Below are 72,089 nucleotides of genomic sequence, written 5' to 3'. Positions count from 1 at the left end.
CTGTCTTTTAACTATATTTAACCAAGTCTATTCTTCTGGCAAAATTCCCGAGTCTTGGAAGGAATCTACTATTATACCCCTTCCGAAGCCCGGGAAGGATGCTACTGATGCCAATAACTATCGTCCTATCTCACTGACGAGCTGCATTTGTAAAACTCTTGAACGTATGATAAATACTAGATTAGTTTGGTTCCTGGAATCAAACAATATTTTAAGTCCTTTGCAAAGCGGCTTTAGAAACCGCAGGGGAACGGTAGACCATTTAGTTAGACTAGAAACATTTATACGAGAAGCCTTTGCCAAGAAAGAACATCTTGTGGCCGTATTCTTTGACCTTGAAAAGGCATACGACACAACTTGGCAATATGGAATCATGAACGATCTTCATGATATCGGCATACGTGGTAATTTGCCAAAGTTTATTTCAAATTTTATATCTGACAGGCATTTCAAAGTTCGAACGGGTTCAACTTATTCAGAAACACAAAAACAGGAGATGGGTGTCCCTCAGGGTGGTATCCTGTCTGTCACACTTTTTGGCTTAAAAATTAACAGCATAACCAAATGTCTTGGTCAATCTACAGAAGGGTCTCTATTTGTGGATGATTTCTTGATCTGCTACAGATCAAGGAATATGCACACTATAGAACGACAACTACAACAATGTTTAGGCAAATTACAAAATTGGGCTGACGAAAATGGCTTTAGATTTTCAAGATCAAGTCATCTCTAGACGATCGACGAAAGAAATAATCCTTACAGTATGCTGCTCAGCTGAAATCCAATCCCAAAAACCCCGCATTCGATCTTGTATTTAATCCACAACACCAGGACATATTCAGACAAAATCAAAAGCTCATACCAACATTTGGCATCAGAATTTCAACGTTTTTGCGGGAACTAAATATAAATTTCGACACCATTGACGAGTACACCATATCGGATATACCACCATGGCTCATTCAAACACCTGATATCAATTTATCTTTGCATGAGAGGGCAAAGTCCAGTGCATTACCCGAAGAACATAAATCCTCCTTTCGGGAGTGCATCAGAGCTTTCCCTGATCATGTTAAGATCTACACTGACGGCTCAAAAGATGGTGATAAAGTTGCGGCAGCATGCTGTACATCTAATCACTGTTCCTCTATCCGACTTCCAGATGTTGCCTCCATTTTCTCTGCGGAAGCTTGTGCTATCGGTCTGGCTCTTGACCACATCGAAGAACACCGCATTGAAAAGGCAATCATCTGTTCAGACTCTCTTGGGGTTCTTCAGGCTTTGAAATCAAGAAGCCCTAGAAATACTCTAATCCAAATTTTTTTAATCCGAACATTTCGATTATCTTCTAAAACTCAAATTACTTATCTCTGGATTCCCAGTCATGTGGGTATAAAGGGTGATAAAGCAGCTAAGACTGGTCTTCGCCTAGCACAAACAGATTTGAAACTACCATACACCGACATCAAACCTTCAATTCAGTCAGCCATCAAACACCATTGGCAACAAAGGTGGTCTACCGAAACAAACAATAAACTGTTTAAAATTCAACCTACACTTAATCCTAAACTGTCCAGTCGGAGAGACCGCAGAGAGGAAGTTGTTCTCTCTCGGCTCCGAACTGGACACACATATTTTACACATTCCTATCTATTGAGAGGGGAGGATCCTCCCACATGCAATGCATGTGATTCTCCTCTCACAGTGGAGCATATTTTAGTGCACTGTATTGATTTTAAGCACATACGAGATAAGTACTACGATGTCTCCGACATGTACACTTTGTTCAATGTCGTGAGACATAATCGTATTTTTAATTATCTCAAAGAAATCGGTATTTTAGATAAAATATGAACGTTTTCTCATCATATCATCGTATCAACTCAACATTTCATCGTTTCATCAACATTGTGCATGAGTTTTCTCGTGTGTTTTAGCCAAAACTATTTTATCCCATGCAAACTTTTTTTATCAAATAAACGTTTACAATCTGTGTTTAATCCTTACTTGCTTTTTCTTACCCTGATGTTTTTATCCTGATATTAATGCGTGACTTGTAGTTTGGCCCTAAATGACCTTAGTTGTCGATGGGCCGTAAAACTCGAACAAAGAAACTAATATTCATATCAACGCAACACTCATCGTTTCCTCAACATTGTGATTTAGCCAAAACTATTTTATCCTATGTAACTCTTTTCTTATGAAATCAACATTTACAATATTGTTTTAGTTTTTGCTTGCCTTTTTCTTATCCTGATCTAATAGATACATACATTGTTAATATCCTGGTACTAATGCCTGCCCTGTAGTATGGCCCTAAATGACCTTGGTTGTCGATGGGCCGTAAACTTCAAACAAACAAACAAACAAAATCACCCAAGCCTGCTTGGCCCTGCAGGTAGGGCGTTAGAATTGTACCTGCTGCCCCTATTGCATGATCGTAAAAGGCGACTAAATTTAGGATCTTATCTTTTCTCTTCTTCCTAACTGACTTTATCTTTCCTAATGCCTCCCTTGGCACCGCCTCACTTTGGCCTTGAGTTGAGCGTTCGCCCCTGTGAGGAAGGCTCTGGGTTCTGTCCCCTGGCCGAGACACACCAAAGTCTATAAAAGTGGTAGTTTCTGCTCCTGCTTAGCGTTCAGCATACAGGGAGTGGGACGACTGGTTCGCCCGTTGTCAGTATAATGTGACCGGGTGGGGTGTGTTGCTTGGTGTCTTCGGCGGCATGCTTCAGTGATATAGCACTATAAAAAGGGCAACAGTTCCACTATACAAGAAGACACAACACGAACATACCGCAGTCTCCCAGTACACTCACCTCGCACAACATACACGCAACACACCGCATACATGGGAGGCCGTCCTTACATGACCATAGCTGTTAATAGGACGTTAATAAATCAAACAAACAAACAAACAAACAAAAGTGTTGCTTGGTGTCTTCGGCGGCATGCTTCAGTGATATAGCACTATAAAAAGGGCAACAGTTCCACTATACAAGAAGACACAACACGAACATACCGCAGTCTCCCAAAACACTCACCTCGCACAACATACACGCAGCGCACCGCATGCATGGGAGGCCGTCCTTACATGACCATAGCTGTTAATAGGACGTTAATAAATCAAACAAACAAACAAACAAAATCACCCAAGCCTGCTACAAGCCAAATAGTAGAACTTTAGGCCCTACAGTTATTGAGAAGAAGTCATTTAAATGAAAAGTTTACGCACGGTGGACAACGACGGACGGTGCATGATGACTATAGGTCATCTTGACCTTTCGGGTCAGATGACCTAAAAAAAAGAATCCGAATAAAGAACAAATCTAGAGCATTTAGAGCAATACAAATTACTATTATATATGCAACATGTTGTATATTACGTTAAACCTATTTACTGCACCATGAATTCTTATAAATTGCATGTGATTTACCATTTACATAACTTCTTTACTTTATATATATATATATTACCATGCATAGTAACATCACATCATTTTGACCACATGTTATCATGTAACATTTAACCTCATGTTAACATGCAACATATATATTATGATCTCAAATATGGATCACCACCATGGACATTAACCACATGTTGACATATATATGTTAGGTACACTATCACCACCGCATGTTGACATGTAACATATAAAGGTACCAGATCACCACCGCATGTTGACATGTAACATATTTATGATCACACCATTGTTGATTAAGTGTGTATTACAATGTAACATATATTTACCCATTCATTGAAAAACTGTACCTTCTAGCCTTGCAGGTAGGGCGTTAGAATTGTACCTGCTGCACCTATTGCATGATCGTAAAAGGCGACTGAATTTAGGATTTTATCTTTTCTCTTCTTCCTAACTGACTTTATCTTTCCTAATGCCTCCCCTGGTACCGCCTCACTTTTGGCCTTGAGTTGAGCGTTCGCCCCTGTGAGGAAGGCTCTATAGACACACCAAAGTCTATAAAAGTGGTAGTTTCTGCTCCTTCTTAACGCTCAGCATACAGGGAGTGGGACTGGTTCGCCTGTTGTCAGTATAATGCGACCGGGTGGGGTGTGTTGCTTGGTGTCTTCGGCGGCATGCTTCAGTGATATAGCACTATAAAAAGGGCAAAAGTTCCACTATACAAAAAGACACGACATGAACATACCACAGTCTCCCAAAACACGCACCTCGCACAACATACACGCAGCACGCCACATACATGGGAGACCGTCCTTACATGACCATAGCTGTTAAGGATGTATTCTTCTGAGGTTTCAGTCCCGTTGAAGTCTCGTTTCAACATAGATCAAAGAAGTTTTGAGATTTTCAAATACAATTTATCAGTATCTGTAGCAAGTTGCCAGATGCAAATTTTGTCAAAAAATTACATTTCTATTTTTAGGGGAATTTTTTATACGGGGATTTTAAGAAATGGCCCATTTGGTGGCCATTTTGAAATTGTGTCTTTTTTCGCTTCAAGTAGAGCCACAGTTTTACCATTTTTTACTGAAATTGCTTTTACTTAAATCATCACTGCGCCAGCATTTTTAGCTGTATTGAGCTAATTTTTGCTGCAAATTGTTACTAGGTTCGTAGTAATTAAAATATTGAGCATTAATATGTGTATTGATACACTTTTGTGACTTTATTTTTACATTTAATGGTAATTTGGGCACTTTTATTTTTTACTCTAAAATACTGAAAAATAACAAAAATTCAAATGGAGCAAAAAAGTAAGCACACGGACCCCCAATTTTTCTTCCTGATTTAGAAAGAACAGCCGTTTTCCTATTGATATGCAAAATAATAACAAAAGTTTAATACCAGAACTTTTTCTATAAAGGGTTAAATTTGGCAAAAATGGCTGAAAATGGTGCATTTTGTAGCTCAAAATTAAGGGGTAGGGGTAGCATATGTTGTTATTCTGAGAAAAAATATTAGTCTAATTGATAAAATCTGGTATATTTTTAAAAAAAGACTAACAGAAAATGAATTCTACAAACATTCATACATATCAAACACCTCATTAGGAAATTATGGCTTTAATCTCTATCTTATATGGTCAAAACGGCAAAATTCCCATAAAATCCAATATTTTGTCAACTAGGTATCTTTGAGTGACAAAAGCTCAAAAACGAGCACACGGACATATGTTTTTTATTCCATTTTCTTCTATGGTATGAACTCCTTTTTCAAAAAATCTATATGAGAAAAAAAGTTTAATACAAGAAAATTTTGACTTCTCAGAGGTGTACATCCTTAATAGGACGTTAATTAATCAAACAAACAAACAAGAAAAACTATGTAAAATTACTACACCATAAACTGCTAGTAACCACTTGTTATCATGTAACAGATTTACCAGAGTCTCTAGGTTTAAACCTACTTGCATCATAAATATTTTGACACCTAATTACTTACTGACATTACCATAACTATTGATAGGGCATTAATTAATCAAACAAACAAACAAACAAAAAATGTAAATGCAAATGCCTATCTTATATATAGGAATAATCATTAAACCTTGCACATGTATAACAGATAATCTGATATTGTTTCATTTGACAGAAACCGTAAAACTCTGCAGTGTGTGTACACACATGCATACAGACCTTGTAAGCACATATGCCTACATGTTAACATGTCTATATATAGATGGACTATATCCAAACTGTAAAAATAAACTGAAAACCAAAACTCCCCAATTAAACCAAAATGAGTATCTAATGACATTGATATCACTACAAACCTGATAGCCCAGAATAAACAAATAAGTAAACTATCCTCCGCTAAATGGAGCAAAGTCTCAAAAACGGTGTGCTCCCGCTATGCCTACATCGTATAACAATAGGGGAAAAGATCAAAGGGAGAGCAATTATAGTCTGTATCATATAAGTTTTACCTGTACTGCTTATTTTTTCACCTGTAGTTTACTAGTGTTTTTTCACCTGTAGTTTACTTGTACTAATATATAGAAAATTAAGATATTCATTATATTTACATTATCTTATTTTATTTTTTGCAGACATTTAATCAATACATAATTTTACAAGACATTTTGCAACAGCACGATATAAAATTTGTTCAAAGATACAAACACAAATTCTAGATATGAAAAGATATTACATGATAACCTAGTATGAATGACACATTATAATTTCTAAAAATGAACTATAATTATATATATATTTACATATGCCTCTATATAGTCAACGGGAGTGGAGTTGCGTTCAAATTAGCGTAAACGCAACGACGTATGAATACAAACCCAAAGTAGGATCGGACTATTTCTAGTTCACGCTTCGGTAAGATTTTGCGTCATATGATAATCTAAATAAACTATAATTACTTAATTTACATTTTACCTTTTCACAGATGACAGATTTGCTTTGAATTAATAATAAACTAAAAAACGATTTCGGTCTTCTATTTGTCTCAAGACTGATCCTTAGGCGGCACAGACAATAACATGCTCGTCATTAGCCTACTCGGTTGGCCTACTGTATGAAATGTAAACAAAGTTTCATCGTTATCTGATTCAAAATAATAATAAAGAGTTGTTAGAGAATACACGTTCTGAAGCAACAGAACTTGCTTGTGCACAGAGATAAATTTTCACAAGCCTTGATAAAAAAAGGGAATCTGCTTGCATTCTCCTTCCAGTATTTCAAAGGGCTAGCATGAGATGACAGCTTTCTATCAGAATTGTACAGGGATATTTCTTTATTAACAAGTTCTTCTTTAGACAGAGGAGGTTCAACCTTGGATATCTCATCATCATCATCTTCATCAATAAGGAAACTCTGGGCAGACCTTTTCCGTTTGGCACTAGTAGCAGTAGAAGTTGGGGAGTCTGGGGACTCCTCCTTTACTTTCGTGTGGTGCTGGTAGGTTACTAACACTAGGGAGAGCTGGCAGCTCTGGTAATTCTGCCTGATAGGTCCCTGGTTCTGTTTTGACATGTATATACTGGTTTGAAGGTAAGTTCATAACTTTGTCTCTCAGTCTATCCCAGGCAACCTGAGAGACTTTATCCTTCACTCTTGGATCAAGAACAGAAGCTTCCTCAAAATACTCCATAAGAGCTTCACTTTGGTATCTTTTTTCCCAGATCTTTAAGAATAGCATTCTTGATTTTTGTCTGAAATGGACTGTCACTTTCTAAGGGTGAATAAAGATCTTTCAGTTTCTGAAGCAAGGGGAAAATAAGCACAACTGTTGGATACTGGTCAGCGGAGAGTGCAAGTGTGGCTTGATAAAAGAGGTTCCATGAGTTTCAGAAATTCCTCACAGCGTTGGACTTCATCTTGTCCAAGAATATTACTAGCCTGCACAGCTTTGACCTCATTCTGTTTTTTTAATTCTCTCATCAGTTAATGTGGCAAGAATAGCAACTTGTTGTTGTAGAAATCTCTCCACCATCAGATAGCTAGAGTTCCACCTGGTTCTGACATCTATAATGAGCTTATTTTCAGGAATGTTTCAACATCTTCTGCTTTTGCTTTAAGATAGCAGCAACAGTGGTGCTGCGATGCATAAATGAAACAATAGATCTCATTTTAGCCAACATGTGATGGACTTCTTTCAGGTCAAGAGCTCTGCCAGAAGCCAAGTTAAAACGTATGGGGCAAAACAACCGATGTGAATAGGTATTCCTGCAGTTTGGGCAGCTATTTTCATATTTGCAGCATTGTCTGTTGTCAACACATTGACTTTGCAGGACAATTCATGTTGTGCTTTTCGAAGCACATTTTCCAACATGCTCTCCTGTATGAGACTCTGGTAGTTGCCTTGTCTGAAGAACTCGAGAACAAAGTTCCATGTCAGAATTGATGAAATGTGCTGTGATTGTTACATAAGACTGTGTTGCGCGACTTGTTCCAAGAGTCTCCGTAGTCTCAGGCAGTAGTTTCATGAAATCAAGTAGTTCACCCTTAATTCGAGAACTAACAGAGTCAAACATCCTTGGAATGACATTTTTCAGTTAAAAGTTCCTCTACAGGGAAATCTATATCGGGGGCTCACACTCATTAATCATGTCTCGAAATGTTTGACTGTCTACAGTTGCTGAAAGGGCGCGTATCATCAACAATGGTATTTAGCAATGCCAACTGTAATTCTGTGAGTCTTGGATTCATGGATTGTGGGCAACCTCATCTTCTGGGCCAAAAGGAACGGATTGGTTGAAGGTGCTGAAAGTGCCGAAGATGCATGTGTAGCAGTTTGCAGTTAAGCTAGTTGAAGGGTTCAAAGTTGTACTTTTAGAACAGGATTCAGTCACTGTAACTGTAAAAGAAATCAAACCATTTGAATTTTGAAATGACATCTTCAAAATACTACTGCACATTAATTACGGCATGAATCAAAGTCAAACCATATATATGTGAAGTGGTATATAAACTATCATGGTAAGGCATAAATCACCATATCAAAAATATTTTCATTGTTACTTTTATTTTGGTCAAATACAGAAAAACATTGAGATTAAGAAAAAAAAAATTTAAAATCTATAAGAGTAGTTACAATGTAATTTGGTTCTAGGCCTATAGTTTTTATTTTTAATCAGGTGATTTATGATTTTGACTCATAATTAGCCTACCTTTCGCTTTTGACATGGGGTCAATACCATGGTGTCTTTTCATGTGATTTGACAGGTTAGTTGTGCCGCCGGTATAGGCCAGTTCACTGTCACATGTTTTGCAAATGGCCTTTTTCTCGTCATTTTTGGCGATTCCAAAGTACTTCCATACCTTGGATGTAAATTTTGCCGGCGGATTTTTTATCGCTCGGTCATCGTAGCAGACGACCGGATCTAGCAGACGATGATTACACACGCATTTACATCTACATTACTCGATCCGTAGCCTAATATAATATATTCATATTTTTACATATTTCCGACCCGTAATGAAAACGAAATCGATAATAATCTTTCAACTCTCTAAAATTCAATAATTATGTTTTATCATTATTATTTTATGAAAAATTCACAACATTATCAAGCGTGGATACGAAAATGGCATGTTGCTAGCTTTACTTCACGCAGCTCTTTTGTACTTCCGGTCTACTTCTTTCATATTTTTGAGCTATGCCAGCATTAAAGAAGGTATTAGTTTTTTGCTTTTGAAAGATCGCGATCCACAAATATCACAGTAACGAATATTTGTATCCGATCTTTCTCAATAATTCGTGAATACTCGAGTACTCGGATACTCGTTACAGCCCTAATCCTCTTATCCAACGTAGTGATAATATTGAACGGAGTGGTTATAAAGATCTGTATTTCAATCAGATTGCACACAGCATACATGGGAGGCCGTCCTTACAAATTAATCAAACATACAAAAGAATGTCTGGACAAGAGTGAATACATTGGGATGTGCGATGAACGATCTCCTTGAGTTACCCGGCCAAGTTTCTGGGTTGTCCTTGGTCCCTCTGTGTCGTAGTGTTTGAAGTGATGCTGGTGTCCTATCCATTGGTTGACGGCGTAGTCGGTGAAAAGGGTGACAGATCAGTTTTCTAATGTCGTCGTTGTCGCGATACCGAGTTTTCTAGTTGTCGCGATCCGAGTTTGAAGTTCTGTGCTCTGTGCCTTTCTTCAGATACACTGTGTGAAGTGGAAGAAGCAGCCCTTGATGTTGGTAGTGGGAAAGACAGTGCGGATGGAGTTGTGGACAGCTGTTTCAAAGTCGACGAATACAGTGGTAGGTGCAATGCTGCATCTCCAGTAAGTCCTGAAACAAAAAAAAAAAAAAAATAAAAAATACAAAATTAGAACATAATGGAATGTTACTGATTACTGTATCGAATTTGAAATTTAGAATAAAATTACATGTATGCATATACGTATTATTGATTTATAATTTATACCATTTTCTTTATTTTGAAAGTTGTGATATGTCTGTGAATAAGTGATATAACCTGTCTCCTCGGGAAGTAAATCTATATATATGGCCATTATAGGTATAAATTATTACCACATAGTCTATTTCTAATAAACTTAAAAGACTAACTGAGCATTTGCCATGATGAAACAATCTGTACAAGAACAAGTTGAAGAGTGATGAATCAGAACTTGATGGGTGGTAATGGCGGGTTGGGCTAGCCTAAATGAGTGTGTTCCGTTGTCCCACGTGATAGGAGTGTTTTTGTCGTGGGGGAGGGGCGACTGAAGGGGGCCAAGAAGGTTTACTGAGATGTAGTTTGTTTAAAGAATTTTGACCTCTGTGTGATTGAAGAAGGTAATTCATTTGAACAAACTTGAGCCCTTCATCCCAGCATGCTACCAGCATGCCACATGCTCAATATCAGTACCCTGGGCCTTCTGGTTCTTGAGAAGAAGTCATTAAAAGATTTTTAGTCTATTTTGCCGCCCGTGACCTTAAATGAAGATCAAGGTCATTTATTTGAACAAACTTGGTAGCCCTTCATCCTAGCATGCTACATGCCCAATATCAGTACCCTGGGCCTTCTGGTTCTTAAGAAGAAGTCATTTAAAGATTTTAGCCTATTTGACCCGTGACCTTGAATGAAGATCAAGGTCATTCATTTGAACAAACTTGGTAGCCCTTTATCCCAGCATGCCACAGGCCTAATATCAGGTCTCTAGGCCTCTTAGTTATTCACAAGAATTTGTTTAAATGATTTTAGCCTATTTGACCCCTGTGACCTTGAATGAAGGTCAAGGTCATTTATTTGAACAAAGTTGGTAGCCCTTCATCCCAGTATCCTACAGGCCAAATATCAGTACCCTGGGCCTTCTGGTTCTTGAGAAGAAGTCGTTTAAAGATTTTAGCCTATTTGACCCTCGTGACCTTGAATGAAGGTTAAGGTCATTCATTTGAACAAACGTGGTAGCCCTTCATCCCAGCATGCCACAGGCCTAATATCAGGTCTCTAGGCCTCTTAGTTATTCACAAGAAGTTGTTTAAAGGATTTTAGCCTATTTGACCCCTGTGACCTTGAATGAAGGTCAAGTTCATTTATTTGAACAAACTTGGAACCCTTCATCCCAGCATCCTACAGGCCTAATATCAGGTCTCTAGGCCTCTTAGTTATTCACAAGAAGTTGTTTAAAGGATTTTAGCCTATTTGACCCCCCGTGACCTTGAATGAAGGTTAAGGTCATTCATTTGAACAAACTTGGTAGCCCTTCATCCAAGCATGTCACAGGCCCAATATCAGTACCCTGGGCCTTCTGGTTTTTGAGAAGAAGTCCTTTAAAGATTTTAGCCTATTTGACCCTCGTGACCTTGAATGAAGGTCAAGGTCATTTATTTGAACAAACTTGGTAGCCCTTCATCCCAGCATGCCACAGGCCTAATATCAGGTCTCTAGGCCTCTTTCCTAATGCCTCCCTTGGCACCGCCTCACTTTTGGCCTTGAGTTGAGCGTTCGCCCCTGTGAGGAAGGCTCTGGGTTCTGTCCCCTGGCCGAGACACACCAAAGTCTATAAAAGTGGTAGTTTCTGCTCCTGCTTAGCGTTCAGCATACAGGGAGTGGGACGACTGGTTCGCCCGTTGTCAGTATAATGTGACCGGGTGGGGTGTGTTGCTTGGTGTCTTCGGCGGCATGCTTCAGTGATATAGCACTATAAAAAAGGGCAACAGTTTCCACTATACAAGAAGACACAACACGAACATACCGCAGTCGCCCAGTACACTCACCTCGCACAACATACACGCAAACGCACCGCATACATGGGAGGCCGTCCTTACATGACCATGGCTGTTGATAGGACGTTAATAAATCAAACAAACAAACAAACAAATAGTTATTCACAAGAAGTTGTTTAAAGGATTTTAGCCTATTTGACCCCCGTGACCTTGAATGAAGGTTAAGGTCATTCATTTGAACAAACTTGGTAGCCCTTCATCCAAGCATGTCACAGGCCCAATATCAGTACCCTGGGCCTTCTGGTTTTTGAGAAGAAGTTGTTTAAAGATTTTAGCCTTTTTGACCCTCGTGACCTTGAATGAAGATCAAGGTCATTTATTTGAACAAACTTGGTAGCCCTTCATCCCAGCATGCCACAGGCCTAATATCAGGTCTCTAGGCCTCTTAGTTATTCACAAGAAGTTGTTTAAAGGATTTTAGCCTATTTGACCCCTGTGACCTTGAATGAAGGTCAAGGTCATTTATTTGAACAAACTTGGTAGCCCTTCATCCCAGCATCCTACAGGACAAATATCAGTACCCTGGGCTTTCTGGTTCTTGAGAAGAAGTTGTTTAAAGATTTTAGCCTTTTTGACCCCTGTGACCTTGAATGAAGGCCAAGGTCATTCATTTGAACAAACTTGGTAGCCCTCCATCCCAGCAACCTACAGGCCAAATATGAGTACCCTGGGCCTTCCGGTTATTGAGAAGAATTCGTTTGAATAAAAAGTTTACGCACGGCGACGGACGGTGCATGATGACAATAGGTCATCCTGACCCTTCGGGTCAGATGACCTAAAAAGTATGGTTATTGCGGTATGTTATTGTTCTTGGGGGAGAATTTATTAAGTGCTGTTTTGTGCCACTTGCCTAACCGAGTACTTATAACGAAGGTCCATAACTAACTCCACATAATTACGAAAAATCTTATCAACTGTCTGACGTGCATCACGTAAATCGTTGGAAGCTGTCTGAACCATTAAAATGTCAGGTTTCAATGTCTCTACTACCCACAGACACAGTGTACTCTTTATTCTGTGTAGACGGGCACCACCATAACCTTTACATAACACTCGAACGTCCAGGGGGTTAAATTAAAGGTCTCCGTTACCCAAATGTCATCAGAATGTTGGATAAATAAAGAAATAGTCTCATAAACGAATGTCTGAGCAGCAAAATCTTAGCAATCATTGCGATGGAGTCCTAAAATCCTTTGCTTACTTTTTGCACGTTACCGAGTGCAGCATACAACTTCAGTGAAACTCTAAAAAGTACTCATGCCAGCAATCTGATTGAAATACAGATCCTTATAACCACTCCGTTTAATATAGGATCTGACAATATCACATATGGGGTCACGTTCGGATGACCTTTTACCACGTGTACTCCAGATCAAATACATGTTCTATACATTTCTACGTCAATTGTTAACGCCATTTCGTCCAAGTAAGCATACACATTGAGCCTTGTGCACTTAAATCATGCCACCGAAGAACACCAAGCAACACACTCCATCCAGTCCACATTATACTGACAACGGGCAAACCAGTCCCATTCCCTGTATGCTGAGCACTAAGCAGGAGCAGAAACTTTTATTTAATCAACATTTAGTTCTTACTTGCCTTTTATTTATCCTTTTAGATACAGTCCTTATTTATATCCTAATACTAATGCCTGCCTTGTAGTTTGCACCTCAATCACCTTAGTTGGCGATGGGCCGTAAAACTCGAACGAACATAAAAACCAAAACCACCAGGGTAAAGCTAATGAGGCTCCCTGCACTAAAGAACAAAAGAACTAAAGAGCAAAGGATCAGATTACCCTATCCTTGGTCGGAACATCTATGATGTTCTTTTGGATGACAGCAAATTTACCGCCACCACATAACCTACTTCAAACTATCCTGGGTGTATGTGGGACCCTCCTAGCCCATGGCTTATTCTGTTTGTGTGAAATGCATTGCAACTGCCGGCTGCAATGTGTATGTGGCTGAGTAATTCTCAAATTTCAGTTTGATGGTTGTTTCTTTCGAGTTTGTCAGTTTTTGTCTGAAGCAACAATTCGCACATTTTAATGTTTGAGGTTTGTGAGGTGCATTCAAAAGGGGCATAAAGTTTTGTCTGGCAATTTTAGCAACAAAACATGGACGTTTTAGAGACCATGCAAGGTTGTTCTTGGGTATTGGTTTTGGTATCAAAGTATTCGATGTCTTCTAGGTCGTTAGTTTTTTCCATGAACTTCTTTGGCGTTGTTGATTTGCTGTTTAACCTTTATTGTTACAGTGTTCCCGGTCATTTTTCAAATGGAGGTTTTTATATCCCCTAAGAGGTACACTGTATTTGCATATTTTCCCCATGTGTATTCTTTGGTAGAAAATAAAGTGTAACGTATATTTGGCCAAAGGGGAAAAACACAATTAAAACAGTTTTAGATAAATATCTCTTTGTTTGATTTATTTTAAACAACATCGTTGGGTTAAATTTGTCTGCAAGTTATTCAATCAGAATTCAAATATAAACAGACGTACGGTACGGTATGTCAGCTGTGTTGTGTCAGTTTCTTCACTTAACAAGAGATCCCAGAGGGATTTTGGCGCCAACCAAAGAATGATCTATGTCCGACAAACAACAAAGGGATCTTTTCTCTCCTTTTCAAACTTTTCCTACAGCTGTACAAGATCCTTTGAGTACTTTCTGAGTAACAAACTTCAATTATCAAAACCCAAGATGGCTACCTGTCGGCCATCTTTTTGACTGATCAGTCCGAAAATGCAATATGCACAAATAATATCCTAGGGGAACTTACATATAAAATTTGGCCTATCGACCATCTTGTTCATCGATAGGTCCCAAAATACAAGATGCACAACTAGACCTCTAGGGGAACCTGCAAGTGCAATTTGAGACTGATCCCTTCAGTACCTTTTGAGACTTGGTGGTAACAATCTTCAATTGTTAAAATCCAAGATGGCATCCTGTCGGCTATATTGTTGATAGATTTGTCCCAAAATGCAATATGCACAACTAGACCCCTAGGGGAACCTACATGTAAAATTTGAGAAAGATCCCTCCAGTACTTTCTGAGAAATATTGGTAACAAGAATTGTTAACGGACGGAACGGACCACGGACGAAAAGCAATTTCACTAAAAATCATGTTCTCAATATGCATAAAGTCCATCTTACATTGCAATCAATTAACAAAATCATTTTGTGAAGCAATTTTCAACACCTCCCGATCCATGAGTGTGCATATCACTAAAAGCCATGTAAAATGTATCGCCTTCTTATAACCGATTTCTGTAATGATTGGTATCACAAACGATTTTCTTCCTCAAAAAACGTGGATTTGAAGATCGTTTACATACTCTATGATAGTGCTGGACAGACATACCGATGCAGATTGTCATTCTGATGAATTTGGTGTCTTTTATTTTTGCGGTAACACTTCCGGTTAATGCTGTATGCCATTTGAAAAACAATCCTTTGATCTTTAATAAATTCCCGCCAAAATGTTTAACATTATATATTGTCGAACTGAATGACTAATATAGTCGGTAATTGCTATAGAAAAGACCCCTGTAATGTTCTCTAACGTTTGATATGATTTTCATCTTCTTCAAAAAAAACAAAATGGCCGCTATGACGTCATATCTTAAAATTTAAAAATACTTATAACTCACTAACAGTTTCTTTTCACAGATTTCATCCAATAATATTTTTTGCAGATAATCTTAAGCATATTTTTTTCTTTCTACATGTAATTACATTAAATGGCAACTTCCGGTATTCGGTGAGGGTCAAATGTTTAAAGGTCCTGTTTTTATTAATAAAACTTGAAACCTTTTCTCCTGAAGTTCTGTAAGTCTGGGATCTTCATATTTCATATATAAGATGTCCAGGGGATGGCCATAAAAAGTCAGATACTAGGAATGACCTTGACCCATATTCAAGTTCACAGGGGTCAAATATGTTCAAAATCTTTAAATGACTCAACAATAACCAAAATGATAAGAGTCTTCATACGTTCAAGGTCACAGGGGTCATTAGTTTATTTGTTTGATTTATTAACGTCCTATTAACAGCTATGGTCATGTAAGGACTGCCTCCCATGTATGCGGTGTGTTGCGTGTATGTTGTGCGAGGTGAGTGTACTGGGAGCCCAGAGTTTAAATATACATACCGGGGTATATATATACTTAACAACACCGCAAGTCAGATGACGTTAGGGCACATTCGATCTCGTTATCATTTGCTCGAACGAATTTGGAAATATGAATTGGATTAAGATGAGAGTTCTCTTCGGCTGATCAAACTTCATACAGATCTTCACTAAAACACTTATTCAGGGCTAAAATTCAAGGTCATTTATTGGTTACAACTTCAAAACCCATGCAATACCTAGTTCTAACTTACCTGGCAATGACGGTATTGTAACACAGTCACTTGTGTATATTTTTTATAACAATATATATACAATGTATAATGCGCCTGACGAGGCGAGAAGCTGTGATTGTCAGAAGTGTCATAGCGTCATTTGTCATGTCTATCACAGATCATTCACTTCCTAGTATAGTGCGGCTACAAGGCGAGAAACTGTAAATGTCAGGCTTGCTGTTTTGTGGCGTATAATGTGTTCTTGTGTGCGATCATCGCATGATAAGTTCTGCATCTTAACTCCGTTGACAGAATTTCGGTTCCAGTAAGTACTAATGAAACAGCGTTAAAAAAAGACAGTCACCATCAGCGGAAACCGAAAAGGGTCTGTGAGAGGTCTCAGTTGTGTAGTTCGAAACCAGTCCTGTCTGCCACTCTGTCGACTGGATATGTCTGTTGAGAATCAGGGTTGGTTACCGCAGTCTCCCGAAACACGCACACCTCGCACAACATACACGCAACACACCACCGCATACATGGGAGGCCGTCCTTACATGACCATATCTGTTAATAGGACTTTAATTAATCAAACAAACAAAACAAACAAATTGAAAAAAAATTCTAAGATACTTTCCCTGGAGTCAACATCTTTCAGCTTGACAAAACTAATGTCAGCAGCCTACAATAAAATAATTTCTGACCATAATATTAACACTAAAGATATTACTTTAATTTGACGTATTATCTATCATTAAAACACTCGTATTACATGATTACTTTTATTTTTCACTCAAATCACCCTTAAAGTGACAAATAAAATGACACTTGGCCCTGCAGGTAGGATATTAAAATTGTACCCTGCTGCCCCTATTGCATGATCATAAAAGGCGAATAAATTTAGGATCTTATCTTTTCTCTCCAAAAACTCAAACAAACAAACAAGACATGCTTCAGTGATATAGCACTATAAAAAGGGCAACAGTTCCACTCAACACGGATATATAACCGCAGTCTCCTAAAACGGGCACCTCCACAACATACACGCAACACACCGCAAAATGGGAGGCCGTCCTAACATGACCATGGCTGTTAATAGGACGTTAATTATCCCCCGCCCAACAAAGTTGGCGGGGGATATACAAATGGGGTCCGTCCGTCTGTCCGTCCGTCTGTACGAATGGTTTCCGGAGCATAACTCTAAAACCAGAAGAGATATTTCCATGAAACTTCATAGACACATTGGTCTTATGGTCTAGTAGTGCCTTTTGCTATTTTAAGGTTTTCACTTTTTGTACTTTTTTCTGTAACCATGGAAACATTGCTGAAAATGACAGATTTTTGTGCAAGAATCGTTTCCGGAGCACAACTCTAAAACCAGCAGAGATATTTCCATGAAACTTCATAGACACATTGTTCTTATGGTCTAGTAGTGCCTTTTGCTATTTTTAGGTTTTCACTTTTCGTGCTTTTTTCTGTAACCATAGAAACATTGCTGAAAATATCATATTTTTGTAGCAGATTCATTTCCGGAGCATAACTCTAAAACCAACAGAGATATTTCCACGAAACTTCATAGACACATTCTTTTTATGGTCTAGTTATAACCTTTTGCTATTTTTAGGTTTTCATTTTTTGCACTTTTACCGTTACCACGGAAACATTGCTTAAAATATGGTAAATGGTAAATGTTACTTTGAAAAACTCCACCCATCTTTGTGTATATAGTCTAATATAAATGTCAAGGCTGTATACCTGATTCAACAATTGCAGCCCCGCTCTACTTGAATTATACACCATCTTTCTTTAGCTCAACTCCCTTTTTCCTGGGTTTTTTCATACACATAAGTCTCCACAATCAAACTTACTTCAGCTTTGATATCTCCATTGGCGGGGGATCTGAATGACTATGTCCTTGTTAACCAAGCAAAAGTAAACAAACTCTGTGCAGCCGCAATGGATTGAGACCACAATTACATACTTTCGGTTTCATACGAATGAAGTCCCTTCAGAAATGTTGCATTTTATGAGAACATGCAGCATGCCAAATTTATGATCTTATCTGTTCTCTTCTTCATAACTGACTTATCTTTCCTTATGGTTCTCTTGGCACGCCTCACTTCTGGCCTTGAGTTGAGCGTTCGCCCCTGTTAGGAAGGCTCTGGGTTCTGTCCCCTGGCCAAGACACGCCAAAGTCTATAAAAGTGGTAGTTATAATCTGCTCCTGCTTAGCGCTCAGCATACCGGGAATGGGACTACTGGTTCGTCTGTTGTCAGTATAATGTGACTGGATGGGTCAGTGAAATAGCACTATAACAAGGGCAACACTATACAATACTACTATAATACTATAAAAGGGCAACAGTTCCACTATACAAGAAGACACTATATGGATATACCGAATCTCCCAAAACACGCACATCGCACAAATTACACACAGCATACAGGGGAGGCCGGGCGTCATTGCATTACCATAGCTGCTAATAGGAAGTTAATTAATCAAACAAACAAATTCGGACCGTTGGTTTGTATTGGTATTCCCGTTGATAGATTTCCTCTGTGCTGAGTCGATTGTTCTTGTGCTTGACCTTTCGGCACAGAGAACTTTCTGCTGTATGGCTTTACCTGCGATGTTAAGTATCAATAATGTATTATCTAATCTTCCCTCAGCATTTCTCCCGAAGTTCTGGTGCTTTGGTAGAGCCACATTTATACTTCTCTGACAGCCTTCAAATGTGCTTAGCCTCGTTGATGTGACAGCTTCTGTGCCGAGTCTCATTTTGAGGAGCTCTAATAGTAAACTCTGGTCTTCTGGTGTCATCTGAAGGTGACGTATCTGGTTTTGTTTGCATTTAGCACAGTCACTAACATAGCACGAAACAGTGGCATCTAGCACGGCGGGTAACAGGCTTGTGATAGTGTCTGTCTCCCATGTGTGTTTTCATCAATGACTTGCAAACCAAACCACTTCTGGCTTTCAAGTCTTGTGAAAATATCTTCTGCATATGTGCTCTCATCTGTCTGGTACAGCCTGGAAACATGCACTCGCTGAACATTTCCGGAACTGTGCTATGTCGACGTGTGTTTGGTCAGCTAGTGTCACCACTTTCCACATTGGGTGCAGGGCTTTCATGGCTTCCTCCAGGTCTTTGGCTTCCGTTCCATCCCCATCCGTCTTAGCTTATCTTATCAGCACACCCTGACTGGTAAGCTGATCTCCGATGTCCTTTCCGTTGGCATACTCGGATAGGCCGTCATGTCGGTCGATGTTGGCTGTACAGTCAGGGTGACCACCAGGACACTTGACGTCATAGCCTTTCCCTCTCAGCCATTTGTTTGTTTGTTTGATTAATTAACGTCCTATTAACAGCCATGGTCATGTAAGTACGGCCTCCCATGTATGCGGTGTGTTGCGTGTATGTTGTGCGAGGTGTATGTTTTGGGAGACTGCGGTGTATTCATGTTGTGTCTTCTTGTATAGTGGAACTGTTGCCCTTTTCATAGTGCTATGTCACTGAGGCCTGCCGCCGAAGACACCAAGCAATACACCCTACCCGGTCACTTTATACTGACATCGCGCAAACCAGTCGTCTCACTACCTGTACGCTGAGCGCTAAGCAGGACCTACCACTTTTATAGATTCAACCAAAAGTGAGGTGGTGTCAAGGGAGACCCTAGAAGGAATTCATGGAGAAAGATAGATCCTAAATTTACAGAAGTGCATACAGACAGTTTTTGATCTTGAGAATCTTGAAGCCATTTTCGTCAGCCCAATTTTGTAATTTGCCTAAACATTGTTGTAATTGTCGTTGTAGTGTGCCAGGAGATGGGTGTCCCTCAGGGTGGTATCCTGTCCGTCACACTTTTTGGAATAAAAATTAACAGCATAACTAAATGTCTTGGTCAATCTACGGAAGGGTCTCTATTTATGAATGATTTTTTGATCTGTTACAGATAAAAAAACAGGCACACTATAGAACGACAACTACAACAATGTTTAGGCAAATTGCAAAATTTGGTTGACGAAAATGGCTTTAGATGCACTTCTGTCAAAAACGAAAACCACACAATGATCCTGACCTCACACTCAATGGAATTAAAATTAGTTGTACAAACTGAATTTCTTGGTTGTTATGTATGACACTAAATACATGTAGTTATGAGACAAGGGAGATAACTCCTATAAAGGTCATATCATTAATCTAGGTTATATAACTTTCTAGAATATTATCATGTATAAACAAATATGTTTGTAAACATGTTGATTATAAGTAGAGATCTAGAATGATCTATTTCCAGAAAGTTCAGTGGGTTTATTTGTTTACTGTTTTTAGCTCACCTGGCCCTAGAAGTAGAAGGTTCTCCAATAATCTTGAACTAGGGTTTAGTTATATATACTCGAGCTGTTCAAGGCTAATCAGAACTGTAATGAGACATATAAAGAATTGTACAGTGCCATATTAGATTCTATTGGGAGAGCTATTGTGACTATCTGTGGATTATTACAACACTTTGTGTGGATTTATTCATATTGCCTGGAACTTTACAAATCATCTGTGGACATTTATTTTCCTCCTGGATTTGTGATTATTGTTAATTTGAAACCTGGAAGGATCAAGAATTATACCAGGACATTCGCATACAGATATTTAACACTTTAAATTATCGTATTATTCTTGTACCACCACCAATTACTTTAGATATTGTAAACCATCTCTGTATGATATTGTATATATAATTAAATTGTGTTTTGAATTTAGCTGTTGTTTTCTCATTTCTGTTATTCTGTCATAACACTTGGACTTATATTTGATTCGAAACTGCCCTTTGTTCCATGTATCAAACATCTGAAGGATAAGAATTCTGATTGGGGTGCAGACCGTGAAATGCTTCTACGTATCCATTGGGCACTTATTAGATCAAAACTTGACTCGGCTCTATTGTCTATGGATCGGCTTGCAGCACTTATCTACAGATGCTTGACCCTATACAGAATCAGGGACTGCGTCTCGCACTTGGAGCTTTTCGAACAACACCTGTGAAGAGTGTCCATGTGGAAGCTGGCTGATAACCATTATAGATAAAGCTATATCTGATATTAAATAACAATGTTGTCATCAAGGATTGACAACTAAATATACATGTTCATCGTCGGTATCAAGGGTTATTAGCCTACCTAGTCCGAAGGACCGAGGTTTGTTTGTTGTGCTCCGGAAACGATTCTTACACAAAAATCTGCCATTTCAGCAATGTTTCCATGATTACAGAAAAAAGTACAAAAAGTGAAAACCTTAAAATAGCAAAAGGCACTACTAGACCATTAGACTAATGTGCCTATGGAGTTCTGTGCATATATCTCTACTGGTTTTCCAGTTATGCTGCGGAAACGAACCTGGTACAAAAATATGATATTTTCGGCAATGTTTCCATGGTTACGGAAAAATGCAAAAACTGAAAACCTAAAAATCGCAAAAGGCACTACTAGACCATAAGAACAATGTGTCTATGAAGTTTCATGGAAATATCTCTGCTGGTTTTAGAGTTGTGCTCCGGAAACGATTCTTACACAAAAATCTGCCATTTTCAGCAATGTTTCCATGGTTACAGAAAAAAAAATACAAAAAGTGAAAACCTTAAAATAGCAAAAGGCACTACTAGACCATAAGACCAATGTGTCTATGAAGTTTCGTTGAAACATCTCTTCTGGTTTATGCTCCTGAACGAACCTGGTACAAAAATATGATATTTTCAGCAATGTTTCCATGGTTACGGAAAAAATGCAAAAAATGAAAACCTAAAAATAGCAAAAGGCACTACTAGACCATAAGACCAATGTGTGTATGAAGTTTCGTGGAAATATCTCTACTGGTTTTAGAGTTATGCTCTGGAAACCATTCGTACGGACGGACAGACGGACGGACGGACGGAACCCATTTGTATATCCCCCGCCAACTTCGTTGGGCGGGGGATAAAAATCCAAAAGAAATCAGGAAATCATAAATCTGCTAATCCAACTGGAGTTAAGTTCAAAATTGAATTTCTTCAAAATCAATGGTTAAATAGGTTTTTCTGTAATAATTAAACTTACTTTCTAAAAAAGCAAGCTTCTGCTTTAATTTCTATTGCCCTGTCATCCTTTTAACGACTTCTCAATAACCTAGAGACATTATGATAGTGATGATATCATGCTAAGATTGACGTGAACACTCGGGGCTACTTAAACACTATCAAAGGTGAAAAAAATGTTTCCTTTGGTCCCTTGTGAATGAAGTATGGAAAACAACATGGCCAACAGGAGGCCTTCTTGAATGTTGAAAATCGAAGTTTTTTATCATTTTAATGTCTCTTTTTTCTGTAATATCAACAGAGTTTGCAGGTAGTAAGTTTTGTGAGCCTCATTTTATAAATTGACAAATTAATTATACCATAAAGGGTGGGGGGAAGCAGAGAAAAAAAGAGTCTTGTATAGAACAGAAACAGATAATTCAATACATGGCATCGAAATAACTCCGGATGTCTTGATTATCGGCCAAACGAAAATGATTTATTACATGAAAAACTTTCATTGAAAATTTTTTGTGATAATCAAATAGATATTAAAGATGCTCCACCGCCGACAAAGCATAAATGATGTTCATCAGTTTAGCAATAAATGGTGTTTAATCCTGTATATAATAGTCAAATTAAAAAAAAATAATATAAAATAATTTATTTCGCCTTTGGTGCATGTGCAAACATTACTTGATTCTATATAAGATATAGTGCCATGGATTTTTTTCGGGATGCATTTAATTATTTTTCATAATTTTTAAAATTAGAAGCTCAAACTTTTCAATGGTGGTAATGGTGTAAAGTAAGTAACATTTGTAACTGAAGAAAAATACTAAATCGTCTGCTCCTGTTTTTGATAGTGAAAAAAAAATATCATCTGTCAGCTGTGGAGCATCTTTAAGGATATGATCCTATTTACAGGGCCAAAGGAAGAGTCCTACATTGTGTTGGTCGGCTGGCAACACTACAGTTTTACAGCGCATAAGTATAATCTTGCAAAAGCGTCAAGAAATCACCCCGACATAGGACCGAGGCCAGTGCAGTTGCTGCGGAAAGCAAGTTACAAAGAACTTTGCCGAAATGACGAACTTTTTTTTATCAAAAAGGAGAAAAACTACAATGGACACATCGTTATATTGAAAGAGAAAAGGTACAAAATGTATCAACATAAACTTACAAAATATAATGATAATATAGATCTATAGATATACGAGGTACTAAGAGTGACAAATGAACTTATATTGGCGTGTCTAATGTACAGTAGCATTACGAAGACTTGCTATAGTCCGATGCTCTTGACGTTATCGCTCTTATAAATTCAAAAGAAATTTGAGTGTTATAAGTAACCAAATAATGTACCTTTCATTTGGCAAAAATATCTGGCCATGATTTATTATTATTCAAATTTCGGCAAAGCAAAAATCACGATTATATGTTCTTCACGATAATATGTCGCCAACCAGTACAGCAACTAAACTTACGAAGACTTGCTAAAGTCCGATGCATTACATGAAGTTTTTTTTTTTTTTTTTTATGTTACCGCCTAGCGTTCTTGTGAATTTAAAATAAATCTGAGTTTTATATGTAACGAAATAATGTACCTTTTATTTGGCAAAAGTATCTGGCCATGATTTATGAGTCAAAAGTCGTCAGACTGCAAGCAATCCATGTTAGTTTTCTAAAAAAGGAAATCAAAACAGATGCGGAAATCGTAATATTTCTAAAATTATATTTTTCCGAAAATATTCTTAAATGTTAAGTGGATATGAAGATACGGCTATGTTAACTTATGATTTTTTTTGTCTTTTAAGAGACATTGATGAAATTGATAACTATAGTAATTAATAAAGAATTTTAAAAAATGAAACTCAGATTCTGACCGGTTATTGGTGTTGAAATAGTTATTTCAGAAATAATTCAAATATAGAATTTCTTTCAGGAAAATGAGTTATTCAACTTATTGTTTCATGAATCAATTTTAAATATCATGAAATAAATACTGTATACCGTAAATATACTTTTTTTAACTCCAAAATTCAACACTGCACACTTAGTATACTAAATTGAATATTTAAATGAAAAACCATTTCCTTTATTCCTTTGTTTGAGTCCTTCATTCACAGCATCTATGAGTGGCCTTGGCACTTTGATTAATTTATCAATTCGGTAAAATCAAAGTTGTTGAATACACTGCCGTTAGGAGCGCTAGTATCTGCGAGCAAGTTCTTAGCCAATCATATTGAGGAAATTGACTGAAAGAGAATTTTACAACCACGATCACAAAAATGCCAAGGTCGGCATTCGTCAAGCGTGACATCCAGCGAGTGAGTATTTACTACCATTGCTTACATAGTGCAATGTTTTTGCATATCATGATCTGCAGTGTAAATCAGTATTGCTTTTTTTGTTAATGTTTGATTAATTAATGTCCTATTAATAGCTATGGTCATGTATGGACGGCCAAATTACTATATATAAAATATATATGTAAGGACAGCCTCCCATGTATGTGGTGTTGCGTGTATGTTGTGCGAGGTGCGTGTTTTGGGAGACTGCGGTATATTCATGGTGTGTCTTGTAGAGTGGAACTGTTGCCCTTTTTATAGTGCTATATCACTGAAACATGCCGCCGAAGACATCAAACAACACACCCCACCCGGTCACAATAAACTGCCAACGGGCGAACCAGTCGTCCCACTTCCTGTAACTACCACTTTTATAGACTTTGGTGTGTCTCGGCCAGAGCTTTCCTCACAGGGACGAACGCTCAACTCAGTTCAAGTACATTAAGTGTTGATACTGCAGAAGGTGAAAAAATTTCGAAGCGTCGGCGAGTTATAGATCCCCCAATAACTTAAGAACAAAAACAGGACTTAAAAACTTGAACATGTGCTACACTTCCCGAGTAATTTGATGAGGACGAATCACCATCAATGACTGTCTATGAATGGAGCCAGGGACAGTGTTATATTGGTATTCAATATCTCAGTCAAAGAGGAACCGGACATTTAAATGTCATAAATTGTTTGAAACCAGTTGCGACTATCACTAATAGTGATGTCATGATACACGATATTGAAAATATATATTGAAATATTTTTACCGAATGCGATATTTAGCAAGATCCAAATTTTTCATTCAAGAATATGTATCTGACCGTTGCTACAAAGAAATTGGTAAAAATTCAGGTCAAACTTGATCCACGAAAAATGTGAATGAGTTCAAAATAAAGCTTTATGGAGCCATTAAAAAGTACATGAATGAGTAAATTTAAGCATATTGGTATACAAAACCTAAAGCTCAAGACATTTTCTTCCTCGAAGTAACATGTGAATGAGTACCTGTCAGAATGAGTATTTTAGAATTATTATTGGACATTCGAGTTGATCAGATGTTAAATATTGGATATTTATACCGAACATTCTTCTGTCTTACTGTCGATTTCGCGTAGTTTATAGTTCAGTATTCAATATTTATCCTATGTAACTCTTTTTATTGATGCTGTGAAACAGCATTCTTAGGTACGCTCGGAGAGCCTGTGCACATCAAAACAATGAAACCACTCCGCGATGAAAATTAAAAGTTGTTTTGTTCATTTCACGTAATACTTGATGGTATGAAAAAATAAAACCCCAATATTCAAAACCACAGACATAGAATTTGTACATACGAATACACCATGGATGGAGTGTTTTAAGTGTTCAGTTGGGTCTCTATATTTGTATTACTCCAAGAACACTGGTCTCCCGAAAATCACGAACAACGCCTTCTTCGCTGTCTTCCTCCGCGACAGACTTCCGGTGGATTTTAGATTGAGTATGTTTATTTAAATTTTACGTAATTCATGCTAATGATCGATTATTGTAATCAAATGTTAGGAAGGTAACTGCAAAAGAAAGTTCTTATAACGCTTATAATGTTTTTTTGTGTTGGTTGTATTGACGAACTATATCGAAGATATTATTCCGCAGTGAAAGTTAATAGTTTTGAGTACGTGCCTCCTCCATTGATCTGTCACTGGATTTCTGTCTTTTGTTTATCGACAACTGCGGTATAATGAAAGGGAAAAAGTACCAAATCTATCAACATAAACATAAACAAAATATAATGATAATATAGATCTATTTATGTACGAGCAACTTAGAGTGACAAATGAACTTATATTGCCGTGTAATGTACGGTAGCCTTATGAAGACTTGCTAAAGTCCGATGAATTGCAGGAAGTTTTCTTGATGATAGCGTTCTTATGAATTCAAAAGAAATTTGACTGTTATAAGTAACCAAATAATGTACTCTTTACTTGACAAGCGTATTGCCATGTTTTACTATAAGTCAAAAGTCGGCAAAGCAAAACTCACGATAAATGTTCTGCACGTATATCTCGCCAACCAGTAACTGTTAGGCTTACGAAGACTTGCTAAAGTCCGATACATTACATGAAGTTTTCTTGATTTTAACGGCTAGCGTTCTTGTGAATTTAAAAGAAATCCGAGTGACATACGTAATGAAATAATGTTTGATTAATTAACGTCCTATTAACAGCTATGGTCATGTAAGGACGGCCTCCCATGTATGCGGTGTGTTGCATGTATGTTGTGCGAGGTGAGTGTACTGGGAGACTGCGGTATGTTCGTGTTGTCTTGTATAGTGGAACTGTTGCCCCTTTCATAATGCTATATCACTGAAGCATGCCGCCGAGGACACCAAGCAACACATCCCACCCGGTCACATTATACTGACAACGGGCGAACCAGTCGTCCCACTCCCTGTATGCTGAGCGCTAAGCAGGAGCAGAAACTACCACTTTTATAGACTTTGGCGTGTCTCGGCCAGGGGACACAACCCAAGGCCTTTCTCACAGGGGCGAACGCTCAACCAAAAGTGAGGCGGTGACAAAGGAAGGCATTAGGAAAGATAAATTTAGTTAGGAAGAAGAGAAAAGATAAGATCCTAAATTTAGTCGCCTTTTACGATCATGCAATAGGGGCAGCAGGTACAATTCTAATGCCCTACCTGCAGGGCCATAACAGTAAACACTTACCTCCTTTCGAAATGTGGTGTTCCATTGACAAGCCTGGCTGGTTGAGCTGGTCTGAGTGATACCTGAGTGAGGAGTTAACTTTGGTTGTAAACTTTGGTTGTAATGAGGAAGATGTTTTAAATATTGATGTCTATGTATTCTCGTCAGCTGACATTTAAAGAATAAAAAGATATTTTAAAAGGCGTCGATCATAAAATTTGCAACTATGTTGTAAAATATTTATCATTAGTGGTCTTTATGCATAAATAAGAATCTATCATTTTTATCCTTTTAGATTACACCAGCCACAATCACAGAAATATTTGATAACATCAAGGGTAAGCGAACCAGGGAAATACAGTCTGTCCAAGCTAATGGAGCTGCTCGATTGCCATCTATGAATGACCTGAAGGATCTGTTCGCACTAGTTCCCAATGCTGCCTTCTTCACATGTGTAACTATTCCTGGTGTAAATGACAAGGACACTTGCGTGGAGCACCACAACATTACCAAGGAGAAATATCCAGTGTTATTAACATCACTGAGTGAGTTGAATAGCGACGATGGGAGGAAGGCATTAGATGAGTACTCTGTGACAGCGCTTCAGTCCCATAACCTTGAGAAGGCTACACGAAACCAGACAGTCAGCCCACTTTGGTACCAACACATGATTGTTTGTTTGAGTTTTATGGCCCATCGACAACCAAGGTCATTTAGGGCCAAACTAAAGGGTAGTCATTAGTACCAGGATATAAACAAGGTCTATCGAAAAGATCAGGATAAGAAAACTTCGAGATAACTGAAAATGCGATTATGTCTCACGGCATGAAACAAAGTGCACATGTTGGAGACATCATAGTACTTATCTCGTAAGTGTTTAAACTCAATACAATGCAATAAAACATGCTCCACTGTGAGAGAAGAATCACATGCACATGATGGGTAGGATTACTGCCTCAAAGGCCCATGATGTAATAACCAGAAAAGACACATCTCCGACAATCTCACCAAGAGAGTCATGGGATACACATCATATGATCTTTCTAAAAAGACACTTAGATGGGGTATAGAGCATGAGGATGAATACAGACTCGCTTATACCAGGAATTGTGCAAACCAGCATATTCAGTTCCAATATGAAGAGGCAAGATTTAAGGTAAACCCAAAGTATCCCTTTCTAGGAGCCAGTCCTGATGAAATTGTCAGTGCTGTGGGAACGGAACACTAGAAATAAAATGTCCCTACAAACACCGAAACAGCACAGTACAGCATGCAGCTGCAACGGACAAAGACTTTTGTTTGGATGCTGACTTGCACCTGAAGAAATCACACCGATATTATACCCAGGTACAATTTCAGATGGCTGTTTGTGGGTACAGATATTGTGACTTTGTGGTATACACCAAGTGTAAGCTTTCTCCCTGTATGGTGATTGTGCATGTGCCAGTTGACATTGAGTTCTGTGACAAAGTGATCAGATGTGAATTGATCATAAAGAACAACGTAAAGCATGAACTGTTGACACGTGAACTTGAGATGCTGTTACAGGCGATTCAGTACCTACTACTCCTCAAGACAACGAAACCACCTGGTGTTTGTGTTCAGAGCCTGAATATGGCAGAATGATCAAGTGCGACAGTGATGAGTGCCCCTAACAGTGGTTCCACTAAAAGTGTGTGAACATACGGAGAAAACCTAAAGGAAAATGGTTGTGTGCGTCGTGTGAAAATTTATTACACCTCAATGAAACTTTTCACAAACACTTCACCTGTTCCTAAGCTATTACATTGAACAATTATGAACTTTCTTGAACTACTCTTCATGTTCTTGTTTGTTCTGCATTGATGTTGGAATATTTATCAAGTATTAATTTATTGCCTGAACTTGCACTGAATAAATGACTTTGATGCTCAATTAAAATATTCATTGAACAAAACTCAATGTGTTTCCTCTTTATCTGTTCCTTTTTAGCTCACCTGCCATGCTGGGATGAAGAGCTACCAAGTTTGTTCAAATGAATGACCTTGACCTTCATTCAAGGTCACAGGGGTCAAATAGGTGAAAATCTTTAACAAACTTCTTCTAAATAACCAAGAGGCCTAGAGACCTGAAATTAGACCTGTGACATGCTGGGATGAAGCGCTACCAAGTTTGTTCAAATGACTGACCTTGACCTTCATTCAAGGTCATGGGGGTCAAATAGGCTGAAATATCTCGTTAAGACTTCTGTTTCATAACCAAGAGGCCTAGAGACCTGATACTTGGCATGTAACATGCTGGGATGAAGGACTACCACGCTTGTCCAAATGAATGACCTTGACCTTCATTCAAGGTCACAGGGGTCAAATAGGTTAAAATCTTTAAATGACTTCTTTTTAATAACCAAGAGGCCTAGGAACCTGATATTAGGCCTATGACATACTGGGATAGAGGGCTACCAAGTTTGTTCAAATGAATGAACTTGACCTTCAATCAAGGTCACAGGGGTCAAAAAGGCTAAAATCTTTAAACGACTTCTTAACAACAAAAGAGCCTAGGGACCTGATATTAGGCCTGTGGCATGCTGGAATGAAGTGCTACCAAGTTTGTTTAAATGAATGACATTGACCTTCATTCAAGGTCACAGGGGTTAAAAAGGCTAAAATCTTTAAATGACTTCTTAATAACCAAACAGCCTAGGGACCTGATATTGGGCCTGTGGCATGCTGGGATGAAGGGCTACCCAGTTTGTTCAAATGAATGACCTTGACTTTCATTCAAGGTCACAGGGGTCGAATAGGCTGAAATCTTTAAACAACTTCTTTTTAATAACCTAGAGGGCTAGAGACCTGATATTATGCATGGGACATGTTGGGATGAAGCGCTACAAAGTTTGTTCAAATGAATGACCTTGACTTTCATTCAAGGTCACAAGGGTCAAATAGGCTAAAATTTTTAAACAACTTCTTTTTAATAACCTAGAGGGCTAGAGACCTGATATTATGCATGGGACATGTTGGGATGAAGCGCTACAAAGTTTGTTCAAATGAATGACCTTGACTTTCATTCAAGGTCACAAGGGTCAAATAGGCTAAAATCTTTAAAACACTTCTTTTTCATAACCAAGAGGCAAAGAGACCTCTAATGTGCTTAGGGATGATATAAATTCTTATTTACTCTTTTTGTTAAGTATGACCAGGTTGCAGGTGAGCGATTCGGGCCCATTGGGCCCTTGTTATTGTATCAGTGTCAGACAAAAAAAATACATGTTTGTCCGCTATATGATTAAATATGATAATAAAAAATGACTATTAAATTAAGTCATATTCAAACATTAAAGCATTTGACAAAATAATGTTTTAATATCTTTAAAATAATCCTATAAGAGATTATCTGATACATGTTGGTTGTGAATATTAGCGGACTCTGGCATTTTGTTGACAATGCACTTATACAATGACTATACCGATATATAGCTATCATTTCCTATTGAAAAGGTAGAACTTCTAGTATAACCTGTCTAAACCGACACCCTGGGTTCACCATATTCAGCTTGAATATGTTATAGTTAGGTTTCAGATTATCTATTTATACCACACACTATTATATATAATATACCAAAATACAAGATTACTGATTACCGTAGATAAGGGCCAGTTTTGACAAGTTACACTAGTTTTACCACTCTTTCAGAGTTTAAAGTTATTAAAAAAATGAAATGTGACAATGACTGTATAGTTAAGACTCATTTTATTACTTGACATACATATGGATACATGTACAATTTGAATGCATCGCACAACTTATAATAATACAATTGTATCATGTATTCTTGCACATGTACATCACAAGCTTAAGCTCATTCAATAATAAGAACAGCAAATGAAGAAACCAGACATTCACGTAAAATTATCTCTTATATGTGACATACCAAATCTACAGCGAGACATTGACAATTATATGAGATTTTCAATTTGTTATAAATATTGCTGTTACATGTGTTTTGTTAAAGCCAAAATCATTTTGTAATATCCTTAGTATTTTTTGGGAATAGGGTCTATTTCATCATAGCCATGGTATTTTGGTTCTCCTCTTCACTTCTAAAGTGATTTTCTCATATTCTCTACAAATGACACTTAAAATAATTAAAAATCATCCAATTCTCCATAAATGACATGAAATGGTATCTAAAATCACAAAGGACATCATTTTAGTCTAACATTAATCAGTTAGACATGTTGGTTTGAAAAAACAAGAGGCCCATGGGCCTTAACGGTCATCTGACTCATGGCACAAAACAACAAAGTCATAGTGTAAAGTATTAGTTAACAATTACTATAAACAAAACAAGGAACTCCTTAGTTGAATATATCAGTTTCTGAAATATGTGAATGTCATTTGTTGAACAAACTTGACTTGGTATGGCCCTGCAGGTAGGGCGTTAGAATTGTACCTGCTGCCCCTATTGCATGATCGTAAAAGGCGACTAAATTTAGGATCTTATCTTTTCTCTTCTTCCTAACCGACTTCATCTTTCCTAATGCCTCCCTTGGCACCGCCTCACTTTTGGCCTTGAGTTGAGCGTTCGCCCCTGTGAGGAAGGCTCTGGGTTCTGTCCCCTGGCCGAGACACACCAAAGTCTATAAAAGTGGTAGTTTCTGCTCCTGCTTAGCGCTCAGCAAACGGGGAGCCTTTCTCTGATTTTAGTTTGTTTGTTTGTTTGTTTGTTTGTTTGAGTTTTACGGCCCATCGACAGCTAAGGTCATTTAGGGCCAAACTACAATTCAGGCATTAATATCAGGATAAAAGATCAGGGTAAGAAAAGGCAAGTAAGGATTAAAACACAGATTGTATACGTTTATTTGATAAAAAAGGTTTGCATGGGATAAAATAGTTTTGGCTAAAACACACGAGAAAATTCATGCAAAATGTTGATGTAACGATGAAATGTTGAGCTGGTACAATGATATGATGAGAAAAACGTTCATATTTTATCTAAAATACCGATTTCTTTGAGATAATTAAAAATACGATTATGTCTCACGGCATGAAACAAAGTATACATGTCGGAGACATCGTAGTGCTTATCTCGTATGTGCTTAAAATCAATACAGTGCACTAAAATATGCTCCACTGTGAGAGGAGAATCACATGCATGGCATGTGGGAGGATCCTCCCCTCTCAATAGATAGGAATGTGTAAAATATGTGTGTCCAGTTCGGAGCCGAGAGAGAACAACTTCCTCTCTGCGGTCTCTCAGACTGGACAGTTTAGGATTAAGTGTAGGTTGAATTTTAAACAGTTTATTGTTTGTTTCGGTAGACCACCTTTGTTGCCAATGGTGTTTGATGGCTGACTGAATTGAAGGTTTGATGTCGGTGTATGGTAGTTTCAAATCTGTTTGTGCTAGGCGAAGAGCAGTCTTAGCTGCTTTATCAGCCTGTTCATTCCCTTTTATACCCACGTGACTGGGAATCCAGAGATAAGTAATTTGAGTTTTAGAGGATAATCGAAATGTTCGGATTAAAAGATTTTTGATTAGAGTATTTCTAGGACATCTTGATTTCAAAGCCTGAAGAACCGAAAGAGAGTCTGAACAGATGATTGCCTTTTCAATGCGGTGTTCTTTCGATGTGGTCAAGAGCCAGACCGATAGCACAAGATTCCGCAGAGAAAATGGAGGCAACATCTGGAAGTCGGATAGAGGAACAGTGATTAGATGTACAGCATGCTGCCGCAACTTTATCACCATCTTTTGAGCCGTCAGTGTAGATCTTAACATGATCAGGGAAAGCACTGATGCACTCCCGAAAGGAGGATTTATGTTCTTCGGGTAATGCACTGGACTTTGCCCTCTCATGCAAAGATAAATTGATATCAGGTGTTTGAATGAGCCATGGTGGTACATCCGATATGGTGTACTCGTCAATGGCGTCGAAATTTATATTTAGTTCCTGCAAAAGCTTTGAAATTCTGATGCCAAATGTTGGTATGAGCTTTTGATTTTGTCTGAATATGTCCTGGTGTTGTGGATTAAATACAAGATCGAATGCGGGGTTTTTGGGATTGGATTTCAGTTGGGCAGCATACTGTAAGGATAATTTCTTTCGTCGATCGTCTAGAGATGGCTCATTAGCTTCCACATGGAGACTCTTCACAGGTGTTGTTCGAAAAGCTCCAAGTGCCTTTCGCAGATCCCTCCAACTCGTGATAGGGTCAAGCATCTGTAGATAGGAGCTGCGAGCCGATCCATAGACAATCGAGCCGTAGTCAAGTTTTGATCTAATAAGTGCCCGGTAGATACGCAGAAGCATTTCACGGTCTGCACCCCAATCAGAATGGGACAGAACACGTAGAATGTTCAGCGCCTTCGAGCACTTATCTTTCAGGTGTTTTATGTGTGGAACAAAGGACAGTTTCGAATCAAATATTAATCCAAGAAATTTAGTTTGTTCAACTACTGGAATTTTAATTCCATTGAGTGTGAGGTCTGGATCCTTGTGTGGTTTTCGTTTTTGACAGAAATGCATGCAGACAGTTTTTGATCTTGAAAATCTAAAGCCATTTTCGTCAGCCCAATTTTGTAATTTGCCTAAACATTGTTGTAGTTGTCGTTCTATAGTGTGCATGTTTTTAGCCCACCATCACCAGATGGTGGGCTATTCAAATCGCTTTTTGTCCGTGGTCCGTCCGTCCTTCCGTCCGTCCTTCCGTCCGTCCGTCCGTTAACAATTCTTGTTATCGCTATTTCTCAGAAAGCACTGAAGGGATCTTTCTCAAATTTCATATGTAGGTTCCCCTAGGGCCCTAGTTGTGCATATTGCATTTTGGGACCAATCGGTTAACAAGATGGCCGCCAGGCAGCCATCTTGGATTTTGATACTTAAAGTTTGTTATCGCTATTTCTCAGAAAGTACTGAAGAGATCTTTCTCAAATTTCATATGTAGGTTCCCCTAGGGCCCTAGTTGTGCATATTGCATTTTGGGACCAATCGGTTAACAAGATGGCCGCCAGGCAGCCATCTTGGATTTTGATACTTAAAGTTTGTTATCGCTATTTCTCAGAAAGTACTAAAGGGATCTTTCTCAAATTTCATATGTAGGTTCTCCCTGGGCCCTAGTTGTGCATTTATTGCATTTTTTGTCAGACCAATCGGTTAACAAGATGGCCGCCAGGCAGCCATCTTGGATTTTAATACTTAAAGTTTGTTATCGCTATTTCTCAGAAAGTACTGAAGGGATCTTTCTCAAATTTCATATGTAGGTTCCCCTAGGGCCCTAGTTGTGCATAATGCGTTTTTGGATCGATCGGTCAACAAAATGGCCACCAGGCAGCCATCTTGGATTTTGATAGTTAAAGATTAATATTGCTATTTCTCACAAAGTACTGAAGGGATCTTTCTCATATTTCATATGTAGGTTTCCCTAGGGCTCTTGTTGTGCATAATGCGTTTTTGGATCGATCGGTCAACAAAATGGCCGCCAGGCTGCCATCTTGGAATTTGATAGTTAAAGTTTGTTATCGCTATTTCTCACAAAGTACTGAAGGGATCTTTCTCATATTTCATATGTAGGTTTCCCTAGGGCTCTTGTTGTGCATAATGCGTTTTTGGATCGATCGGTCAACAAAATGGCCGCCAGGCTGCCATCTTGGAATTTGATAGTTAAAGTTTGTTATCACTATTTCTCAGAAAGTATTGAATGAATCTGTCTCAAATTTCATATATAGGTTCCTCTATGGCCCTAGTTGTGCATATTTCGATTTGGGACCGATCGATTTACAAGATGGCCGCCAAGGAGCCATCTTGGATTTTGATAGTTGAAGTTTGTTACTGCTATTTCTCAGAAAGTACTGAAGCGATCTGTCTCAAATTTTATATGTAGTATGTTTGCAAAAGTTTGAAAAGCAGAGAAAAGATCCCTCTTTCCATTGTCAGACATAGATCATTCTTTGGTGGGCGCCAAGATCCCTCTGGGATCTCTTGTTAGATCTGTAAACAGATCAAGAAATCATCCACAAATAGAGACCCTTCTGTAGATTGACCAAGACATTTGGTTATGCTGTTAATTTTTAAGCCAAAAAGTGTGACAGACAGGATACCACCCTGAGGGACACCCATCTCCTGTTTTTGTGTTTCTGAATAAGTTGAACCCGTTCGAACTTTGAAATGCCTGTCAGATATAAAATTTGAAATAAACTTTGGCAGATTACCACGTATACCGATATCATGAAGATCGTTCATGATTCCATATTGCCAAGTTGTGTCGTATGCTTTCTCAAGGTCAAAGAATACGGCCACAAGATGTTCTTTCTTGGCAAATGCTTCTCGTATAAATGTCTCTAGTCTAACTAAGTGGTCTACCGTTCCCCTGCGGTTTCTAAAGCCGCTTTGCAAAGGACTTAAAATATTGTTTGATTCCAGGAACCAAACTAATCTAGTATTTATCATACGTTCTAGAGTTTTACAAATACAACTCGTCAATGAAATAGGACGATAGTTATTGGCATCAGTAGCATCTTTCCCGGGCTTCGGAAGGGGTATAATAGTAGATTCCTTCCAAGACTCGGGAATTTTGCCAGAAGAGTAAACTTGGTTAAATATAGTTAAAAGACATTTTAGTGAAGATTCTGGTAATTGTTTTAAAAACATATATGGAATTTCGTCTGGTCCAGCTGCCGAGTCCCTTGATTTCTCAAGGGACTCGAGCAATTCTGGTATCTCGAAAGGCCTATTGTAACTTTCAGTATTGGAGGATTTAAATTTTAGACGTCTCTTTTCCTTCTCTTTTTTAAATTTTTGGAATTTTTTGGAATGATTTTTGACCGATGAATGTTCAGCGAAATTTTTGGCAAAGGCGTCGGCTATTTCGGATTTAGTAGAAAAGATTTTATTTTTGTTAATGAGGTGGGAGGAAGGTGTTGTTTTTCTTTTCCCACTAATTTTGCCAATCATTTCCCAAACCTTCTTCGAAGATGTATTTGAGTTAATTTTTGAAACATACTCTTTCCAAGTACTTTTCTTGTCGGACTTAATAGACCTTCGAGCTTTAGCTCTCCATATTTTAAAGTTGTTATAGTTTGAGACGGTTGGTGAAGCCAAGTACCGCCTCAGAGCTGTATTCCTACCAGATCTATTGATAAATGAATCATTTGAAAGATGGAACTTTGTAGGTTTTGGCACGGATTTTGGTATGGTTTTTGTAGCGATAGAAGCGAGCGCTTCTGTGAAAATTTTAATGGGGTCATCGAGGTTCTGAAAATTATCCGCGATGAGCTCCTCGGCGCATAAGGTTTTAAACTGAGCCCAATCCGCCTTATGTAAATTCCAACGAGGAACCGGCTCCTCAAGTTTTGGTGAACCTATGTTTTTTAATATAATTGGAAAGTGATCGCTTCCACAAAGGTCATCGTTGACCCTCCAGTCATAATCCAGAAGAATTGATGGGTGGCATAACGATAGATCAATGTGTGTAAGCGAGCCAGAGGCAGGGTGTAAATATGTTGGGGCATTGGTGTTATAAAGACATAAGCTGTTTTTATCAATAAACTCTTCGATACGTCTACCTCTATCATCAGTACCTGGGGAGCCCCAGAGGCTATTATGACCGTTAAAGTCACCCATAATAATATAAGGCACTGGTAGTTGCGATACGAGATTGCTTAGTTCATCACAACTAAATGAAGTATTTGGAGGTAAATATATAGAACAGATTGTTATTTTTCTGTGAAGAGTTGCAATTACGGCAACAGCTTGTAGGGTGGTATTTAGCTGGATGTGTCTGTGGGGGACGTTTTTATGCACCGCCACCGCCACACCACCTGATGCCCGGCCGCCTGTGGTTGGAGTGTTGGTGTATAATGTAAATTGTCTGAGATTGATGGTGTCTTTCAGCATTATTTCTTGGAGGCAGAATATGGATGGGTTCTTTGCTTGTACAAGATGTTTCAGTTCTTCTATGTTCGCTTTAAATCCGCGTATGTTCCATTGTATGATTGTATTGGTCATGTTGTTCCCTGAGGATAGTTTGTCGGACTGACAGGACTACTTACAGTAGGTTGTTTGGCGATAGTAGATGTGCTGTCGCCAAACTCGCTGTCGTCCGAGAGAACATCATAGATGTTCCGACTATGAACAGGGTCATCTGATCCCTTACCGGGTTTATTATTTATTGCTGGGAGCCTCGGCAGCTTTACCTTGGTGGCTTTGGTCCGCCGTTGCTCCTGTGGTGGTGTTGTGGCTGGTCGCTTGGAGTTACCAGCAAGCTTTTTTAAGTCAATAGACGGTGATGATAATGTACGTCTATGACGGGCAACGTTTCGAATAGCTTGTTTTGTTCGTGTTTGAGGTGCTTTGCCTGTTGGTTTGTTATCAGGCAGGGCAGGTTCGACTGGCGCCGATGTGCTACCATTAGCAACCCTACCTGATTTGAACCTGGATGGTGATCCGAAAAGAATCTTGTCATTCTTTTCATCGAACAATGGTGGTGCCTCTGAACAGAATGCTGGTTTGTCAAAGTATGCCTGTACTGTTGCATCGCTAACACTCATGGTGCTGTGTTGCTTTGGTTTTGTTACAGATGCATAGGACAATGCTGTGGGGTCAGTACTCTCGACTATCCTCCTGGCTTCAGGAAAGGAAATGTTTCGGGTATATTTCACCCGAACAATCTCCCTCTCTTTCTTCCAGGAAGGACAATCGCGAGACGAAGCTGCATGACTGCCCTTGCAATTAGCACAACGTTTGCCTACTATGTCACAATCGTCAGGGTCGTTATGACCCTCACGTCCACAGTGCTCACAAACCTCCTTGCGCCTGCATCGATCCTCATGATGACCATATCTCTGGCAGTTACGACATCGTAGAGGATTTGGTATATATGGAGTGATGTTGCAGCGCAAGTACCCTACCATAACTGATGATGGGAGGTTGGGAACTGCGAACGTAAGTACGAAAGTGTTTGTTTTGACAGTTTGTCGCTTTATCAGTATCCGTCTCACCTCCGAGACCGGGATATTCTCTGATTTGAAGAACTGCAAGATATCAGCATCGGTATCATTCTGCAAGGCAGGGCATCTGATTACCCCCTTGCAGAAATTAAGGGATTGGTGTGCCTTAACATGTACAACAACACCGAAGAAGTCTTTTAACTTCAACAAGTTTTCCGATTGTGTCTTTCGGAAGACTTCTACAAGGAGGTCTCCCGATCTCAGGGACTTGACGGATTTTGCTGTTCCTATGCAACCTTGGATGACATTTTTTATCACAATAGGTGATAGCGATGCAACTTTTTTCCCAGATTCTTCAGATGTTATCAGAAGAAACTGGGGAAAAGATGTGTCCAGATTGGTATTGTTATCAGGGTTTGTTTGTTCTTTTTGTTTGTTATTGGAAGCCATCTGTAGAGTTTGGTATTGTTCACTATCTGTGCCCCCACCCACCACGGAGTCCAACATGGGGACACTATTAATGACACGGATATCCAGTGTCAAAGTGCCAGGGATACACAAGATAGTATACTCGGGAGAATACTCCGAACTAAAATTATCAAAATCAAGCTCGCAGTGGCACTCTCGCAAGAGTAATATTAAATACCACACCTGCGACAGTACAACCACAAAACTGATCAAGATAAACTTGACTATTCAAATTAGACTCACGATTGACCCTAAGCCACCGCCTTCTTGGAAATCGGGATACCAAGGGCTCGGCATGACCAGCCGATTGATAATACAGGGCCCATATTACCTCCCGTCTATCCGGAGTCTGAAGCCAAAGTGGTGTGTAGCAGTAAGAAAAGGAAGAAAAAAGAGCAAAACCTATTCAACCACCAGGACCTTCTTCCCCCGGATACGAGATGCAACCCACGGCAAACAGGTTGGCTCAAATTGGAGCTACTGTGAAAGCCTTCAGCAACACTGATATCACACGGACGCACATCACACCCCCAAAAGTGGTGTGCATCCGCAAGAGACCAGTGCACCCAGTCTCGGGACGTGGACCCAGCTTTCATGGAGACCCTCATTGTGAGTTGTCAGTATAAAGTGACCGGGTGGGGTGTGTTGCTTGGTGTCTTCGGCGGCATGCTTCAGTGATATAGCACTATAAAAAGGGCAATAGTTCCACTATACAAGAAGACACAACATTAATATACCGCAGTCTCCCATAACACACACCTCGCGAAACATACACGCAACACACCGCATACATGGGAGGCCGTCCTTACATGACCATAGCTGTTAATAGGACGTTAATTAAAGAACCAAACCAAACCAAAACAAACTTGGTAGCCCTTCATCCATATATGGTTGTAACCCATTCAATGGATTAATATAAGGAGGAGTCAGATTTTAAAGCCAAATTTCAGCAAAGCTCCCATTTTGGACTATCCCCATGGGTCTTACCTCGGTCCTTTATAAAATATTATTGTCCTCAGCGAAAATTCCTCCTTTTGAAACAATTAAAACCTATAGACCAATTTTCATCGAGATCGGAGACTGAAACCTGAATACAGGAAGTGGGCCAGGGGCCATCTTGGAATACTAAAATCTTGACGAAAATGTTTACATGTTGTTCGGCATTAATTAAAACCCCTATAGATCAATTTTCATTGAGATCGGAGACGGAAACCTGAAAACAGGAAGTGGGCCAGCTAAAATTAAGAAAATTTGCCCTTTTGGGGCCCCACCCCTCAGCCCCTAGTGGTCGGACCAGACTCATTTATATAAAAATATGATTGGCCTTCCCCAATGATGTTTCACATCAAATATGGATGAAATTCATCAAAGGATGAAGGAGGAGTAGGATTTTAAAGCTAAAATTAAAAAAAATAATTCCCCATTTGGAGCCCCACCCCTAAGCCCCTAGGGGTCGGACCAGGCTCATTTATATAAAACATGATTGTCCGTTCCCAATGATATTTCACAACAAATATGATGAAATCCATCCAAGGAAGGAGAAGTAGGATTTTAAAGCTAAAATTAAGAAAATTTGCCCTTTTGGGGCCCCACCCCTCAGTCCCTAGGGGTCGGACCAGGCTCATTTATATAAAATATGATTGTCCGTCCTCAATGATGTTTCACACCAAATATGGATGAAATCCATCTACGGATGAAGGAGGAGTAGGATTTTACAGCTAAAATTTAGAAAATTTGCCCTTTTGAGGCCCCACCCCTCAGCCCATAGGGGTCGGACCAGGCTCATTTATATAAAATATACAAGTTCATTGTTTATTTTCTGAAGGAATTTGAATATTAACCTCTAATTCCCCTATTGGGCCCCACTTTTTCTGCTCCAATGGGTCAAAGCCAAAATTTATACGAATTCTGTTAACCCCAAGGATGTTTCTGGCCAAATTTGGGTGGTACAATCCATGCAGAACTCTAGGACAAGTAGCGATTTTTAGGATTTACCTCTATTTCTAATTAAAATTACACATATACATTAAATGTTATTTTACTATCTTTATATATTTTTCCAACTTGTACTGAAACGTTAAAATGAATTAGATTTAATGTATATATATTATAAAAAAGAAACGTTTTGACCAAATTATACTGTTGGCACGCATATGCTAGTACGCTACTGACTAACTGTGCCTGAGAAGATGCTGATATTAATATCTTAAAAGTCTTTGCATGTATTCCATTTTATGTACAATTTAAATCCTTTAGCTATTATTGTTATTATCACGATTCAGTATAGTTGTCTGTGTACCTTATTAATAAACTGTTTCAAAGCCTTTAGACCAAACTTCATAATTACTATATTTTAATGTATATCCGTTATTTTGCTTTAAGACTAAATATTTGACTTTTAAATAGTAAATTTTCTCTACTGATTTATTGTGGAAAGATTAATTGGGACAATTACTGTTTTTTCTGTTTATTTTTTCCTAACGCTTGTCAACTTATAATTAGGTTGTGTCTTAAAGCTAGTCCATTATCACACACATATATGTCAAAAAAGAAAACAAAACTCAAGACTTCTTTTCAAGGCCTTTCTGCCTCCACAGGCGTCTTTAGGCGGTATATGTTTTTTAAAATTTATTTAACAATATATAGCTAAAATCTAAAGAGAAGATGATAACACAATAAGTGTTTTGTTAATAAATCATATCGCTATTTATTAAATTCAATAGTTTGTTTCTATGATCTTTTTAAGAAAGTGTTACACATTCATAAATGTTCAACTTCTATTAAGTATCCTATGCCAAATCGTAAATATATCATATGAGTTTTTGTGTGCATGATGTATGTTCTTGCATCATAATATTCTTGTTTTCATCTAACAGTGGGGAGCATGTCTTACCTTCAACGATGGAGGAAATACAACACAGAAGCATGTGCGATGGCACAAGACATATCTTGTGCATCAGATGAAAATCTTAATGATCTATCACCCCCATCACAAGATGCTTTTGAACATACTTTGACGAATGCAGATTTTGACTCAATAACAACGTTTGAATCAAGTTCTTCTAATGACGAAAGCAGTTGTTGTTCTGGTATCAGTTCTTCCTCTGATAGACCTAGTCAGCTTACTGATTCTTCAAATTCAGCGGAAGGTTTGTTTGTTTGATTAATTAACGTCCTATTAACAGCTATGGTCATGTAAGGACGGCCTCCCATGTATGCAGTGTGTTGCATGTATGTTGCGCGAGGTGCGTGTTTTGGGAGACTGCGGTATATTCGTGTTGTGTCTTCTTGTATAGTGGAACTGTTGCCCTTTTTATAGTGCTATATCACTGAAGCATGCAGCCGAAGACACCAGCGGAAGGTAACGACATGCTTAATACTACTGAGGAAAAAGATCTTAACCTTCGCAAACAGTTAGCCGAGTGGTCTGCTAGAAATGGACTGTCACGTATGTCCATTGATGAACTGTTGGCAATTTTTCGCAAGTCTTGGCATCAATTACCAAAAGATGCTAGAACTCTCTTAAGAACCCCTGGCATATAGACCATAGTGATCTTTGTGGTGGAAAATATTTATATTTAGGGATTGAATGTGGAATACTGAAAGTAATCTCACAATTTCCAAATGCATTCCAGGTTAAGGATGACATTCTTCTCAACTTCAACATTGATGGAGTGTCTTTGTTCGAGTCATCAAATGTACAGTTTTGGCCTATACTGTGCAGTATCCAGAAATTTGACCCATTCATTGTTGCAATATTTTGCGGAACAAGCAAGCCAAATTCGGTGGAGGACTATCTCATGGACTTTCTAGCAGAAATACAAAAAATAAAGGAGAGCAATATCATGGTTGGAGACGAGGAGTTTTGTGTTAAAGTAAATGCCTTCATATGTGATGCACCGGCAAGATCCTTTTTGAAGTGTATCAAAGGCCACAATGCCTATTTTAGTTGTGAGAGGTGTACCATAAAAGGGCAATGGGATGGGAGAGTCGTTTTTAACCCTACAAGACATACAAGAGAAGAACCTCGCACTGAAGATCAATTCAACAAATTTGCGTATCGAGATCACCAAATTAAGGAAAAATCCATTGATTGCCGCTGGTTTGTCATGTATAAACTCGTTTGCGTTAGACTACATGCACTTAGTGTGCCTTGGAGTTGTCAAACGTCTACTCACCTTCTTGAAGCAAGGCCCAAGACAATGCAAGTTATCACAACGACAGATATCTGAAGTCTCTGAAAATTTGCTGTCACTAAATGGAAAAATGCCCCAGGAATTGCACGACAACCAAGATCATTGTATGAAATGGACAAATGGAAAGCAACAGAATTTCTCGTCAGTTCGTGCTGTATACTGGCCCGTTGGTTTTGCGACCGGTTTTGTCCAATGACCTGTATGATCATTTCCTGTCCCTTACTGTCGCTATGTCAATCCTCTTCGATTCAAACAACGAAACGAGAAATTCATACATTGACTATGCAGAGGAGCTACTTCGTTATTTTGTGCAACATTGTTCCACTTTGTACACTTCTACCTTTGTCTCGTACAATGTACATGCATTAACACATCTTACCGAAGATGCTAGGCAATTTGATTCATCATTAAATGATGTATGTGCATTCCAGTTCGAAAATTTTTGCATAAATTAAAGAAAAGTGTAAGGAATTCAAAGAATCCTATTGCTCAGTTGGCTAAACGTGTGTCGGAAATAGACAATTGCAAAGTAAAAAATGACACCAAAACGCCCTTGTATTTCGTCAAGAAAAAAGGACAGTTGTTTCCTCTTGGACGATGAGTCATTTGCATTTGTACGTAAACAGCAAGACACAGGGTATCTTTGTGATGTGTACAGTATATGCAAGCTAGACAATTTCTTCACGAAACCATGCAACTCCAAATTAATCAACATTGCTGTTGTGAATGAGAGATCTATTCAGAGGGACGCTCGTCAACTTTTGTTGGAACATAAGGCTCTGACAAGGAAAGTTGTGTGTCTGCCTTATAGGAATGGGTTTCTTTTACTGCCAATGCTCCACGGCATTGAAAGAAGATAATTATTGGTTTTGCATGTAAGTAATTATTTGTATAAACTCTGCTTGAAGTAATCTTAATCTGCATGGATTTGTAATGCTAATAGAATAATAACTTTTAATTAAATGGTATCAAAGATAGAATTCAGATACCTATGTTAAAAGTCATAAGTTTCAGTCAATAACAATGCAATTTTTCTGTTGCGTCTAATATATTAAAGCAAAATTGATAATTTTATTATTATACATCTAATTTGTAATCAGCAATTGTCAGATGCATTAGTCAAACCTTTTGATGGTTTACTTTGTAGATGTCGGAAAAACTTTGGGCGAGAGCAGCATGGGTGGAGGGGAATCAGGAGGAGGAAGGTGTTATCCCCGCCTGTTGGATTCAGGCAAACAAACAAACAAAATTTCGGTGGCCAAATGTGAACGCCATCAAAGCATTGTCTGCGATGGCAAATCCAGGGCAAAATTGGTGGGAGTTCAAGTTGGTTAAAGTGAAACTAAAGTCAGGTAATTATGTTTGTAATACTAAAAGTAAAAAAAAAGTTGTATAATACATGTATATCATCAGTAATGGCTAACAAAGGCCTGGTTCAATAAAATAACTTGCTTAAGTTATGTTACTTTCCGTTTTTCCTTGATTAATTTCTCCCTTTGTCTTGTAATTGAATTTGGAAAATTACATGTTTTACAGTACGTTACAGCTTAAACTGAATAACGTATACGGTATGTTTACAGCTGACAAGAAGGCGTGTGAGGCACATGACCATACAACAACAGTAGAAAGTTCATCGGATGAAGATTTACTGCCAAAAAAGCGAGTGCCTAGGAGGAAATCGTTTCCCGACTTTGATGTTGGTATGTAATAATGGTAACATTGTGTTATTTTATTGAAATAAAAGATTGACTTATTCATATCAAATATAATTAGTTACACTTAAAATAGATTGTGAAGCCTATGTTAAAGAAGACTAAAGAATAAAATAAATCAAAATTCCAATGTTCCGTTTCTCCTGCATCATTAAATGTGTAACATTTTAGGTGTAACATTTCAGGTGTAAACTCTGAATCCCACTCAGAAACCAGAGATAAACAACCTGGAGCAAACCAAAATAGTACTTCCAGTAAAGGTAAGAAATTATGCAAAACATTTTCTTCTTCTGATTGTTTGGAATTTTGAATTATACATGTACATATATATGATATTAGAATGATGAGACATAAAATATTTAAGAGCATTTTTATTTCCTCTGTACTTCCAGCCATTACTCCACCTCCTCTCCCGAAGGTACCACCCAAGGTATCAGCTGTGGACATTTCATGCACTGATTGCACTTCAGGAAGTCGACAGAGTATTGTGTTAGCTGAAACACAAAGTTGTTTGAGGAGACAGAGAGACAAAAGTTTAAGTAGTGAAAGGAGGTTTAGAGAGGAAAGTAATGAAAAGGAGAGAGAGAGTTATAGCGGGAGAAGTAATGAGGAAGGTAGACAAAGTTTTAGAGAACGGAGTATGGGTGAAAGACAGGGTTATAGAGACAGATGTGATGATAGTTTCACAGAGCGAAGTGGTGAGAGGCAGAACAGATACAGGAGTTCTAGAGAGCGAAGTGGTGAGAGGCAGAACAGATACAGGAGTTCTAGAGAGCGAAGTGGTGAGAGGCAGAATAGATACAGGAGTTCTAGAGAGCAAAGTGATGAGAGGCAGAATGTATATAGGAGTTTTAGAGAGCGAAGTGGTGAGAGGCAGAATAGATATAGGAGTTCTAGAGAGCGAAGTGGTGAGAGGCAGACTAGAGATATAGGAGTTCTAGAGAGCGAAGTGGTGAGAGGCAGACTAGATGCAGGAGTTCTAGAGAGCGAAGTGGTGAGAGGCAGAAAAGATACAGGAGTTCTAGAGAGCGAAGTGGTGAGAGGCAGAATGTATATAGGAGTTTAAGAGACCGAAGTGGTGAGAGTCAAAGTAGGGATGCGAGATGTGACGAGAGGCTGAATAGAAGTCTTTCAGTGCGAAGTGACGAAAGTTTCAGTGAGAGACAAAATAAGAGTTATCAAGACAAAAGTGATGAAGGTAGATATAGTAGGAGTTGTAGGGAGAGTAGCGATGCGAGACAGGGTATGAGTTTTAGAGGGAGAAGTAATGAAAGGGAAAAACAGAGGTCAAGAGAGAAAATAAATGATGAATCATTTCCTGCATCTCAAGATAGCGAAAATGAAAGTTCACTGTCACATGGCCACAAGCACGAGAAAAACACCAGTAGACAAAGAGAAAGTTTCCCAATGCCAGTAGCTAGTAAGTATGTAGTACTATACAAAACAGTGTGAATGCAAAAATTTGATCTTGTATTTTTCTTTCTTTTTCTTTTCGAAAAGTAATGTTTTTAAATAAAAATAAATTACTATTTCAGACAGCTAGTTTATGTATTATTTTCATATTGAGCCACAAGATCTATCTGATCTAGGGTTTACTCACCAATATCATTTTTAGAGCAATTGGAACAGAGAATTATGTTAACTGATTTATACTTTCAGGATTTCAACGCAAAGTGCTGAGCATGTTGGCAGAAATAAGAGATCAGCATAAACATCATACCGTGGGGAACATAAAGGCACATTTTAGTCAAATGAACACGTTGGATGAACTGAAATCATTTGAAAAAGACCTGGAGCAATTGGAAAAACAGAAAGCAGTGGTACGTAAGAGTTCATTATTGGGTTCTTGTATATATATCAGAGCACACAGATATTGGCAGTTAATTTGTTGGCTTTGTGCAATTTTACGAAATATATTTCAGTAGTAGATGTGATGTAATTTTTATTTGGCTTGGAATCAAACACAATAAATTGTTAGCGACAACATTTTAGATTTTAATCATTCTCTTTAATAGAAAGACTATATATCAGTGATCGGAGGGGTTGATGGAAATGACCATGTGAAAAAATCAATGCAAAGGTAAGTTCAAGCATGATATGTGTATATAGTATATATTTATATTATATAATAGATGTTATATTAATTGGTAAATTATGTGTTGAACTGCATATTTATTTGTTATTGAACTGTAAATTTACATTATGTCATGAACAATTATATCAATATAAAATCATATTTACTCGGTATTTTTAAATATGAAACATCAAGTTAATATTTAACTAATTATCTAAACCAAAGTTTTTTTGATTTAGGAAAAAAGAAGATAAATAAAATATGGGTTTTTTTCTTCAGTTTCCTCTCTAACGCTCTGATGGCCAAAATGAACCTATGTGGGAAGAAAAATAAATTTTCCTTTGGGACAACGACTTTGTGCAGAATCATAACTGGTATGTATAACAGTCTGTTATAACTATGTTATTTTTGTAGAAATCAAATATAACTAAATAATGTGATAATTAGGAATGGTCTGATTGATATCTTTCCAAATAGTTACCAAAAGTCATAGATTTTTTATTTCTATGTTATCTTTCGTAATAGCAAATTATATGTGCATGTTTTCTTCTATATCGACTACTTGATAAGGCTTTTGTAATGATTATATTTTCCAGAAGTGATCATTGAACACCACCAGACCACAATCCATTGTGCACAGTATCTCAAGTATGCTCCCGAACGAGCAGGTGGAGGAGGCCGGCGGGCCACCGAGGTCATTGCGTGACAATAAATATTAAATAAAAAAGAAGTGTTTTGGTTTTTTATACTATTGAAGGGATATAAGGTTGGATTATGCTAATTAATGCATAACCAGCTATTTAACAACGTTGAATCAACACTATATTTCAACATTGAATCAACGTTGAAAATATCACAACGTTGAAATTTGGTTCGTTGACCCACTTTTCAAAATCTAATATAAATCGACTGTTTATTCAACATCGCACTTCAACGTTGATTCACTGTTAGTTACAATGTATTACACATTGAACAATAATATATTTCATTTTCAGAGTGTACGTCCTGGATAGTCACATACTTGTATTCATAGTTTTAGTTAAGAATATATAATAGTATTTTAGTTAGGGCAAAACGACCGAGGTTCGGACGCTTTCAGAAATCCTTCTAAAGATTGTCTCCCTTCTTACCTCTCTCTGTTACTCTATAACAGCTTTAGTCTGTATCGACTTTCGGAACCTATCTGGAAGGATCCGCTTCGCAAATTTCTTGGGTTATGCAAGGTATGGATAGGGAAAATAACTTCCGAAGTTCCCAATGTGTTTGGTCTATGGTTCGGACGCTTTTAACCGTGGTTCGGACACATTAACCGTTGTTCGGACAACCGACTCTTTTATGATATTAAAACATTTTATCACGAAATAATTAGAATTAAACAAACAAGTTTCAAGTTTTTAGATTCTTTATAAAGTCCCTTTGAAGTGACAGAAAAGTATAGGCCTGGAATGGCTCGCAAGGAATGCGACTAAACACTGATTTTTACTGGCATTTTTTGTTTTGTTTTGTTTTCTTAAGCTCTTTCCGTTCCAACGCTTCTATTTTGTCCTTATATGCCTCATGGGACGTCAGGACAAAGAAGGATTTCTTTTCCTCTGTCTTTCTTTTCTTGGGGGGAACAACAACGCTAGGGAAAATGTCGACGTCCTCTTTAGAACTAGCATCGTTTGACAAGGCATCAATTAGCGCGGCATCGTCATCGTCGACTTTCTGTATCTGAAATATCGAGGATCAAATTTCTTCATTTCGAATTCTGTATTTGGTAAGTTATATAGATATTTGCCCTTGTTACATACTTTTTACGAAATGCCATGCGCGTATATAATTTCAGTTTTAAACCGTAAATCAAAAAAGAAAATACATATATACACATCTGTAAACGTTCTCCAGAAAAACATGATATTATGTATACAGACATGCATAATTAGCTAGGTAACTGATGTTTTATAATATGTAAAATCAACACACCCGTGATTTGTATAATTTCCATGTCAGATATACTTTGTCACCGGGAATGTCAATCCCTTTGTTGAAGGCAGACAGGTATTCCGACCTTTTCTGCGTGCTAAGCGAACACTCCACAGCAGCGAGCGCAAGGTCAGCTGGACAGGTTTCATTATCTGTAGAACTGGGCACATTATGGACAAGGGTGCCATCATCTGTTAATGTGCAGTTCAAATCCACAAGCGAAAAGGATAGAAGTGGATCATCAGGTAGCGCAAGCAAAGTGGTTACATCTATAAATATAAAAAGCAAATTTCCATATCGATATTGAATATATTTATACATTGACCGTACTGTTTGGTAATGGCCTTCTAAGTCATACATTCATACTATTTAATAGTATTAATTTGCATCACCTTTTTTTGTTCTTTGACTACTGGTATATAACAGCAGCAAAACCAGAAACATGTCTTTCGACTTGAGATATCTTTTCTTTAGCTCCAGTCCACTTATAGGTTCGATCTTTACCGGAGACAGACATTAAAATTTACGCCAATCTTGTGATGTATTACGTGGCATTGTACAACCGGAAGTTGAATGTAAACGTATTTTGTAAAAACCATTGTACACAAGTGACCCTCTAATTACCTTTATCTGCTAGGGGTGCTGATTTTAGATCTAGTACACTGTCGGTAGGTGCATGACGATTGTTATCACCTTCCGTTGAAATGTTTATGTCTGCATTTGCTTTGTCGCCATCTGTTGAAGTTATGGATTTGTCATCTGAACAGAGATTAGAGATGGACAAATTGCTTCAAAAATACTGAAGATAAGTATCAATATGCGTTTCGTAATCGACATGTTTACCATCACTGTAATTCCAATAAATATATACAAGTAACGGAAGCCTGATGGTTCAATTCATGCAAATGAGTAATGTTTATTTATTTATCTTTAAATTCATATCGCTTATATTCTAAAATTGATAAACGATCAATTTCAAACTACAAATGAATCTACTCTTGGATTCACCTTTAATGGACTTTTCAGCGTAATGTTTAGATGGCTCATACGCTTCTTCTGGTATGGCGTTTGGATTGAACGGACAAATCCCTGTAGCAACAAAGCCATTACGAAGTTTTTCTGGCTCTGCTACCATGCTTCCCCACACTTTGGAAAACAACCTGAAGAAATTGGCATGCGAGACTGTGCACGCTGTCTCTGCCATCAAGTTACTAAGCTGTTTTCTCCATTTTGTTTTCATTGGTCCGAAGAATGTTCTAAAACGATAATCAATGTCAATCAAACTACAAGGACTAAAATGCCATTTGAATAAGTATTTCAATTTAACGTAACACCGCTTTACCGAATCGCGGGGTTGTCGGTCGGTCACAAAATGTTTCCATGTTACAGGGTCTTTTTAGTTGGTTTACTATTCCGACGGACAAAAATATAACATTAGTGATGTACAAATTAATGTATAACTTGAAGGCGAGGTAAAGGTATATGAACTCAATGACTGTAAGTGAAGGCAGTCAAATATATAGGTAAGATTTCAGTCATGTGTCGTATAATTACCTGTCCAACGGTTGTAACCAGTTCGATGTGTGAGATGGTAGCTCTATCAAAACAATTCTGTTTTGGATAGCAGAATTGATAATTTCGACATGATGATGAGAGTCGTGTCCATCGAAAATGAGTGCCTGGGGGCGCTCTGGTCCGATGTTCTTTAAAAATACGTCTTCAAACCACAACTGTGCCAATCCCTTAAAAGGTAGTATTTCAAAAGTGGCATAATAGAATTGCAGTTTTTTTTATAAAAGCTAATAAATTTGTCTTACGTACTATTAACATATACGTTCAATTTTCAGGTTTATGAGATAAAGGAAGACCGGAGTACTTGGAGTAAAAAACATTAACCTATGAAAAGTTTCCAATATTTCAAAGAGTATTGAGAGAATCTCTGCATATTTTGGGAACATATATTGTTCAATGACCTTCAATTACAATTGAGATACAGAGGTTTGACTCCAAGCTAACCTGTTTGGTCCACCCGGATTCCGACACACTCATCATTGTACCGCTAGGTGCATTTTCTGTGTCCCAGGATCGTAATGCCATTTTTGTTTTACCCTTGAAAATGAAATGGTGGGCTATTCAAATCGCTTTTCGTCCGTGGTACGTCGTCCGTCCTTCCGTCCGTCCGTTAACATTTCTTGTTACCGCTAATTCTCCGAAAGGGCTGAAGGGATCTTTCTCAAATTTCATATGTAGGTTCCTCTAGGGCCCTAGTTGTGCATATTGCATTTTGGGACCGATCGGTGAACAAGCTGGCCGCCAGGCCGCCATCTTGGATTTTGATAGTTAAAGTTTGTTACCGCTATTTCTCAGAAAGTACTGAAGGGATCTCTCTCAAATTTTATATGTAGGTTCCCCTAGGGCCCTAGTTGTGCATATTGCATTTTGGGACGGATCGGTCAACAAGATGGCCGCCAGGCCGCCATCTTGGATTTTGACAATTGAAGTTTGTTACCGCTATTTCTCAGAAAGTACTGAAGGGATCTCTCTCAAATTTTATATGTAGGTTCCCCTAGGGCCCTAGTTGTGCATATTGCATTTTGGGACGGATCGGTGAACAAGATGGCCGCCAGGCCGCCATCTTGGATTTTGACAATTGAAGTTTGTTACCGCTATTTCTCAGAAAGTACTGAAGGGATCTCTCTCAAATTTTATATGTAGGTTCCCCTATGGCCCTAGTTTTGCATATTGCATTTTGGGACGGATCGGTCAACAAGATGGCCGCCAGGCAGCCATCTTGGATTTTGACAATTGAAGTTTGTTACCGCTATTTCTCAGAAAGTACTGAAGGGATCTTTTTCAAATTTTATATGTAGGTTCCCCTAAGGCCCTAGTTGTGCATATTGCATTTTGGGACGGATCGGTCGACAAGATGGCCGCCAGGCCGCCATCTTGGATTTTGATAGTTAAAGTTTGTTACCGCTATTTCTCAGAAAGTACTGAAAGGATCTCTCTCAAATTTTATATGTAGGTTCCCCTAGGGCCCTTGTTGTGCATATTGCATTTTGGGACCAATCAGTGAACAAGATGGCTGCCAGGCCGCCATCTTGGATTTTGAGAGTTAAAGTTTGTTACCGCTATTTCTCAGAAGAACTGAAGGGATCTCTCTCAAATTTTATATGTAGGTTCCCCTAGGGCCCTAGTTGTGCATATTGCATTTTGGGACGGATCGGTGAACAAGATGGCCACCAGGCCGCCATCTTGGATTTTGACAATTGAAGTTTGTTACCGCTATTTCTCAGAAAGTACTGAAGGGATCTCTCTCAAATTTTATATGTAGGTTCCCCTAGGGCCCTAGTTGTGCATATTGCATTTTGGGACGGATCGGTCAACAAGATGGCCGCCAGGCAGCCATCTTGGATTTTGACAATTGAAGTTTGTTACCGCTATTTCTCAGAAAGTACTGAAGGGATCTTTCTCAAATTTTAAATGTAGGTTCCTCTAGGGCCCTAGTTGTGCATATAGCATTTTGGGACGGATCGGTCAACAAGATGGCCGCCAGGCAGCCATCTTGTATTTTGACAATTGAAGTTTGTTACCGCTATTTCTCAGAAAGTACTGCAGGGATCTTTTTCAAATTTTATATGTAGGTTCCCCTAGGGCCCTAGTTGTGCATATTGCATTTTGGGACGGATCGGTCGACAAGATGGCCGCCATCTTGGATTTTGATAGTTAAAGTTTGTTACCGCTATTTCTCAGAAAGTACTGAAGGGATCTCTCTCAAATTTTATATGTAGGTTCCCCTAGGGCCCTAGTTGTGCATATTGCATTTTGGGACCAATCAGTGAACAAGATGGCTGCCAGGCCGCCATCTTGGATTTTGATAGTTAAAGTTTGTTACCGCTATTTCTCAGAAAAACTGAAGGGATCTCTCTCAAATTTTATATGTAGGTTCCCCTAGGGCCCTAGTTGTGCATATTGCATTTTGGGACGGATCGGTGAACAAGATGGCCACCAGGCCGCCATCTTGGATTTTGACAATTGAAGTTTGTTACCGCTATTTCTCGGAAAGTACTGAAGGGATCTCTCTCAAATTTTATATGTAGGTTCCCCTAGGGCCCTAGTTGTGCATATTGCATTTTGGGACGGATCGGTCAACAAGATGGCCGCCAGGCAGCCATCTTGGATTTTGACAATTGAAGTTTGTTACCGCTATTTCTCAGAAAGTACTGAAGGGATCTTTCTCAAATTTTAAATGTAGGTTCCTCTAGGGCCCTAGTTGTGCATATTGCATTTTGGGACGGATCAGTCAACAAGATGGCCGCCAGGCAGCCATCTTGGATTTTGACAATTGAATTTTGTTACCGCTATTTCTCAGAAAGTACTGAAGGGATCTCTTTCAAATTTCATTTGTAGGTTCCCCTAGGGCCCTAGTTGTGCATAATGTATTTTGGGACGGATCGGTCAACAAGATGGCCGCCAGACCGCCATCTTGGATCTTGATAGTTAAAGTTTGTTACCGCTATTTCTCAGAAAGTACTGAAGCGATCTCTCTCAAATTTTATATGTATGTTCCCCTAGGACCTTAGTTGTGCATATTGCATCTTAGGACCGATCGGTCAACAAGATGGCCAACAGGTAGCCATCTTGGATTTTGATAGTTGAAGTTTGTTACTGCTATTTCTAAAAAAGTAATGAGGTGATCTGTTTCATATTTCATATATGTTGTATGTTTGAAAAAGTTTGAAAAGCAGAGAAAAGATCCCTCTTTCCATTGTCAGACGTAGATCAAACTTTGGTGGGCGCCAAGATCCCTCTGGGATCTCTTGTTGTTTTACCCTTGAAAATGAAATGTGGTGGGGAAAGGACACCTTCTGCGTTACCGCATGCTATGAGGGTGATCGTTTCTCTAGACCCAATCTTTGTGTGCAGATATTTGGCTCCTTTCCTGCTCAAATAAAAATTCAATTTACAGACTACAAACCAAATATATACGTGTATACCTTCTGCTTTTTTTCAGTATAAAATTATTTCCTTTTTTTCTCGTAAATTGACCAAAACTTTACATTGAATGTATACAATATTGCTTTTATCAGTATATCATATGATATTCAGTGAGTTTGATTGTGAATTATTTTGTATATGTATATACGTATCACGAGCGTAATATAACTTATAATCTGGAACGATATTCATTGGCTGTGTCGGGAAGGAAATCTATAGCGACGACGTCCTGACAAAAACAACGATGTGAACTATGGATTCAGGAGGACGGAGCAACACGGTATACTTCCGTTGGTTTATGGTGTTTTTACAGATTTAAGTTGTCTTAATTCCATATTAGATAACAGGAATTTTGCCTTTATATACTTTTTGTTTTGCTATTTAATGTAGTGTAGAAGAGTTTAGAGTGGACAGAAGAGAAGTAGTGACCCAAAAGTATGTAGCCTGGCCATATGTATAAAATCGTATACTAGTATTCATGGTTTCGTTGACGTATACATATATGTACTACACGCTTTTAAGGCAACTGAGGTAACAAACAGGTAATCAGCAAAATCATATTGGCCACCTTGTACAATTCGTGTAAATGTGTGTTTGAAAGTGTAAAATAAGAATTTTGACCAATGGATTATACCTTGCAACAATTTTTTCTGGTTCTTCTGCCAGAGTTATGTAGGTTTCATCCATATTCCATATTCTGGTGGGGTCGTTTAGTATGCCGCTATTCTTCAATACATCATGCATTGCATTGAAATACCCCGAAACCCTTTCTTTGGTCATCATTTTGTGTCTCACAGAAGCGGTTTTTTCTGGTGTTCTTAATGACACATCATCATGACGTTGCTTTAGAAGTCGCCACCATTTTTCTGATGGCGTTCCATTTTTGAAGGCGCATTGCTTTTTCTTCGCAACCTCGCCGGCATACCTTAAAAAAGAGGCTTTAGAAAAGCCGATGCCCTGTTTTGCCCTTTCCTGGGCAAATGTTATGAGATGTCTTTCGTCATCAAAAGACAGCTTGCTGTTTGCACCGTCGGTGACATTTGATTGTACCCTTCCAGACACTCTGTCACCGAGCGTTGAACGCGCAACACCATGTTTTTTGGCAGCGGCTCTAACAGACATTCCCAGTTTGGTAATGTCATGATATGCTGCCAAAAGTCCTACTGGATCGCTTTTTCCTTTTCTGCTTCTCTTTTCTGACATTTTCTGCAATAAGAAATGGGAAAAACACAAAACACTAGTAAATATCTTTTCATTCTATTTAATCAAATTATTGCGCTATTAAAAGATCGTAATGTCAAGGTCAAACAGCGTGGCTAGCTGACGAAGCCTCTCCACACTCGAATCACGGCATTTGAAGCCGAAATTGCACTTTTGCTGTGGCCCTGTTGACTTTTTCCAACGTTCTATGCTTGCTTTAGCTTTCACATAGAGCTTACTGCAAACAATGCCTTCACGGAATAACTTGGCCACAGCAAAGGCATCAGTTCTCCGCAAATACGCAACTCTTCGTTCACAAAGTTCATCTCCACATATACATATAGCATTTATGTCTTTAGGATTGTCGGCTTCATGTTTCGCGTAGTGAACCAGGCCAACCTCCAACTCCCGTCGCCCCCAATGATGCATTCCCACAACATATAGGCCCCTGACGACAACGTTTTTCATACTGAAATTAGGATACATACATGTATATTATACAAGAAAAATTAATTTAGAAACATCAAAATTCTATAAGCATGAGTTTCGGTTTACTCTTCAAATGCTTAACTACGAGTGGTTAGACAAAACTTGATGTTTTTCAATTAATTTTTCTATATATGTATATATATATAAGCTTATTTATATACATAAAATAAAATAACATGTCCATGTAATGGATAGTAAATAATAACAAAATATTATTTGTTATCTTTTACAAGTATACATGGGGAACGACCGAATTGTTTTACTCTTTATTTATTATATACATGCATATAAGATAATTTTATACATGTATATAAGTTAACATAAAATCAACAAGATTTCTTGTGAGCGCGTTCGCTTCTCCATGGCAGCCCGATGGGCCCTCGGATGGACAAAAGTACTCACAAGTATGTTCGTCGTTTTTTTCTTTTTCTTATATATATATCTCATTTTTCTACTAATATATAAAATTAGAAAAGTTAGCATTTTGTGAATGTCAAAGACGTCAAGTAGGTATACGTACAGTACCATGATTCGGACACTTCAGAAGCCGTCCGAACGATGGTCAAATTGACAGAATTTCGTGTCCGAACCAAGGTACATATTATGTTTTTGTTCTCATCTCCATTTTCTCAAAATCGATTTTGTTAATTTACTTGTTATATGATTGTTTCAATGAATTTGAATCAATGTCATATAAAAAACAGTATAAAGTAGTTCTGGCTTTCATAAGACATTAGACACACTTACTGATTACAATGCCAATACTTACTTTCGAACGTTGAATGAATCACAAAACCGGAGGCAAAGGTCTCTCAAATTTTGGCGCGTTTCTAACTTGAACGGTCACGTGACCTATAAAAGGGCGATTCTATTTTGTAAAACGGTGAGCGGAATGGAATTTATTTATAGGCTATAATCGTTCCGGATGCAGAATTAAAAATTATTTTCCGGAAAAAATGTCCGAACTTTGGTTTAATTTTACAAGCGTCCGAACCTCGGTCGTTTTGCCCTATGTGTTATACGATTTACTAACACCCTTTATCTGTGCCCCTTTGACGTCACACTGGTCACTTAGACACGTGACAGCTGACCGATTCTGCGCGCGATACAACAGAGCATTTTGAAATTAGACCAACAGACTAGAACTAGCCAGTAGCATCTTTTAGAAGCCTCCATATCTATTCGAACCAACATTTTATATGGTATCGGCGCATACAAGTTGTATCGAGTTCGTGCCCCAGGCAAAGCGGTCTGTGTCACACACAGGGTGCGTCATAATATATGAAATAGTCGATATGGAATAAAAGAAATGTATGGTTAATCAGCGTTCTTGTTTTAACCAATACCCCTGCAACACACATATATATAAAATATAGGCCCAGAGGGCCTGTATCGCTCACCTGGTTTGTAATGCCAAGTAATGTTCTGAATACAGGTTCAATGTTTCTTTTTTGAAGGAATTATAATATTATCCTCTAAATCCCCTATTGGGCCCCACCCCTCCTGCCCCCAGGGGGTCAGAGCCAAAATTTATACAAGTTCTGTTCCCCTTCCCCCAAGGATGTTTATGGCCAAGTTTGGTCACAAACCAAGCAAAACTCTAGGACAAGTAGCGATTTATAGGATTTACCTCTATTTCCCCTATTGGACCCCACCTGTTCTGCCCCCGGGGGCCAGAGCCAAAATTTATACAAGTTCTGTTCCCCTTCCAAAAAGGATGTTTGTGGCCAAATTTGGTTACATTCCATGCAGAACTCTATGACTAGTAGCGATTTAAAGGATTTACCTCTATTTCCCCTATTGGGCCCGCCCCTCCTGCCCCCGGGGGACCAGAGCCAAAATTTATACAATTTCTGTTCCCCTTCCCCCAAGGATGTTTGTGGCCAAATTTGGTTACATTGCATTCAGATCTCTATGACTAGTAGCGATTTAAAGGATTTATCTCTATTTCCCCTATTGGGCCCCGCCCCTCCTGCCCCCGGGGGACCAGAGCCAAAATTTATACAATTTCTGTTCCCCTTCCCCAAAGGATGTTTGTGGCCAAATTTGGTTACATTCCATTCAGAACTCTATGACTAGTAGCGATTTAAAGGATTTATCTCTATTTCCCCTATTGGGCCCCGCCCCTCTTGCCCCTGGGGGGTCAGAGCCAAAATTTATACAAGTTCTGTTCCCCTTCCCCCAAGGATGTTTGTGGCCAAATTTGGTTACATTCCATTCAGAACACTATGACTAGTAGCGATTTAAAGGATTTACCTCTATTTCCCCTATTGGGCCCCGCCCCTCCTGCCCCCGGGGGACCAGAGCCAAAATTTATACAATTTCTGTTCCCCTTCCCCAAAGGATGTTTGTGGCCAAATTTTGGTAACATTCCATTCAGAACTCTATGACTAGTAGCGATTTAAAGGATTTATCTCTATTTCCCCTATTGGGCCCCGCCCCTCTTGCCCCTGGGGGATTAGAGCCAAAATTTATACAAGTTCTGTTCCCATTCCCCCAAGGATGTTTGTGGCTAATTTTGGTTACAATCCATGCAGAACTCTAGGACAAGTAGCGATTTAAAGGATTTACCTCTATTTCCCCTATTGGGCCCCGCCCCTCCTGCCCCCGGGGGGTCAGAGCCAAAATTCATACAAGTTCTGTTCCCCTTCCCCCAAGGATGTTTGTGGCCAAATTTGGTTACATTGCATTCAGAACTCCATGACTAGTAGCGATTTAAAGGATTTACCTCTATTTCCCCTATTGGGCCCGCCCCTCCTGCCCCCGGGGGACCAGAGCCAAAATTTATACAATTTCTGTTCCCCTTCCCCCAAGGATCTTTGTGGCCAAATTTGGTTACATTCCATTCAGAACTCTATGACTAGTAGCGATTTAAAGGATTTATCTCTATTTCCCCTATTGGGCCCCGCCCCTCTTGCCCCTGGGGGATCAGAGCCAAAATTTATACAAGTTCTGTTCCCCTTCCCCCAAGGTTGTTTGTGGCTAATTTTGGTTACAATCCATGCAGAACTCTTGGACAAGTAGCGTTTTAAAGGATTTACCTCTATTTCCCCTATTGGGGCCCGCCCCTCCTGCCCCCGGGGGGTCAGAGCCAAAATTTATACAAGGTCTGTTCCCCCTCCCCCAAGGATGTTTGTGGCCAAATTTGGTTACAATCCATGCAGAACTCTAGGACAAGTAGCGATTTATAGGATTTACCTCTATTTCCCCTATTGGGCCCCGCCCCTCCTGCCCCCGGGGGGTCAGAGCCAAAATTTATACAAGTTCTGTTCCCCCTCCCCCAAGGATGCTTGTGGCCAAATTTGGTTACAATCCATGCAGAACTCTATGACTAGTAGCGATTTAAAGGAAATGTTGACGGACAGACGGACGACGGACGGATGACGGACGACGGACGCCGCGCCATGACATAAGCTCACCGGCCCTTCGGGCCAGGTGAGCTAAAAATATATGATTAAATTGTATTTATGGTGTAAAAATCTCCAAGAAATAGTATTTTAACATAAAAAATAACCTCGGTTAATCGTTTTTAAAAATAACCTGATTTAAGTGATGTATTACTTTCTCACAACGCCAAATGTACACGATCATACGATTGTAAGATCATAGTGATTTACATTGTTTGTTTCTGCTATTATGACAAACTTGGGGCGATATAGCTTTGAGGCGTGATGATAGGTTTGGGGCGTTATGGTTTCAAATTTGGGGCGTAAAAGTATATAGATTTGGGGCGAAACGAGTGCATTTTGGGGCGAAACGGTTTTGGGGCAGAGCGTCTGTCTATTCAATATCTCGTCTTCTAAACGCTTACAATACAATGCACAATCTCGATTATCAGCAATTAAAGTTGTTGCATTTTTTCTCGTTTCAATTCGATGACTCAACACACATGTAAAATTAAGCCTTTTATGTATGTTCAAGTGCACCAGGTCTGTTAAGAAGTCTTTAGGGAACTTCACATCCCGAAACTGGATTAAAGTTTTCCTGATACTTCTTGTGCAGCAGGTGATTGAGTTTGTTCCTCTGGCTCTCGAAGATGGCCTTGGTGAGTCCTGCTTCTTTACGATGCAAATGTGTGTTGCTCCTCGACTCTTGAAAGTTTCTACCAATGCTACAACACAGTTAAAGATGTCCCTTGGTCTTGACTCTGCTGTGATGTCTATTGTTAACCCTTCAAGCGCTGCTCTGTTTTCCATAGTAAACTACTAGCACTGCTGAATTAATTAAAGGATTTTAGCAAAAATACCCTTAGTGATTTGAAACTGTTGTATCTTGAAAAGTATTTGCATAATCTCAATAAAAGTTATGAGAAAAAATATTGTTGTTATCTCTACTTTTAATTTGTAGTCTTGGATCAACATTTTCACCATTTGTTTTACCTATACAGGTGAAAATACAGGTAAAAACAGGTAGAAATTACACTTTTTCATGAAAAGATCAATGTTTGTTGCAAATTATTAAAGGATATTACCACCTACACCATTTTGGGAGGAAAATGAAAAATAAATACAACCACATATACATAATTAGGCACCTGGATAACCAGGTAGCAATAGATATTCAGGTACAAAAACTCGTTAAGGTAAGAACAAGCAATTTTTGAACATTTTCAATTTTGTTTTGCTTAATTATCATTTTGGGCTTCTTACCATTATAGAAGAACAAATTTACTCTAGATCAGAGTCAGAATCACTGGTGTTGCTAGAATTAGGGTCAATATTCTCTCATTTTAGTCCAGCTTTATAATTTTTCAAGGTGTGATAAAGGCGAAAGCAAGGCGAAATACAAAGGGCCTTTTCACATAACGGACACCAAAAAACAGTCTGTGTACGCTTCAACTTTTCCTGAATTCTTTTTTTCTTAGATGCATTACACACATAACAGTCTTGCGCTGGATGTTTACGTTTAGCTCCAGGTTTGGCAGGTATGTGCTCAGGGAAATGTCTACCAGTGAGCCTCTCTGGTATGTCTCCAGCCTTGCGACCACGACGTGCAGGTTTGGGTGCTCCATTGCCTTCCTCCAGCAAACTCTCTGCTACTGCCAGTATGAATTCTTGGTGATTTTTCTTTTTGACTCCGTGGAAAATTTTGAATACAGAATATAACTATTTACAATGCATAGATTCATCAGGTGAAAAAACAGTTTTTTGTACCATTTTAGAGTTTTACGTAGACATGAGTAATATGATGATACTTGATCTGATAAATCCACGCCGCCCATAAATTGACAGTATCTTTGAATACATAAGGGCTTCAATACAGGTAAATTTGTTGCATGATCGATTTTGTCTAAAACACACACCTGTGGTTCATGTATATTTGTTAGCATGACCACATCTCTTTTGTCATGATAACGAATACACAATAAATTGTTCTTCATTCTAGATACAATATCACCTTTTTTTAGTTTTGGTCTACTTTTCTTTATAGCCTCTGGAACTCCCTTTCTATTTGATCTCAGTGTTCCACAAGAATATGTACCATATAATTCAAGCGTGTCAAACAACTCTGGTGATGAGGAAGTAATTATCCATGTAAACATGGTGACCTTTTTCAAGTAGTCCACATCGAATAATCACCCCCAACACTGTTTTTGTAGTGATAGAAAGATCATCAGGTAAGTCTAAAGCATCACAGAATGTTGTACATGATCTCGCATGATCACCAGTATAGATATCAAAACCCAAACAATAACCTGATGTAGATTCACACAACTGGTAGAACTTTATCCCAAATTTGGTTGGCTTGGCAGGATTATATACACGAAATTTTAATCTTCCTTTCCATGGACAAGTGGCTTCATCAAAACTGAGCTCTTGTCCAGGGCTGTATACATCGGGAAATCTGTCCATCAGAATGTCTATAAATGGTCTAACTTTGTATAATAAAATCGCGTGTCACACCTGGCGTATCATTGTCAACCAGGTGTAAATTGGAGAGAATGGTGAGATATCTGTCCCTACACATATTCTTCCCAAAAAATGGAGTAAGTATAAAATCATTAGTGCACCAATAGGCGTCGATATCTCGCTTCTGAACCAGTCCCATAGATAAAATCAAAGAAAAAAAAACTTTCATTTCATCCGTCGTCACGGGACGCCATTTCTTCAACCTACTGTGCTCCTTCAGCTGGCCGGTAGCGAGTTTTGACCGGCATAATTGTTTGTTTCACGACATAATAAGTCGATTAAAGAATCGTCAAAAAAGAGTTTGAAAAAATCAATAGGGTCATCATTATTCATCTCTACATTTAGGCGACTTTCGCTCGTGAAAGGGGGCGACGAATGGGCCTTCATCTTCTTTACCTGGAGCTCGCCAGTCATCGGCAATGTCAGCGGCCGTTTCTATGTCATGATCGGGCCGAAAATCTGTCATTGGTAACGTGTTATACCCTTCTATATCTTCTAAATTAAATCCTTCAAAATCGTTGACATCATCCTCATGGTCTCCATGAAAGCTGGGTCCACGTCCCGAGACTGGGTGCACTGTTCTCATGCGGATGCGCACCACTTTTGGGGGTGTGATGTGCGTCCGCGTGATATCAGTGTAGCTGAAGGCTTTCACAGTAGCTCCAATTTGAGCCAACCTGTTTGCCGTGGGTTGCATCTCGTATCCGGGGGAAGAAGGTCCTGGTAGTTGAATAGGTTTTGCTCTTTTTTCTTCCTTTTTTTACTGCTACACACTACTTTGGCTTCAGACTCCGGTTAGACGAGAGGTAATATGGGCCCTGTATTATCAATCGGCTGGTCATGCCGAGCCCTTGGTTCGTAGATCTCCAAGAAGGCGGTGGCTTAGGGTCAATCGTGAGTTTAATTTGGATTGTCTTGATTCTGATCGATCTTGCGAGCGTGCTGCCGCAAGCTTGATTTGAATTATGTTTGTTCGAAATATTCTTCCGAGTATACTATCTGTGTAACCCTGACACTTTGACATTGGATATCCATGTCATCATGAGTGTCCCCCTGTTGGGCTCCGAGGTGGGTGGGGGCACAGCTAGCGAATTGTAATAAACTCTAAAAGATGGCTTCCAAAAACAAACAAAATGAACTACAACCAAAATCTCCCCAAAAGGAATCAACCACAAATCAACAAACAAAAAGCGGTACAACAAACACATTCCCACAGTTTCTGGTCATGTCCTCTACACAGAGTGGCAAGACCACTGCAGGTTTATCACCCTTAATATTGCGAAAGGGCATCAAGGGCATTGCTGGAGATGTCAAATCAGTCAAGCCTTTGGGATCGGGTGATCTCCTAATAGAGGTTTTCCGCAAGCAACAAGCGGAGAACCTCCTTGGAACCAACAGTTTTGCCGGCCTCAGTGTGTGTGTAAAACCACACTCATCATTGAATTGCAGCAAGGGGGTAATCAGGTGCCCAGCCTTGCGCAATGACAATGAGGCTGACATACTGTCATACTTCCAAGAGGAGAACATTCCGGTCTCTCATGTTAAACGCATCATGACGAAAAAAAGTGGGAGCTTGGTCCCAACACACACTTTTATCTTAACATTCGCTACACCAACATTACCACAGAACGTAACTGTTGGTTACCAACGTTACAATGTCACTGTCTACATCCCCAATCCATTGAGGTGCCGTAACTGCCAGAGGTACGGCCATCATGAGAGCAATTGTAGACGGAAAATGGTATGTCAGTACTGTGGCCGTGAAGGTCACGACGAAAAAGACGAATGTGACATTGTCAACCGTCACTGCGTCAATTGCGGGGGTGACCATGCTGCGTCTGCTCGCACCTGTCCTGCCTGGACTCGGGAGAGGGGAGATATTACGGGTCAAATATACCCGAGGTGTCTCCTTCCCTGAAGCTAGGAGGATAGTCGACGTGTTCAGACCTGAATGTGGCAACCTATGCCCAGATCACCCGCGCAAAGACGCCCTTTGACAGTGTCACCGTCAAACATGCGTCGGTCCAGGCCTTGGTTGACAAACCTAACTGGGACAATGATGTCCCAGATATGGCTGATGCTAAGGCCTGCAAAGTAATCATGGGGGACCCGAACAGGTTCAAGTCGGGTCCATGTAAACCACAAAACAAACCACAACAAAAACCACCTGCTGGGCCACCTGGAGCTAAAAACGCCAATCCCACCGGCGTCTCCAGGACTTACACAACACCAAATTCAAACACCGAACATCAGAAAAAAAGTTACCGCCGCTCGTCATAGACGTGCTACATCTTCACCGTCTATTGACGTTAAAAAACTCCCCGATAAAGCAAAGCGTCCAGCAAATACACCACCGCAGGAGCAACGCCAGACCAAAACCACCAAGGTAAAGCTGGCGAGGCTCCCTGCACTAAACAACAAACCCAGTAAGGGATCGGATGACCCTATCCTTGGACGGAACATCTATGATGTTCTATCGGACGACAGCGAGTTTGGTGACAACACATTTATTGCCACCAAACAACCCTGCTTCAAGTAGTCCTGTCGGTCCGACAAAAACTATCCTCAAGGATCAATATAGAGACAAACACTATCATACAATGGAACATACGCGGATTTAAAGCGAACATAGAAGAATTAAAACATCTTATACAAACAAAACACCCATCCATATTCTGCCTTCAAGAAATAATGCTGAAAGACACCATCAATCTCCGACAATTTACACTATACACCAAAACTCTAACAACAGGTGGCCGCCCATCAGGTGGTGTGGCGGTGGCGGTGCATAAAAACGTTCCTCACAGACACATTCAGCTAGATACCACCTTGCAAGCTGTTGCTATAAGCGCAACTCTTCACCGAAAAATAACAGTCTGTTCAATATATTTACCTCCAAATACTCCATTTAGTTGTGATGAACTGAGTAACATCGTATCACAACTACCAGTGCCATATATTATCATGGGTGACTTTAACGGTCATAATAGCCTCTGGGGCTCCCCCGGCACTGACGATAGAGGTAGACGTATCGAAGATTTTATTAATAAAAACAGCTTATGTCTTTATAACACCAATGCCCCAACATATTTACACCCTGCCTCTGGCTCGCTTACCCACATTGATCTATCGTTGTGCCATCCATCAATTCTTCTGGATTATGATTGGATGGTCAACGGTGATCTCTGTGGGAGCGATCACTTTCCAATTATACTTAAAAACATAGGGTCACCAAAACTTGAGGAGCCTATTCCTCGTTGGAATCTACATAAGGCGGACTGGGTTCAATTTAAAAATTTGTGTGCGCAGAGGAGCTCATTGAGGATAAATTTTTGAACCTCGATGACCCCATTAAAATTTTCACAGAAGCACTCACTTCTATCGCTACAAAAACCATACCAAAATCCTTGCCAAAATCTACAAAGTTTCGTCTCTCAAATGATTCATTTATCAATAGATCTGGTAGAAATTCCGCTCTGAGGCGGTTCTTGGCTTCGCCAACCGTCTCAAACTATAACAATTTTAAAATTTGGAGAGCAAAAGCTCGAAGGTCTATCAAATCCGACAAGAAAAGTACTTGGAAAGAGTACGTCTCAAAAATTAATTCCAATACATCTTCGAAGAAGGTTTGGGAAATGATTGGTAAAATCAGTGGGAAAAGAAAAGCATCACCATCCTCCCACCTCATTAACAAAAATAAAATATTTTCTTCAAAATCCGAAATAGCTGACGCCTTTGCCAAAAATTTTGCTAAAAATTCATCCGTCAAAAATCATTCCAAAAAATTTCAAAAATTTAAAAAAGAAAAGGAAAAGAGACGTCTTAATTTTAAATCCTCCAATAGTGAAAGTTACAATAGGCCTTTCGAGATACCAGAATTGCTCGAGTCCCTTGAGAAATCAAAGGACTCGGCAGCTGGACCAGACGAAATTCCATATATGTTTTTAAAACAATTACCAGACTCTTCACTAAAATGTCTTTTAACTATATTTAATCAAGTTTACTCTTCTGGCAAAATTCCCGAGTCTTGGAAGGAATCTACTATTATACCCCTTCCGAAGAGCCCGGGAAAGATGCTACTGATGCCAATAACTATCGTCCTATTTCATTGACGAGTTGTATTTGTAAAACTCTAGAACGTATGATAAATACTAGATTAGTTTGGTTCCTGGAATCAAACAATATTTTAAGTCCTTTGCAAAGCGGCTTTAGAAACCGCAGGGGAACGGTAGACCACTTAGTTAGACTAGAAGCATTTGCCAAGAAAGAACATCTTGTCGCCGTATTCTTTGACCTTGAAAAGGCATACGACACAACTTGGCAATATGGAATCATGAACGATCTCCATGACATCGGTATACGTGGTAATTTGCCAAAGTTTATATCAAATTTTATATCTGACAGGCATTTCAAAGTTCGAACGGGTTCAACTTATTCAGAAACAGAAACACAGGAGATGGGCGTCCCTCAGGGTGGTATCCTGTCCGTCACACTTTTTGGACTAAAAATTAACAGCATAACTAAATGTCTTGGCCAATCTACGGAAGGGTCTCTATTTGTGGATGATTTCTTGATCTGTTACAGATCAAAAAACATGCACACTATAGAACGACAACTACAACAATGTTTAGGCAAATTACAAAATTGGGCTGACGAAAATGGCTTTAGATTTTCAAGATCAAAAACTGTCTGTATGCACTTCTGTCAAAAACGAAAACCACACAATGATCCTGACCTCACACTCAATGAATTAAAATTCCAGTAGTTGAACAAACTAAATTTCTTGGACTAATATTTGATTCAAAACTGTCCTTTGTTCCACATATCAAACATCTGAAGGATAAGTGCTCGAAGGCGCTGAACATTCTACGTGTTCTGTCCCATTCTGATTGGGGTGCAGACTGTGAAATGCTTCTGCGTATCTACCGGGCACTTATTAGATCAAAACTCGACTACGGCTCTATTGTCTATGGATCGGCTCGCAGCTCCTATCTACAGATGCTTGACCCTATCCAGAATCAGGGACTGCGTCTGGCACTTGGAGCTTTTCGAACAACACCTGTGAAGAGTCTCCATGTGGAAGCTAATGAGCCATCTCTAGACGATCGACGAATGAAATTATCCTTACAGTATGCTGCCCAACTGAAATCCAATCCCAAAAACCCCGCATTCGATCTTGTATTTAATCCACAACACCAGGACATATTCAGACAAAATCAAAAGCTCATACCAACATTTGGCATCAGAATTTCAAATTTTGTGCAGGAACTAAATATAAATTTCGACGCCATTGACGAGTACACCATATCGGATGTACCACCATGGCTCATTCAAACACCTGATATCAATTTATCTTTGCATGAGAGGGCAAAGTCCAGTGCATTACCCGAAGAACATAAATCCTCCTTTCGGGAGTGCATCAGAGCTTTCCCTGATCATGTTAAGATCTACACTGACGGTTCAAAAGATGGTGATAAAGTTGCGGCAGCATGCTGTACATCTAATCATTGTTCCTCTATCCGACTTCCAGATGTTGCCTCCATTTTCTCTGCGGAATCTTGTGCTATCGGTCTGGCTCTTGACCACATCGAAGAACACCGCATTGAAAAGGCAATCATCTGTTCAGACTCTCTTTCGGTTCTTCAGGCTTTGAAATCAAGATGTCCTAGAAATACTCTAATCCAAAATCTTTTAATCCGAACATTTCGATTATCTTCTAAAACTCAAATTACTTATCTCTGGATTCCCAGTCATGTGGGTATAAAGGGGAATGAACAGGCTGATAAAGCAGCTAAGACTGCTCTTCGCCTAGCACAAACAGATTTGAAACTACCATACACCGACATCAAACCTTCAATTCAGTCAGCCATCAAACACCATTGGCAACAAAGGTGGTCTACCGAAACAAACAATAAACTGTTTAAAATTCAACCTACACTTGATCCTAAACTGTCCAGTCGGAGAGACCGCAGAGAGGAATTTGTTCTCTCTCGGCTCCGAACTGGACACACATATTTTACACATTCCTATCTATTGAGAGGGGAGGATCCTCCAACATGTCATGCATGTGATTCTCCTCTCACAGTGGAGCATATCTTAGTGCACTGTATTGATTTTAAGCACATACGAGATAAGCACTACGATGTCTCCGACATGTACACTTTGTTTCATGCCGTGAGACATAATAGTATTTTTAATTATCTCAAAGAAATTGGTATTTTAGATAAAATATGAACGTTTTTCTCATCATATCATCGTATCAACTCAACATTTCATCGTTTCATCAACATTTTGCATGAGTTTTCTCGTGTGTTTAAGCCAAAACTATTTTATCACATGCAAACCTTTTTTATCAAATAAACGTTTACAATCTGTGTTTTAATCTTTACTTGCCTTTTCTTACCCTGATCTTTTATGCTGATATTAATGCCTGACTTGTAGTTTGGCCCTAAATGACCTTAGTTGTCGATGGGCCGTAAAACACAAACAAACAAACAAACAAACAGACATCATCCTCAGAATCGGAATCAAAAATACGCATTACAAACTCCAATCCATCATCGCTATAATCAGAATCAGCTGCGTCCGCCATTGTTGTTTACACAGGTGACATTGAATTACTCAACCGTGTTTTATAAGGTCAAACTAGTGCATTACTCATGTTATCGCTTATGTGATTGGTTGCTATAATCCTACTGAGCCAATCAGTAACGGTCTTAGTAACGCCTTTGGCTTTTATGTACTGCCGGAATGATTGAAACATGGCACTGTTAAAATACGACTTTAGTCGCGACCAGCACTGACGGCCCATTTTCACCGGCGCGACTTTAGTCGCGACAAGCGCTTGAAGGGTTAAATTCCTACTCTATGATTACACTACAAGAAGACACAACACGAACATACCGCAGTCTCCCAGCACACTCATATGATCACCTCGCACAACATACACGCAACACACCGCATACATGGGAGGCCGTCCTTACATGACCATAGCTGTTAATAGGACGTTAATTAATCAAACAAACAAACAAAGATAAGATAAGATTTATTTCCAGTACAGGAACGTGTAAGTTCCTCTTCACCGGACTCAAGGTCCATCATTTACATAATTTAAGGATCACTTCCAGTGATATTTCCTTTATAGTTGTATACTATGTCCTGATTTTGCCAGTTTTTATCTAATCTATTTTTAAAGGTGTTGATATTAGGCGCTGAGACGACGCTTTCTGGTAGACTGTTCCAAAGTTTGACAGTTCGAATTTTGAAGGCGTTGCTTCGCAGCTGGGTTTTGGCTTGTTGTGGGAAGAGCATTTTCGAGTTTCCTCTGTTACTGTGTCTTTCTGCTACATCCTTCCAGAGTTGTATGAAGGTACATGCTTCTTTGTCGTATATGCCGTTTATCATTTTATAAAGTTTTATCATATCTCCTCTGGCACGTCGGTATGACAATGTTGGGAGTTTTAGTATTCTAAGCCTTTCTGGGTATGTTAGATTGCCCATTCCTGGAAGACTCTTCGTTGCTCTGCGTTGAACAGCTTCTAGTCTGTCGATGTCCTTAACCTTGAACGGGGCCCATACCGAGCTTGCGTAATCCAGTTGTGTTCTTACCAAACTTTTATATAATGGGATGAAAGATTTAGAGTTCATGAAATTGAAAGTTCTTCTAAGTAGGCCAAAAATCTGATTGGCCTTATTTACTTTTTCGCTTATATGGTTATCAAATGTTAGCTCGTTATCAATAGTTACTCCAATATCCTTTTCCTTGTCCGTTTTCATGAGGTTGTTTCCTAGTAATTTATATGTCCCTGTTGCTCCTCGCCGCGGTGGCCGAGTGGTTAAGATGTCCCGACATATTACCACAAGCCCTCCACCTCTGGGATGCGGGTTCGAATCCCATATGGGGCAGTTGCCAGGTACTGACCGCTGGCCGGTGGTTTTTCTCCGGGTACTCCGGCTTTCCTCCACCAACAAACCTGGCACGTCCTTACATGACCCTGGCTGTTAATAGGACGTAAAACTAAACAAACCATGATACGCTGGTGTCGACCTATGTGCATGTGTTTACATTTTTCAGGATGCATTCTCAACAGCCAAGTATCGCTCCAGGTCCCCATTGTCACGAGATCCTTCTGTAGTGTACATTCATCTTCTCTCTTACTTATTATTTTAAATATCTTGGTGTCATCTGCAAACAGGTACATGTCAGAGTTGACTATTTCCGGTAGATCGTTGACAAATATAACAAACAGTAGTGGACCAAGAACTGACCCCTGTGGGATTCCAGATGATACTTCTGTCCATTCGGAATTGGTTTCCTTAATTGAGACGTGTAAATCAAACAAACAAACTATGATTACAGCAGCCAACTCACCTTGTCCGCGGCGTGGGGTCGTGGGCAGGTCGGCAAGATCTGTATCGCTAGCGTAGCTACCCTTACCTACAATATACGCATTTGATAGACTTTTTCACATTTTTTACGCATTTTTACACTTAGGTAAAATACACACTTTTTATGCAAATGTGGAGTATTGGGATTTTTATATTACGAACTTATTGCAGAAAAAATGCAGAAAAAGGGACAGGACCCAATTCTCAGAAAGTGCGTAACCTTTTTACGCACTTGCGTAGAAATAGTCCACACTTTTTACGCAAGTGCGTAGTTATATTTACGCAGTTGCGTAGAATTGATGGAAACTGTGAAAATGACAGTTTGTAATGTTCAGACAACAAACACCTCACCATAGTTTTATATCGCTCCTTTTAGAATTCACAAAAAAAAAGCTTCAAAACACTCTTCACTTTTTTATTATTTTTCTCTATGGCAGGATGATGGCTTAAGGATATCTGCCAACTTTCTATGAATGTTGGTTCTACTACAGTGATAGAGTTCTTGAATAATATCTGAAAAAAGAATAAAAAATATTTTTCTTCAAATTAACAACAAACACAGATTGATCTACAAATTATATTGTAAAAAAAATTCAGCTTGTTTATCAAGAAAAAACTTTAATGAGGATCTTACCGCACAACACATCTTTTTTCAGGTGGTTGATCGCTGGTTTTCTACCAAAACCTGTCGCAGATCTCCCCTGCAGCTTTGTTGCTCGACCATACTCTTTTATTCCGATCATTTTGCATTTCAGTTGTTCCTGTATCAATTAAGTAAAAAAAAACGTTTAAAAAGTATCACATCAACTCTAATTATCAGCATTTGTCATTAGTGTTTTTAACTTCCATTTGAATGCTTCAGTGATATAGCACTATAAAAAGGGGCAATAGTTCCACTATACAAGAAGACACAACATGAATATACCACAGTCTCCCAAAACACTCACCTCGCACTACATACACGCAACACACGGCATACGTGGGAGGCCGTCCTTACATGACCATAGCTGTTAATAGGACGTTAATAAATCAAACAAACAAACAAAAAATTGTATTTTCAAGCTCCTGTGAGGAAGGCTCTGGGTTCTGTCCCCTGACCGAGACACACCAAAGTCTATAAAAGTGGTAGTTTCTGCTCCTGCTTAGCGTTCAGCATACAGGGAGTGGGACGACTGGTTTGCCCGTTGTCAGTATAATGTGACCGGGTGGGGTGTGTTGCTTGGTGTCTTCGGCGGCATGATTCAGTGATATAGCACTATAAAAAGGGCAACAGTTCCACTATACAAGAAGACACAACACGAACATACCGCAGTCTCCCAGTACACTCACCTCGCACAACATACACGCTACACACCGCATACATGGGAGGCCGTCCTTACATGACCATAGCTGTTAATAGGACGTTAATAAATCAAACAAACAAACAAGTATTTTCAAGCTACTTTTACCAGTATGACATTATTAAATCACATTAATATGGCAATCACATATAGAAAAGTAACAGCATTTTTGGATTGATTAATTTAATGTCCTATTAACATCAAGGGTCATTTAAGGACATGTCGGGTTTATAGGTGGAGAGAAGTCGGAGTACCTGGAGAAAAATCACCTGCAGCAGTCAGTACCTGGCAACTGACCCACATAGGATTCAAAATCACAACCCAGGTGGAGGGCTTGTGGTAGTATGTCAAGATATCTTAACTACTCGGCCAACACTGCTCCATTTAATTATAAAAGGAAGCTGTCAATAGAAACATGATTGCAGATTTGTATTTTATTGATGGGGTATGTGAAACTAGAAAAGAAAATATTTTTTTTACCTTAGTGTAACCATTGTACAGTTTAGCCGTCTGGTCTTTCTGTTCTGTGTTCCTCTGATCTGTGTTAGCCTGTTATATAAGTGTGGGCTGTTAGAAAGCTCATTAGGCAAATTTTGAATTGTAAACAGCATAATTAATGATACATCTTTGAAAGTTTTATAATATGGTATTTTTTTATTCTGCAAATTAGCTCTCATTGAAATAAATTACAACAGTGCACCATGCTAATCAATATACAGTATGTTTAAATATTCATGAAAAGTTTTATAATGTTTAAAACTTAAATATAGCAAAGTTTGAATTAAATTTATATACTTACATTTGAGATAATTGAGGCTGATGTAGAGGTCAAGGCTCCACTCGCTGGTGAACTATGGTCCTATTAGTAGATAAAGATATAACAATTAATGTAATAGAAAAATACAAAATCACAATTCAAAAATAAATAGAATTGAAACAATACATGCCATAAGAAAAATACATTATCACATTATTATGATAATAAATCAAGCCAGGTTCATTAATTTTTATAAAAGTATGTGTATAACTTAATCATGTAAAACTCTCTACGTTCTATCACATGCGGGATCTCTATAACCTCATATGTGGAATATAGAAGATATATATAGGATCTTTAATACATGAGCTCGTCTCAAAGTTGAATTTTTGTTCACCAAGGATCGCAAAAATAAAAACTTCTATAGACTCGTTTCATAAAATCTCGTATGAAATGAACACAAATTTAAGATACTTTTTATCACATAAATACGAACACCTACATAAAGAATTTTACGTCAAATGGTATTCCGAAAATCTTGCAGAGGCCCCCATTTTGTC

The 72,089-nt window shown here is 38.9% G+C and overlaps 2 protein-coding genes, 1 long non-coding RNA gene and 1 pseudogene across 3 annotated transcripts; 2 read left to right on the top strand and 2 right to left on the bottom strand.

The window, feature by feature from the left end:
* The first annotated feature begins 24,371 nt into the window (after positions 1 to 24,371).
* Positions 24,372 to 28,884, top strand: LOC138305605 (uncharacterized; annotated as a pseudogene).
* A 17,198-nt stretch (positions 28,885 to 46,082) lies between these two features.
* LOC138306226 (uncharacterized) lies at positions 46,083 to 46,843 on the top strand. The gene is made up of 3 exons (XR_011205812.1): positions 46,083 to 46,229; positions 46,425 to 46,489; positions 46,763 to 46,843. It is a non-coding gene; the product is annotated as an uncharacterized lncRNA (long non-coding RNA).
* Positions 46,844 to 49,237: 2,394 nt separating this feature from the next.
* On the bottom strand, positions 49,238 to 50,566 carry LOC138306345 (uncharacterized). The gene is made up of 3 exons (XM_069246778.1): positions 50,465 to 50,566; positions 50,003 to 50,190; positions 49,238 to 49,704 (listed from the first exon to the last, which is right to left on the bottom strand). Exons 1-3 carry the CDS (start codon positions 50,543 to 50,545, stop codon positions 49,401 to 49,403), a joined length of 573 nt encoding a protein of 190 aa, XP_069102879.1. The 5' UTR covers positions 50,546 to 50,566; the 3' UTR covers positions 49,238 to 49,400.
* Positions 50,567 to 68,154: 17,588 nt separating this feature from the next.
* On the bottom strand, positions 68,155 to 68,820 carry LOC138305604 (uncharacterized). The gene has a single exon (XM_069245906.1). It carries the CDS (start codon positions 68,818 to 68,820, stop codon positions 68,155 to 68,157), a length of 666 nt encoding a protein of 221 aa, XP_069102007.1.
* Positions 68,821 to 72,089: the final 3,269 nt, after the last annotated feature.

This window comes from Argopecten irradians, chromosome 13, assembly GCF_041381155.1.
Source record: "Argopecten irradians isolate NY chromosome 13, Ai_NY, whole genome shotgun sequence".
Classification (NCBI taxonomy): Eukaryota; Metazoa; Mollusca; class Bivalvia; order Pectinida; family Pectinidae; genus Argopecten; species Argopecten irradians.
Note: the sequence above shows the minus strand (reverse complement) of the source record. Positions and strands in the feature narration are given on the sequence as shown.

What these genes read in the sequence shown, in the direction of transcription:
- LOC138306345 (XM_069246778.1), bottom strand. Translation starts at nt 50,545, where the DNA reads ATGGCATTACGATCCTGGGACACAGAAAATGCACCTAGCGGTACAATG. An exon ending in AATCCGGGTGGACCAAACAG is followed by an intron (nt 50,191 to 50,464) that starts GTTAGCTTGGAG and finishes CTACCTTTTAAG; the next exon opens with GGATTGGCACAGTTGTGGTT. An exon ending in TGGTTACAACCGTTGGACAG is followed by an intron (nt 49,705 to 50,002) that starts GTAATTATACGA and finishes TTATCGTTTTAG; the next exon opens with AACATTCTTCGGACCAATGA.
- LOC138305604 (XM_069245906.1), bottom strand. Translation starts at nt 68,820, where the DNA reads ATGAAAACGGACAAGGAAAAGGATATTGGAGTAACTATTGATAACGAG.